The following is a 57,137-nucleotide window of genomic DNA, read 5'->3' on the forward strand; positions in this document are numbered from 1 at the left end:
TGTGTGGCGCACTACCCTTTTCATTTTCACCTTACTCATTGCTACATAGAAGAAGTAAAGAAAAATAGTACAATGGGACTTGTAGCTCAAATGATTAAATCATTTATATTGATTGAAAAAATTATTATTGCACGTGACATTCTAGGTTTGAAACTATGTAAGACTTTTTTTTTTATAAAGTTTCTTTTTTTTTTTTTTGGTAAAATTATTATTTTTCTTTGTTGGATTTTTGTGGGTAAAGTTGGAAACCAATAGATACAAAAAGGTCAAGGCCCAGGCCCAGGCCCAACTAATAAAACAAAAAACCATAAAAAAACATTTGAAATAATAAATAGGGCACGGAGCAGAAAAGCGAGATAGCCGTTAGAGACAGACCATCTAGACTTTTCGGTAGTATGAAGATCCGACGGTCAGGAATTAGTAGCCGTTATTCAAAACGAGACGAGCACATGCCCTTCTCTCCCAATTTGAATCTGATTGAGAGAGAGAGAGAGAGAGAGAGAGAGAGAGAGAGAGAGAGAGCGGCTTCCTATGGCATTCATTTCTCTCTCGGGAGTTTGAAGATTCAAAGCTTTGTTATTTGCCTTACTGTAATCGAGTCCCTTGATTTCTCTTCAAGGTTTGTGGGTTTCTTTCGATCATTCGTTTTTTTTTTTTTTTAAATTTCGAATGTTCTGGGTTTCCACTGTTTCAGATTTTCGGACGTTTTCTTATTGTTCTTCCTGTTCTAGATCATGAGTTTTTCTGCTTTCATTCAAATTTTAATTTGGGGTTTTTGAGTTTTTGATTTCTGTTGTTTGATGGTGATTTCGTATTGAAGGTGATCGAAATGGGATCAAAATAGAACAATCCAGCTCTCGTTAGGCCTTCAAATTTCCAAGGTAAGAGAAGTAGCAGAACCCCAGGATGTAAATTTAACGTAATTTTTCAATTTCTGAATTTTTCTTAATTTATGTTCTTCGTTTGCATTTATTTTCTTTGAAATTTTGGAAACGGTCCGAGAATTTTGGGGGGGGGGGGGGGGGGAGGTTGGGCCGAATCATTGACCAGCGCCTCAGGGATGTCCACAACCTCACCAGAAAAGAATGCCCTAGGTTTGATTCGTTTTCTAGTAGCTTTCCTTTACAAATGAACTAATTCGAGACATTATAATCATCGTTATTCAGGAAAGATGATACTTATATTTTGATGTTTATATATGAGGTTTGCACAATTGCTCCAACAGCAGCCCAAAGGATCTTTTGTTTACATTTTGGTTTTTCAATTTTAGTTTGAATTACAATTTTTGGTATTGGTTTCATGTCACAACAGAAGCCATTGTTGTGCCCAGACCTTTCTGAGTTTATTTGGTCATATTTTCCGTACACTACCATACATTTGTCCATTTAAATTTAAAAGAGCATTGTTAGAAATTTCAGAGCAGTGGCCATAAAAGATAAAATATGTTAGATCCACATTTTATTAAATTACAATTCTGGATTCGGAGGAAAAAAAAACATGCATCCCTATTGCAAAAATGTTGAACTCGTATGAAATCCTAACTGAAAGTTTATGCATGAATCCAGCAAAAATGTACAGATGATGAAACTTTGGACTAACCGGACTAGCGTAGTGGACATTTCTGCATTTGGACCCCCGATCTGTAGGAAAGTGTATCTAGGAATTTCAAAGTGGTGTATAATTTATGGGGTGGGAGTGAGTTGAGTGGAGTGAGTGGATCCAAATGCAGAAACTTCATCAGAATTGTTCTGGTATGCTTTCTAAAATCCCCCTCAATAACTATTTGTTTGCTTTGACTATGCTTCCATGAAATTTCTGTCGATTTTAACTGCTTTAAATTCTCTGCCAATTGATAATGTAGACTGATGTGGTTGATGATAATGTAGACTTGCTGCTGGATGCAGGATCCAGTTTTACTTTTCTTTATGTTCATCGTAGCTGAAAATAGAACCGTCATTTGAAGCATCTAGAAACTTAAAATAAAAAAATAAAAAAAACTTCAAGATAGTAGGGAAAGAGTTAGAAAATTGAGTTACCTCCCAATAAGCTTTTTATTTAACGTCTATAGTTAGAAGCAGCAGAAGTCCTGTGTTTAAGCCACTGGATCCTTTAAAGTCAATGACTCACGTGCTACCATAGGAGTCCAAGTACATTTCCAACCTGGCCATTAACCTTGAACTCATGACCGTTAAACTCATTTTTAATAATCTCCACATCTGCATGTGAATAAATCTCAGTAACCACATAAGGCTTAACCCACCTTAGAGACACATAGAATTTGCATGCTAGGGATAGGACCACATAACAATTTGTTTGATTTTGATTATGTTTGCATGAAATTTTTGTTGCTTTAACTGCCTTAAATTCTCTGCCAATGATAACGTAAAACTGATGTGGTTGATGCTGGATGCAGGATCCAGTTTACTTTTCGTTATGTGCACTGTAACTGAAAATAGTGTCACCTTGTATCTTTTGCCTGTTAACTGCAAAAGCCCAAATTTTTTACTCCCTAGCTTGTTTTACCAACTCAGTTTTACACAGCACAGTATGTTCACAGGTACTCATGAATTTTTGAACCATGTGTTTTTTTAAATTAGAACTAATTATGAAAGAAACGAAGTAAAAATAAAATATTTCTAGATTTTTCAAGGTTTTTTTTTTTTTTCTTTTGAAACTGTTGAAAATTAAATAAAGCTTAAGAAATAAAAAGCATCTAGAAACTTAAAATTAAAACTTAAAACATAAAGAAAGTAAGGAAAGATTTAGAAAATTAGGTTGCCTCCCAATGAGCGCTTTATCTAACGTTTATAGCTGGATGCAGCAGAAGTCACTGGATTCTTCAGAGTCAATGACTCGCATGCTAGTATCATAGGGTGACTCCAAGTATGGTTCCAACCTGCGACCATTAACTTTAAAATCATGACCTGTAACCTCAATTTTAATCTTCACAGCCCCATGCGAATAAACCTTAGTAAACACATAAGGCCCAGCCCACCTTTGAGACATAGAATTTGCATGCTAGGAAATTTATGTCACTTTAACTACTTTAAATTCTCTGTCAATTGATAATGTATAACTAATGTGGTTGATGATAGGTAGACTTGTTGCTTGGATGCATGATCCAATTTTACTTTTATGTACGTTCATTATGGCTGAAAATAGGACCATCTTGTATGTTTTGTCTACTACCTGCAAAAGCCCAAGTTTTTTAATCCATAGCAAGCTTTGCCAACCCAGTTTTACACAACAGGGTTTAGGACAAAATTAAAAACAGAATGTAAGGCACAAAATTAAACTAAAACTAATTAGGAAAGAAAAAGGTAAAAACAAAACATTTATGGATTGTCAAGGTTTTCTATTTTTTTTTTTGAAACTGTTGAAAATAAACTAAAATAAAATAAAACTTAGGAAACTAAAAGTATCTAGAAACTTAAAATAAAAAACTTAAAGAAAGTAAGGAAAGAGTTGGAAAACTGGGTTGCCTCCCAATGAGCGCTTTATTGTTTATAGATAAACGTAGCAAAATTTTAGTTGTTAAGCCACTAGATTCTTCAGAGTCAATGACTCGCGTGCAATATCATAGGATGATTCCAAATACATTTCCAACCTGTGACCATTAACTCATGACCAGTAACCTCTTTTTTAATCTCCACATCCCCATGCGAATAAATCTTAGTAACCACATAAGGCCCCACCCACCTTAGAGACATAGAATTTGCATGCTAGGATAGGACCACATAACAATTTGTTTGCTTTTGACTATGCTTGTGTGAAATTTATGTCGCTTTAACTGCTTTAAATTCTCTGCCAATTGATAATGTGGAACTGATGTGGTTGATGATAAGATAGACTTGTTGCTGGATGCAAGATCCAACTTTACTGTTTGTATGTTTTGTCTACTACGCAAAAGCCCAAATTTTTTAATCCATAACATGTATTACCAACCCAGTTTTACACATCACAGTATGTTCACAAGCACTCATTAATTTTTGAACCAAGTGTGTTTGAAAATTAAAAACGGAATGTAAGACACAAAATTAAACTAGAACTAATTAGGAAAGAAACAAATTTAAAAATAAAAAATATATATATTTTTGGATTTTTCAAGGTTTTCTATTTTCCTTTTTTTTTTGAAACTGTTGAAAACAAACTAAAATAAAATAAAGTTTAAGAAATTAAAAATATCTATAAACATAAAACAAAACTTAAAGAAAATAAGGAAAGAATTGGAAACTTGGGTAATAGATGCAGCAGAAGTCTAGTGGTTAAGTCACTTGATCATTTAAAGTCAATGACTTGTGTAATAGACGTGACACTAAGTACAGTTCAGGCATGTGACCTACCTTGAACTCATGAGGATTTTTAATCTCCACAGCCCCATGCGAATAAAGCTTAGCAACCACATAAGACCTAGCCCACCTTAGGACATAGAATTTGCATGCTAGGATAGGACCCCATAACAATTTGTTTGCTTTGACTATGCTTGCATGAAATTTCTGTCACTTTAACTGCTTTAAATTCTCTGCCAATTGATAATGTAGAACTCATGTGGTTGATAATAAGGCAGACTTGTCACGCCCGATCCCAACATACGTCGAGAATCGACACGTGAAAAGGAAAATAATGTCCGTTGAATACGGTATAAGTTACAGAATAAAATACTTTAATTGATAAACCAAAATAATATGAAGGTGGCTAAGTTCTCCACAAAATATTTACAAATATGTACATCCCAAAAAGAAGCATAATCTTTGCTTTACTAAGAACAAGATTGAGGTGCTCAAAAGAAAGTCCCAAAGATAAAGTACAAGATAGGATAGGGGTAACCTAGCACTCCAAATCTCTGATAACCGTACCGCTACCCCACCTACGAACCTCTCGAAGCTACTCAGACTTGTTACCTGTAAGATCAGTGCCTACACCATCGAAATGGTGCACCGAGCAAACAACAACCCAGATAAGCTACGAAGCTTGTGTGAGCGATAAATAATACAAAGTATATGATACTAATAATAAAACCAACCATCATTCACAATTATAAACCTTGAATATAAATCATTTATAAGAAATCACTACCAAACCTTGCAACCTCCGAATGAGTCACACATACATCCAACGAGTTTTCTAAATCAAAACTCAGAGTTCTCAAAGCCACATTCACAGATATATTCAAAACATAGTTAGAGAGACGTCGTTCGGCCGAAGCCTACACAAGTAACCAAATAGGAAGTGGCCCCCCAAAGCGGATCAACCAAGCAAAGCCACCCCTAAGAAAGTAACCAAGTAGGTAGTGACCCCCCAATGCGGATTAACCAAGCAGAGTCACCCCTGAGAAAATAACCAAATAGGTAGTGACCCCCCAATGCGGATTAACCAAGCAGAGTCACTCCTATAACTATTGGAAGGTGATCACCCAATGCAGATTAACCAAGCGCGATCCGCAAATAGTATGGTCCCTTAACGCGGATTAACCAAGCAGGACCATCCAGGACCATTGCTACGTGATGCAGACTTAGTGTCACCTAACCCCATGACACTAGGGTAATGGTCCTTTACAATCCTTCATTTCTATCAAACCATCAAATATATATTCCAAAACATAATCCATCATTTTTATCAACCATCACATATATATCCCAAAACACAATCCATCATTTTTATCAACCTACATATATATCCCAAAACACAATCCATCACAGTTCAAATATCCAAGTCACCTAATGTTTCATAAGTAGATCGACGACAACTTAATAGCAACAATTATTTAGCATCAGAACTATTTTAAAAATCCATAGTGTAACCACAAAGTTTATTAGAATCACTCACCTGAGATCCACACTAACGCACTCAAAAACGAGAGTCAAGGCATCACGTTCTATCACCGCCTAACAAGGTACAAACCACATTTATATTTCCTTCGATAATTCACATACTTAAAACTCTCATATATCTCCCACAACAACATTTAATGAGGAATCGAACTATCATTCTAAGGTAGGGTCCATGATCTTACGTCACTTATTCCGTAATATCTAATCACTAGATTTTCACTTGTAAGTCCCTAAGGTCCTTAAACAATATCTACCATAGCATACTAAAATTAGTGTCAATACACTGTAAGATCGTCAATTGTTAGCGTTATCAAGTGGCGGACCTTATCGATAAAATACTCAACCAACAACATTTTCATAAATCGAATGTCACACACCGGAAAATTTGACTTTCTCTAAAAATTCTCAAATTTTACAAGAATAAAGATTTCAACAAGTAGAGTAAACTTTATACTTGTGGTCGAGTCCAATTTGGCCGGGAAGGCCCTCAAATTGGCTCACACCCAACGAACCCTAAGGTGGGTGTTCTTCACTTCGGTTTCCTTGGTGTTCCAACGCCCCAACCACCAGTTAGGTCCTGTTCTTGGGTCCAAGGGAAGTTGATTAAGGATGATGGTTAGTGGTGATACTCTCTGGAATGACAATTCGTCGTTGAGAACCCCCGGGTTCTCCTATGGAGTTCTATCCGAATTAGACCTTAATAACCCTTGATTTTTGGTAGAGAGGGAAGGGAGAAGATATTTAAGCAAGTTACAGGTGAAGGAGATAGGAGAATCAGCTGAGAATTTGTGGAACTTACATGAAATGGCTGGTTTGAAAACGGTTTGGTGGTGCACACAGTTCACCAAATAGGGAAGAAAGAAAAAGTGTCCCATTTTTTTCCTTTAGTTCGCCTTTTCTAGCTCCCCCCCCCCCCCCCCACAAAAACCATTTGATTGATCTTTTTTTTTTTATATTATTATTTATTTATTTTTAAACCAACTTAACTTTTAATCCACATGTGGAAATTAAACAATTCCCACAATATATAGTTCACAACTTAAACATCAGCAACTATACCGTTATAATTCGAACTCGCAAATGGCTTTCGCCTATGCATTCGTGGGTTTGAGATCTATTTAAAAATACTAGTTGTAACTTCCAAATATCAACGAAAGATAACGATTGATTAAGAAACTTCCAACTCGATAACTAATCAATTACTAAACTTAAATAATGGAATTAAAATTAACTAATAAAGATAACGTAATCGCGAAATACGAATTTAAAATTCGAGATACGTAATGAATGGTGAAATTCCGAGGATGGGAGTTCACATCCTTCCCCCCTTAAAAAGAGTTTAGTCCCCTAAACTCAACGCATCTGAGTCAAATATATGGGGATAATGTTGGCGCATCTCAATCTCTGGTTCCCAAGTTGACTCCTCCACACCATGATTATTCCATAACATGCGCACCAATGAAATAGTCTTGGTGCGGAGAGCTTTCTCTCTCTGATCAATAATTTCAATGGGGTACTCCTCATAACTGAGATTTTCCTTAACCTGAATAGGCTCATAAGAAATTACATGAGAAGGATCACTACAATACCTCCGGAGTGAGGATACGTGGAATACTGGGTGAATGTGAGACAACTCTGGAGGTAGTGCAAGGTGATAGGCAACTTCGCCCACTCTCTCCAATACCTTAAATGGTCCAATGTACCTTGGACTAAGCTTCCCTTTACGTCCAAATCTAAAAACGCCTTTCATAGGTGAAACCCGTAGCATATTCTCCAATATCGAACGTCACCTCACATCTGTGAGGATTAGCATAACTCCGTTGTCTACTCTGAGCGGCTAATAGATGTGCACGGATCATAGAAATCTTTTCTGCTGCAATCTGTATTAACTCTTGTCCCAATAATTGACGTTCTCCTACTTCGTCCCAGTATAAAAGATACCTACACTTTCTTCCATAAAGTGCCTCATATGGTGCCATCTTAATACTAGCCTGATAGCTATTATTATAAGCAAATTCAATCAAAGATATCTGCTTATCCCAATTACCTTTCAAATCAAGTATGCAAGCTCGAAGCATATCCTCCAACGTCTGAATGGTGCGTTCTGACTGACCATCGGTTTGAGGATGAAAAGCTGTGCTAAAACTCAACTTAGTCCCCATAGCATTATGAAGGCTACCCCAAAAACGAGAAGTGAAACGAGGATCACGATCGGAAATGATGGATACTGGAACTCTATGCAACTTAATAATCACATCTAAAAATAGTCTTGCAAGTCGCTCAAGAGTATAAGTTTTCTCAACAACAATAAAATGAGCAGATTTCGTCAATCGATCAACGATCACCCAAATGGAATCATGCCCATCACGAGTTTTCGGTAAGCCTGTTACAAAATCCATGGTAATGTGCTCCCACTTCCACTCGGGAATAGGGAGTGACTGAAGTAAACTTGTAGGTCGCTGATGCTCTGCCTTAACTTGTTGACAAGTCAAGCAATGTGCGATGAACTCGGCAATCTCTTTTTTCATATTTCCCCACCAGAAATTATCACGAAGATCTCGATACATCTTTGTGCTCCCAAGGTGGACGGAAAAATGGGAAGTATGAGCCTCCTCCATGACCTCTCTCCGTAGGTTTTTAACATTCGGAACACAAAGTCGAGTCCTGTAACAAAGTACAGCACTGTCAAAAATGGTAAAATCGGGCCGAGTACCTGTTCGTACTCCTTCCATGATCCGAACTAACTCTGAGTCTTCACTTTGGGTTGCTTGAATCCGATTAATTAACGAAGGTTGTACCGTAAGGGCTGCGAGGAGAGGATCTCAACCCTGATTAATCGGTTTAATCTCCATTCGCTTAAGATCCTCCGCTAACTGACCAACCTGAAGTGATAAAGCTGCAACACTAGTTAAGTGTTTCTGACTCAAAGCATCAGCAACTACATTTGCCTTACCAGGATGATAAAGAATCTGACAATCATAACCTTTCACCAACTATAACCAACGTATTTGTAGCAAGTTTAGCTCTCGTTGGGTGAAAATATACTTGAGGCTCTTATGATCGGTATAAATCTCACAAGACTCCCCATACAGATAATGTCGCTAAAGCTTTAATGCATAAACCACAACAGCTAGTTCTAAATCATGAGTGGGATAATTAAGTTCATGCGGCTTAAGTTGGCGAGAACCATAAGCCATAACCTTACCGTGCTGCATCAGAACGCAACCTAATCCTTTATGGGACGTATCAGTGTATACTACAAAACCTCCAAAACCAAATGGAAGCGTAAGAACAGGTGCAGAGACGAGTCTCTTCTTTAGCTCCTCAAAACTAGCCTCACATTCATCATTCCAAACAAAAGGAGTATCCTTCCTTGTCAGTTTCGTCAGAGGAAGTGCTAACGATGAAAAACCTTTAATAAATCTGCGATAATATCCAGCTAAGCCCAGAAAACTCCGAATCTTAGTCACCGTGGTAGGTCGACTCCAACCGACAACTGCCTCCACCTTGGTAGGATCCATCTGAATACCATCCCTCGAAATCACATGGCCAAGGAATTTAACACTTTCCAACCAAAACTCACATTTGCTAAACTTAGCATACAACCTATGATCTCGCATCATCTGCAAAACAGGTCTTAGATGTTCCTCATGTTCAGTGGCACTCCGTGAATAAATCAGAATGTCATCAATGAACACCACCACAAACTTATCAATAAACAGTCGGAACACCCTATTCATCAAGTTCATGAACGCAGCAGGGGCATTAGTCAGACCAAACGGTAAAACGAAGAACTCATAATGACCATAGCGAGTCCGAAAAGCTGTATTTGCTATATCTTCTTCTCGGATCCTCAACTGATGATAACCAGTTCTTAAATCTAACTTACTAAAATATTGAGCACCTTGCAGTTGATCAAACAAGTCATCAATCCTCAGTAAAGGGTACTTATTTCGGACTATCACCTTATTAACCTCACGATAATCAATGCACAACCACATAGATCCGTCTTTTTTCTTCACAAACAGAATAGGAGCACCCCATGGTGAAACACTAGGGCGAATTAAACCTTTATCCAACAACTCCTGTAACTGTACCTTAAGCTCCCTAAGTTTAAAAGGTGCCATTCGATATGGAGCCTTAGAAATAGGTGTGGTCCCTGGCATAAGATCAATGGTGAACTCAATTTCCCTCACTGGGGGCAAGCCAGGCAATTCAATTGGAAACACATCAGGAAACTCCTTAAATATTGGGATGGCGTCAACCTTACTGTTTCCTTGATCAACGACCATGACATGAGCTAGATAACCCTGACATCCATGTTTCATAAGTCGTCTAGCCTTAGTGGCTGATATCATTACTGGTGCTAGAATAGGTTTACGATCTCCAACAAACTAAAACTGAGGTTTACCAAGTGGTAAAAAAGTCACCACTTTCTCAAAGCAATCAAAATTCACGCGATACAAGGGTAAGTAATCCATGCCAACAATGACATCTAAATCTCGCATCGGAATAATCATCAAATCCATTGTTATCTCACCCTGACCCACACGAGCCTCACACGATCGAACTACTTTTTTAACGACATAAGGTCCCGAAAAAGGTGAGGAAATAGAGTACGTCACATCTATCATCTCTATAGGTTTATCCAAAGACTTCACAAAATTATTTGATATAAATGAGTTCTCGGCCCCAGGGTCAAATAATACTTTAGCGGGGAGTGAATCAAAATGAATAGTACCTGTAACTGTGTTCGGCTCCGCCTCGACCTCCATAGTAGATAATGCATAAACTCTGCTAACTCGATGAGTACCTGCCTGAGACGTCTTCGCTCCACTGCTCTGGGCCCCATCTTACTGAGAACCTTCACCAAACTATCTACCTCTCTACTGTCCTGCCCTTTGCTGCCCAATCCTCGGCTGGCCCGAGACTGAAGATGCTCTAGTAGGCCTACTCTGCACCGAAGATGCTACTGAACCCCCAACAGTAGCATATGGTATGCCAGTACCACTAGCAGTAATCTGGGGACAATCACGAATGAAGTGACCCATTTCACCACACTGATAACAGGTTCTAGTACCATCTCTACATGCTCCATGGTGGTGATGTCCGTAGTGAGCACAAATCCGTGAAAGTGTCTTATGTGGCCCATGAGATCCTCTGGAAAAACTCTGTGAACAACCTCTAGAAGAAGTCTGGGGTCCACGTCTGAACGCGCTCTAGGTACCCTCACGGAAACGGCCCTGATAACTCGCCCCAGCTGAATGCTGGGAGCCTTCCCTAGAAGTAGCATGTAAGTTTCCATGAGAAGTGCCCTGATATCCCCTATGGGACGATCCCTATGAACCACCAAATAATGGTCCCTAGCGCTTCCGGAATCTACCCGAAAACGCATTAGATAATTGACCATCTGACCGGGCCCTCTTCCTCTGTTCTCCACCCTCTCGTGCATTGCGCTCCTCATTAATCTTAGCTGTGCGTGCACGATCAATCGCCTGGGCGTAAGAAAGCAATCCCTAGACGGATAATAGATCTCTGATACTAGGCTTGAACCTCCTAATAAGTTTCTTCGTTTTCTTATCTTCAGGAAGAGGCTGGGAGAAACGGTAAAACGAGCCATAAAATCAGCCACTGTATCGGCTCAACAGTGGAAAACTCAGCCTCTAACTCGTCTCGGAATGACTTTGGGAAATATTGCTCAAAGAATGCGGTCTGAAACCGCTCCCAAGTAAGAGGTCCCTAAGCTACTAATAATGGACGAGTGATCTGCCACCACTCGTAGGCCTCACCTGTCAACATATACGCTGCAAGATCAACCTGCTCCCCAGATGAGCAATGCAATACTGTGAAAATTCTGGCGATCTGATTGATCTAGGACTCAGCCGCCCATGGATCGACACTACCATCAAAGGAAGACAACTTATGGGTACGGAACTCCCCGTACAAAGGCTTCTCCTTACTAGAAGCCGCTTGAACGTGAGCCTGCATTAACTGTGTCAAATCCTCCATGGCCCGGAAAGCTCCATCGGGTCCATTATAATCATGGCTAGCCTCCTGACCAGAAGTAGAAGTGCCTTCATCGGGAACATCATCCCCAAACTGCTGAGTAGTATCGTGTGGGGTCGTCATAATGTCTGATGCAAGAAGAATTCAACATAAGCATATAATCAACATTCGAGAGACGAATTCACGGACCTAGTCAAGGTTCACAACCCAACCTTCCCAAGGTTTCCTCACTCTAAGGTTAAGGTATGAAACCTTGAACCTAAGCTCTGATACCACAAAAATTGTCACGCCCCAATCCCAACATACGTCGAGAATCGACACGTGACAAGGAAAATAACGTCCGTTGAATACGGTATAAGTTACGGAATAAAATACTTTAACTGATAAACCAAAATAATATGAAGGTCTCTAAGTTCTCCAAAAAATATTTACAAATATGTACATCCCAAAAAGAAGCATAATCTTTGCTTTACTAAGAACAAGATTGAGGTGCTCAAAAGAAAGTCCCAAAGATAAAGTACAAGATAGGATAGGGGTAACCTAGCACTCCAAATCTCTTATAACTGTACCGCTACCCCACCTACGAACCTCTCGAAGCTACTTAGACTTGTTACGTATAAGATCAGTGCCTACACCATCGAAATGGTGCACCGGGCAAACAACAACCCGGATAAGCTACGAAGCTTGTGTGAGCGATAAATAATACAAAGTATATGATACTAATAATAAAACCAACCATCATTCACAATTATAAACTTTGAATATAAATCATTTATAAGAAATCGCTACCAAACCTTGCAACCTCCAAAGGAGTCACAAATACATCCAACGAGTTTTCTAAATCAAAACTCAAAGTTCTCAAAGCCACATTCACAGATATATTCAAAACTAGAGTTAGAGAGACGTCGTTCGGCCGAAGCCTACGCAAGTAACCAAATAAGAAGTGGCCCCCCAAAGCGGATCAACCAAGCAAAGCCAACCCTAAGAAAGTAACCAAGTAGGTAGTGACCCCCAATGTGGATTAACCAAGCAGAGTCACCCCTGCGAAAATAACCAAATAGGTAGTGACCCCCCAATGTGGATTAACCAAGCAGAGTCACTCCTATAACTATTGGAAGGTGATCACCCAATGCGGATTCACCAAGCATGATCACCTTTAAATGTGTATGGCCATACCTAGGATATAAGGATCGCCCAACGCGGATTAACCAAGCGCAATCCACAAATAGTATGGTCCCCTAATGCGGATTAACTAAGTAGGACCATCCAGGACCACTGCTACGTGATGCAAACTTAGTGTCACCTAACCCCATGACACTAGGGTAATGGTCATTTACAATCCTTCATTTCTATCAAACCATCAAATATATATTCCAAAACACAATCCATCATTTTTATCAACCATCACATATATATCCCAAAACACAATCCATCATTTTTATCAACCATTACATATATATCCCAAAACACAATCCATCACAGTTCAAATATCCAAGTCACCTAATGTTTCATAAGTAGATCGACGACAACTTAATAGCAACAATTATTTAGCATCAGAACTATTTTAAGAATCCATAGTGTAACCACGAAGTTTATTAGCACAAAAGATTTCAAAGCAATAACCATAACACATAGATTAGAATCACTCATCTAAGATTCACACTAACGCACTCAAACACGAGACTTAAGGCATCACGTTCTATCACCGCCTAACAAGGTACAAACCACATTTATATTTCCTTCGATAATTCACATACTTAAAACTCTCATATATCTCCCACAACAACATTTAATGAGGAATCGAACTATCATTCTAAGGTAGGGTCCATGATCTTGCGTCACTTATTCCGTAATATCCAATCACTAGATTTTCACTTGTAAGTCCCTAAGGTCCTTAAACAATATCTACCATAGCATACTAAAATTAGTGTCAATACACTGTAAGATCGTCAATTGTTAGCATAATCAAGTGGCGGACCTTATCGATAAAATACTCAACCAACAACATTTTCATAAATCGAATGTCACACATCGGAAAATTTGACTTTCTCCAAAAATTCTCAAATTTTACAGGAATAAAGATTTCAACAAGTAGAGTAAACTTTATACTTGTGGCCGAGTCCAATTTGGCCTGGAAGGCCATCAAATTGGCTCACACCCAACGAACCCTAAGGTGGGTGTTCTTCACTTCGGTTTCCTTGGTGTTCCAACGCCCCAACCACCAGTTGGGGGTTGTTCCTGGGTCCAAGGGAAGTTGATTAAGGGTGATGGTTAGTGGTGATACTCTCCGGAACGACAATTCGTCGTCGAGAACCCCCGGGGTCTACTATGGAGTTCTACCCAAATTAGACCTTAAAAACCCTTGATTTTTGGTAGAGAGGGAAGGGAGAAGATATTTAAGCAAGTTACAGGTGAAGGAGATAGGAGAATCAGCTAAGAATTGGAGGAACTTACCTGAAATGGCCTGTTTGAAAACGGTTTGGTGGTGCACACAGTTCACCAAATGGGGAAGAAAGAAAAAGTGTCCCCTTTTTTTCCTTTAGTTCGCCTTTTCTAGCTCCCCCCCCCCCCCCCCCCCCCCAAAAACCATCTGATTGATCCTTTCTTTTTCTTTTTTTTATATTATTATTATTTTTTTTAAACTAACTTAACTTTTAATTCACATGTGGAAATTAAACAATTCCCACAATCTATAGTTTATAACTTCAAGCGTCAGCAACTATACCGTTATAATTCGTACTCGCAAACGGCTTTCGCCTATGCGTTCGTGGATTCGAGATTTATTTAAAAACACTAGTTGTAACTTCGAAATATCAACGAAAGATAACGATTGATTAAGAAACTTCCAACTCGATAACTAATCAATTACTAAACTTAAAATTAACGGAATTAAAATTAACTAATAAAGATAACGTAATCGCGAAATACGAATTTAAAATTCGAGATACGTAATGAATGGTGAAATTCCGGGAATGGGATTTCACAAGACTTGCTACTGGATGCATTATCCAATTTTACTTTTCTGCACGTGCAAGTAGCTGAAAATAGGATCATCTTGTATGTTTTGTCTACCACCTGCAAAAGCCCAAAATTTTTAGCATGTTTTACCAACCCAATTTTAGCATGTTTCTCAAGCCCTCATCAATTGTTGAACCAAGTGTGTTTGAAAATTAAAAACGGAAAAGTACACAAAATTAAGCTAGAACTAATTAGGAAAGAAGCAAAGTAAAACAAAATATTTTTGGATTTTTCAAGGTTTTCTATTTTTATTTTTGTTTTTTGTTTTTTTTGAAACAATTGAAAACAAACTAAAATAAAATAAAGCTTAAGAAATTAAAAACATCTAGAAACATAAAATAAAAAACTTAAAGAGAATAAGGAAAAAAATTAGAAACTTGGTTTGCCTCTCAATATGGGCTTTATTTAACGTTTATCGCTAGACGCATCAGAAGTCTAGTGGTTAAGTCACTTGATCATTCAGAGTCAATGACTCGCGTGCGATATCATAAGGTGACTCTAAGTACAGTTTTGGCATGTGACCTTAACCTTTAAATCATGTGACACATCCCGACCTGGAATGTCTACTAGGACTCCGAATTGAGCTATGCTGGCCGACACCTGGAATGTGACGAAGCCATAAAGTGTAGTGAAGTGGAAAAAGTGAATAAATTTAAACCTAAAAGTGCCTAAATACAAGAGTGCGCTGGTGAGCGGGAATGAACCCATTTCACACGCGACATCAAAGCATAAGTAAAATACAGTAGTGTAGGTAAGGATCGTACCCTCAGAGGTAGCCACCTATACTGAGATTCACCAAGAATCCTCGTCGATACAAACGTTCAGCAGCTAAAATCTGGAGGAGCACAAAACAGAAAACGTGAGTAGGCAAAAACAAAGCTTTCAATAGATCCCTCAAACCGATACCCTTCATTCCTGGAACCCAATCTATTACCATCTCCAAAAATCCTTTTGTCAAGCAGCTCTCATCTACAACACAACATCCAAGTAAAGGAAAATTAATCTCATCAATATTTTGTTTAATGATAAATTGGCAAAAGGAGTATTTAGGGCCTCTATGGAATGCTTCTGACAAAGCTAAATGCACTTTCTAACAACCAAAAGCACTTCCGACTATATTTCGAAGAAAAACTTAAAAGTGCTTATGATTATGTAGAAGGGTGTTTTGGATTCATGAATAAAACCAGTTGGATTTTTGATAAATTATGTACAAATTTATAATAAAAGCACTTACGCAAAAAATCTTACAAGCAGAAGTGCTTCAGCTTCTCACCTTTCAAAGGTGCAAGTCCTTTTTCCACCAAAATAGGATATTGTTTAGAGCCCATGAAGCCGGCTGCAGCAAAAGGAAAGAAGACTACGATAGGAATTCCAAGCTCTTTAGCAGCTGTGATGGTCGATGTCACAAAACCATCTGAAACCATACAAGTCACTGGAGGATTACTGTCATTCAGTTTCTTGAGGAGGTTACGCAACGGAGCCAAGAAGTTCTTTCTGATGGACTCTTGAAGCAAAGGGAACTCTTGGCGGGGATTGGTATCTGAAAGGCCATCTGGGATTGTTTCATACCGGAAGTCAGGCAAGCCATCGAGGGAGCTGGGGCCAAGAGATTTAAGAAAGCGCTTGTGGTTGTACTCTGTGTTAACAAAAGCTATGTGAAAGCCTTTGTGGTGGAGGAGCTTTGCAAGTTTTAGCATTGCCGTTACATGGCTTGGAAGTGGAAGCGGTGTACATACAGCATGAGGCTTATTGCCTACTACTTTATGGAACTAGTCATCTCATATATCTCTAGTCTAAGACAGGACTACTATATATATGTATTGTATGTATATATGTCATATACATTTTGTATATACTTCAAATTTGTATGATGGTGGTTCGGATAAACAATGGACAGTTGAGTTTGCTCTTTGCATTTTTGACCTATGTCGCACGTGGTAACAGTTTCTCTTTGTCCTATGGAGTGGAGGGCTGCTTGGTTATCACAATCAACACTAACTAAGGAGGTATTCATTCCAGCATATTTTCCTATATCAACGTTGATTGGATTCTAACCTAGGTAAATATGTTGTGATTGTTGACTTTCTCAACACTCCTCAAGTTGGAGAGTGAATATCATGAACGCCAATTTTCCTAACAAAGAACAAAAGCATTTCTTGCCTAAGGCCTTGGTAAAAATGTCATCAAACTATGATGTGGATGGAACAAAGCCGGTGACGATCTTTCCTTCCATAATCTTATCTCGAACAAAATGGCAATCAAACTCAATGTCTCTTGTTGCCACTTAGTACTACGGTCTAGTGGTTTTCCTCTTCACTTGTGAGAGGTTTTAGTTTCAACTCTTGCCAAAGACGAATTAGAGCCATGTTATTGTTATCCCTTATGAGGACACTCTCTCACCGCTTTAGTATAGATAATATTGTTTGTTAAAAAAAATAAAAAACTCAATGTCTCTTTTTCGTTCATGAAACGCGGGATTGGCAGCACTATGGAGAGCTGCTTGGTTATCACAAAAATAGGGTGACCGGCCCTCTATAGTACGAGTACTTCTTAATATTTCCTTGATCCATAATTTCCAAGGTTACAATATACAAATATTATAGGAAGATTCATATGATTGATCCCTAATACAATTGATACAAAGCTAATTAATACAATCAACACTAAGTAGGAAGGTAATCACTCCAAGTGCTAAAAGTTAGTCCTCTTGCTCATTCATGTGTCTTTTCTATGACCTAATCAGATTATAATCCACAAGGATTTTTCAAATCTTTGCAACATCAACTTGTGGGAGAATTATACGGTAGTACAGTACCACCAGCTGGCATTGCTGAGTGGTGATACGTTCCACTAGAATTTTGCCATCTGTAGAATTTAATAAAAGTCAGCAACAACTTAACACAAGAAACGTCACTGGATTTGACCACCGCCTGCGGTGGTATACCGGTGGATTAAAATGAAATTGCAGATGGTTGATAGAATCATTGATTCACCGTTCAAGATTAAGAATTTCTCGAATAAAATTTGAAGAGGAGTTTTATGCAAAAGTGAGGAAGAGGAAACAAGAACGATGGAGGCACAATCAAAGGCTGTTTGGTTGAATGAGAAATCAGATTCAGAAAATCCATGGGCGGTGGCTTGGCTTCCAACAACCTTCGCCATCGTTTCCAAGAAAATTAATTTGGGATTTTCTCCCATCTTCTTGAAACCTACAGGTCTTCCCAAATCCCAATTATCCAATGTAACGACCCGTCCCAAATTTTACGGTTTTTATAATTTTAAACATGAATTTATGAAAATGCCCTTTGAGGCGAAAAGTGTTGACTTTTGTTGACCGTATTATCATGTCACACACGGCACTTTTCCTTGGCATATCCTTGTAGTGCTCGTCGCTACGAACACGTGGGCGCAAGCGAAATTGAATTTGGAGCTAGAACGTGAATTTTACGGAATCCGATGTGTTAGGGGTATTTTGGTAATTTTGCATCTGCAGAATATTTTGCGTTTCGTCCTTTTCCCCTTGGTTGGTGAGCCTGTGGGGCCCACCCCTAATTTTTGGTCCCTCGGTTCTCTATTCCTCTTATCTCTGCACTCTTCTCTCCTCTCCTCTCCTAGGCACGGACGCACACAAACAAACAATGACGGCAACACCTCCACCACGATTCACGCTGGCGAACCACCATCTCAATCTCGCCGTCTCGACCCTAGGCCAAGGTCCCAGAACTCTGGCAGTGGCATAGATCATTGTTCACTGTCTTCCCCAACGAACCCACGACGAGTTCTCGCCATCCCCGATGTAGTTAAGTGCCTAGAACCCTTTAGATTGTGTTTTAAGGTTAGATTAGGGTGGTTTTTAAGTTATACTCCCATGTTGGAAGCAAAAACAGCTCGGGGGAACCTTCCCCAGTTTTTCAACGAATGAACCTACTTTGCAAGCATTTTCCGGCCAACTTCGGCCACCACTTGGTCTCTGTTTGGTACGAATCTATTCTCCTTATTCCCAACTTCATTTCCATAGGTAGAACATTGTTTTTGGTGGAGAAATGAGCTCGAATGAAGCTCTAGAAAAATAGCCTAGAATTCAGCCAGTTTGAGGCATTGCGGGCGCATAGGCTGAGCATGGTGTTGCAGTGCCTAGCACATGGAGCACACGCGCCTTCACCAGAGGTATTGTGCTTCGTCGCCATCCACGGGGGCCCCGGTGACTTTTTCGACGACCCAAATCGGCGCGTGGCGGTGCGTGGGGGAACACGAGGTCCTTCCTTAGATTTTTCGACTTAACGAATCCGAATCTAACATTCATTTTCTCAAATTCAATCGTTTTAGTAAGGTTTTACTAATTGGTCCCTTTATGTGCTTAGGTGCGTTGTTAGTGGCGATCCCGAACTCCCTAGTTCGAACATCTCCTCGGCAACATAGTATCTGTGAGTGGACTCCTTCTTAAATTGCATTATTTTATTAAATGCTAGGCTTGCATTCACAAAAACCATGTTTTCATGATTTTACGTTTTACGCATTATTTATGATTTATTTACAATTTATTGAATATACGGTTATGAAAGATTTACAAACCATGGCTTTTTACGCTTTACAATATATGATGGATTCACGAATATGAATTTATGATTTCACATGATTGATTTATTATGGTTTCTGAGATGATACTTTGAGCTTTTGAGCCCTGATGATTTGATACGAGAAATGTGATTTATGTTTTTTGTGCTTAATTAGTGGGTATACATCACATACACATAACCTGAGTATGTATACGTGGCTATAGGACACAGTTAAGGATATTTATGACATACTCTCAGCTTCACTGGTTAAACCAGTGTTGGACAACTTCACTAGCCAGGGCTAGTGTCAGTGTGTTATGTTATGTATATGTTTCTTCTCTGGTATAACCCAGAGTTGTACAGCTTCACCTTCGAGTGATGGGGCCTACCATGTTTCTTCACTGGCGTAACCCAGTGTCGTACAGCTTCACCTTCAGGTGATGGTTTTGCCTTCGGGCGACTATGATACCCCTAGTTGAGTACATCATTGGTGTGACTATGGATGTTCTACTGATTTGCCTTCAGGCGACTATGTTATCATTACTGAGCACTGTTTTATACCTACATGTTTTATGAATGTTTTCATGGCAAGTTAGGGGTTTTCAGAAAACCTATTATGCAGTATTATACGTGTTTTCAAAACAGGGGGTTAGTATGTTTAAAAAAGAAAAATGATTTTCTTATTCTTATTACTATTATAAACTTTGGTCCACTCACGTTTTGTTTTGCGCCCCCTTCAAGATTTAGAAATGAGGCGTACGATACCGACGTCAGGGCACTCCCACATCGGTATCTTCAAACCTTATCTGAGTAGGACCCACTCTTTTGTTCGTACCATTTTATATTAATTCTTTCACAATATTCTAGATTAGTTGTTTGCTCTAAACACGTTTCCGCATTTGTTTATTTCTTCATATTTACATATTTTATTTACTTTCGTTTACCGATATCACTTGCATACTAGTTAGTATGGCTTCGTTACTCTAGGGTGTCGGCCATCATGTGCCCATCCTGGTATTTGGGGATATCGGGACCGGGGCATGTAATCCAATGTTAGAAGATATAATTGCACAAAGATGGCAGATTAAAAAATAAAGTATTTGGTCAGTAAACTCGCCGTCGCCGGTCCAGCAAGCTTTTGGGTGGTGTTGCCATGGCAGAGGATCAGTATAACCTCCGTTTCGGTTTTTAACGTCGGAGTAAATGGCTTTTTGGTTTTATATAACGTCGGTTTAAACAGCTTAAGCTTATGTGTATTTGTTGTACACATGGCAAAATTTTAGTGGACACGTACTACTACTCAGCAAAGCCAGCTGATGGTACTGTATCGCTGTATATTTTCTCCAACTTGTGCTAGCTTCTAAACAATTAACTCCAACATAGGAAATCCGACTACTTTCACCGACAAATTAAGCGGGGAACAAACAGAAAAAAGCATACTGTTTTCAGTTTATTCATAAGGATGCTGCTAACCGAGTACAGGAGCCTCAGCGAAGCGCATCTAGTCGCGCAGTACATCGCTATTATTTAATAGCACTTGCTTCACCAAGTTGTCTAAGTTTTTGGATGAAGAACCATGCGGACCGGTGGCTTCTTCCGCAAGTTTCTTCCACTCTATGGCCTTATTTTTCATTTTCTTGCCCTTCTCCCCCTCCATTAATTCTCTAACAAGCTTCTCCACTTCATCTCTCTTCACTTTACTATCGATTTCCATGCCACTACCCCATTCGTTGCAAGTGAAGTAACAGTTTGTCTGCTGGTCGCCGAAGAGTGGCCAACAGAGCATAGGCACTCCGGCAGACAAGCTCTCAATGGTTGAGTTCCAGCCACTGTGTGTTAAAAACCCTCCAACCGATGGGTGGTTGAGGACTTTCTCTTGTGGGCACCAACTTACTATCATACCTCTTTCCTTGGTGTCGGCCACAAAGTCGGGTGGCAAAATTGCTGTTTCCCCGGCAACAAGATCAGGCCTAATTATCCACAGGAAGGGATGATTGCTATTTGCAAGTCCCCAACCAAACTCGATAACATGTTCAGGTGTCATCACTGCTAGACTGCCGAAATTCACATAAATAACAGAGTTTGGTGCCTTGGCGTTTAACCATTGGAGACACTCGGTTTCTTCTTTCCATAGACTGTATCCCACAGGCTTCAAAGGGTGTTCTGGTATCTGATTGAGAAGTAGTTGGAGTGGGCCAATGGCGTAAACAAGTGGAAGCATAGATGAGAGAGCATCCAAAACATCTTGCTCCAACGCATCAAAAGTGTGAAAAACAACAGCTGAAGCTTTATGAGCTCTGTCCATTGCTTCAACGGTGAAGTTAAGGAAGATGTCACTATCCCAGTAGGGGAGAGCCCTTAACCGTACACCGTTCATTCCCGGAGTCCAGTCTATTACCTTGTCCAAAATGTCATCTGTCAAACAGCTTTCATCTACAACACCCAATCAATCATGTCATATTTAAGCAACAAGCAATAAATCATTAAAATAAAATAAATTCTTCAAAATTTTCACCTTTTAATGGTGCAAATCCTCTTTCTACCAAAGCAGAATAGTGTTCAGATCCCATTAAGCTGCATGCGGATGCAGCTAAAGTAAAAAACAGCGCGATAGGGAGTCTAAATTCTTCAGCAGCCGTGATAGTAAACGTCATGAGGCCGTCTGAAACAATGCAAGACACCGGAGGACTAACATTGTTGGAAGCTGCCATGTCGTTGAGTTTTTTTATAAGGTTACAAAACGGAGCCAAAAAATTTGTTCTGATAGAATCACAAAGCAAATAGGGGTCTTGGGCGGAGTCTGCATCTGAAACTGGAAGGCTATCAGGAATTGTTTCAAACCGAAAATCAGGGAAGCCATCAAGAGAGTTGGGTCCGAGAGATTTAAGAAAGCGCTTGTGATTGAACTCTGTGTTGACAAAGGTTATGTGAAAGCCTCTATGGTGGAGGAGTTTTGCTAATTTCAGCATTGCCTTGATATGGCTTTGAAATGGAACCGGAATACATACGGCGTGAGGCTTATCACCTACTGCTATGGAACTCATCTTCGATTTGCATTCTCACAAATGCAAGCAGTCCGAGCTTTATAGGCAATCGACCATTTTGCGGCGTTAAATGTCAGCGAGTCCAATAAATAATGGACGGCGAGGTTGATCTTTCTTCTGTACTTTTATTTGAAGGGCCATACTGGGGTTGGAGATTACACGCACAGGCTGAAAACATTTTCATTACTAAGGCGGCGCTTGTGGAAGAAACACGCGGAAAGAGTAAAGAAAATGTGAAGCGACAATTACCCCAAAACTACATCTCTAACTAAAGGCATGGGTGAGAATTTACTGTCGTTGAACATATCAAACCAATCAGTCTTACCAAGGATCTTCAGCTCAATGGACTAAAAACCAGAAAATTTTCAGCTCACTGGAGCATTCACTTATATGGAATCCCATTCTAACAAAGGATTCTCGTGGTTTCTGAGGATCTAGCTACAGGAGAGCCAGGAACGGAGCTTTTTCCACCCAACTCTGAATTGAAATGTGTAATTTCTATTGAGAAATGAAACGATGGCCGAACATCATATCGTCAACTTCTATTCACTTGTTCCACTAGTTTCTCAGTCAAATTAAAAAATAGGACCTCAACTACCATTCAATTGCCAGCATTCATCACATCACATTACTGGCATAAACCATAAACTCTTCAATGCGGGAATCAAAACTAAGTAATTTCCATTGCGAAACGAAACGATGGGCAAACAACATAGGTCCTCAAGTTCTAAACACTCGTTCCACAAACTTCTCAAAACTATACACAGGTTTACCATGATTGGATTAATCCTTTCTTAAATTATCACATCAAGAAAGAACCAGTCCTGCAAACTTTCAACACAAACAGTAAACTCCAGCAAATGGTGGTGTTTCAGAAGTACATTGCACCTTAACCTGAAGGGCAGTCCCGCGCCCAGTGCCCTGGCTTGCCGCACTTATAGCAAGAGCCCCCTGAAGCAGACCGTGCCCCCATTTCGGCTGGAGCAGCATTATACGAAGGAACTGTTGGGCAATCTCTTGCCCAATGCCCTTCCTTTCCACACTTAAAGCAGGAAGAACCAGTAGTTACACCATACCCTTTGCTGTTTGCCTCGCTCAAACCACGACCTGGAACACCAGCGGCTGCCGCAATATGCTCATTGCACCACTTGAAGAACCCACAAGAGCTTCCCTAAACCAGCAAAACAATTAAGCCATTAACCAACTTCATTTCACTTCAAACACTCTGCTTTCGACATTAACTCAAACATATACCGTACACGATACAGATTGCAAATTTGCAACAGAATTTTATCTAATTGTACCGAAATCAATGAATTAGGATCAACAAATTAAAAGGGTACCTCCTTAGCCGGACAACGGTAGAATTGGCTGCCGATATTTTTCCCAGTTTTGGCAGTTAAGATTAAGCAGACACCGCCACCGCAGGGACATTCTAGAGCTGGAAACGAAAAGTCAGATGCAGCATAGCTATGGCTTCTAGTAGCGCTACCAGTAGTAGCCACGGCATTTGGCCGAGTAGCAGCATTGTCACACCACTCAAAGAAACTACAGCCTCCATTTTCCTGTCAAAATTTAGTAACATTATACAAAATCAGTACCCATAGCATTCATTGTTCTCTTAAATCCAAAAGGTCGTAACCAGTGCACAACGGCTCCCGCTTTACGTAGGGTTTGAGAGAGGTGAATATCGGCTAACCTTTCCCCCATTTATGGAGATACTGCTCCCAAGTCTCGAACCGAGACCTACAGCTCATGGGCGAAGTCACTTGTCATCGCAACAAAAAAAAATTTAAACATAAAAGAAGAAATGGATATGGGTTTTTGAACCTGTCTCAGAGGGCATTTGTAAAACTTTCGACCCGGATTCTTCTCAGTATTTGCAGTGAGGACCAGGCAGGCTCCATACCCACAAGAGCAATTTTTCTCCGGAACAGAAATCGAAGAGTCGCCGCCACCGAAATTACCATAATACCCACCACCGCCTCCGCCTCCGCTGGGGGCATCACAATCGCGGGCCCAATGTCCCGGTTTCCCGCACTTGAAGCAGGTATCACCACCAGCGGAGACGCCATCGTTTCCGGCCGCCCCGACATTGACCCTCCCTCTGGATAATCCGCCGCGGGGAGTGTCAGGGACTGCTCGCTGGCTTCCTTTGAGAGCAGCGGTGTAGAGGCCGCCGCCGTCGTCGTCCGCGCCTAATTTCTGATTCGCGTGGGAATTGAAGGAAACGGCGGCGTTTTGTGAGGGCGCAGTGCTGATGCGACGGCGCTTGTAGGCGAGCGCTTCGGCCTCGGCCGCCGCTACCTGAGAAAGGAACTCGTCGTCGTCTTCGATCTCGATGGCGAAGCGTTTTGCTTCAGTCTTCATCTCTCTCTCTCTCTGAATTACTCCGCTCACAGCAGCAGCGAGGTAGTATTGGGAATTGAGGAGGCACTTCGATTTCGTATTTGGTTTTCGTTAAATTTTGATTTTGGCCCTCCTTTTCCCTCTCTCGCTAATTTTCCCGGCTTATTTTTTTTCTTGACCAAGTCCCGTATTTAAGTGATATTTACAAACTTTTCCAATTCAAAATAGGGATTTTAATTTAAGACCCTACTAAATGATAAAAGAATAATTAACAAACTTTACACAAAAGTGATTTGTTTTAAAGCAAACGACAGGGTAATTACACTAAGTTAGAGGGAATTGAGATTTAAGTGTAGAGGATGGATACGCTATCCAATTAACTTGGCTAAACTCAAATGTGCACAACAAAATGTTCTTGTTAAAAATAATCTATTTTCAGTCATGGTTGCTCATATAAATAGATTTTAGTATGTTGTCAATCTTTCATTGTGCCATTAAAATTTAATCAAAGTGTCGCCGAAAAATAATATTTGAGTTTAAATCTTTTTAGAGCACTTTCACCATCCCCTTTTGCCATGTTAAGGTGCTAAAACTACTGTCAAATACATGCCATGCCACCCATTTTTAGGAAATTGGCACCTTGGTATCGAGCCATGGAAGTCACTCAGGCTTCTTTTTTCCATAGGCTGTATCCCACAGACTTCAAAAGGTCTTCTTCTATTTGATTGCTAAGCAACTGGAGAGGGCCAATGGGGTAGATATGTGAAATCATGGATGAGATAGCATCCAAAATATCTAGCTGCAAGGCTTCGATAATATGAATTACAACTGCAGAAGCTTTATGTACTCTCTTAGTTGCTTCACTTGTTAAGAAAAACGCACTGTCATTCAGATTTGTTGTTCGTAGAAAGGCTGGAAGGTCTCTTAGACGGATATCTTTGATTCCCGCCTTCATGGTATTAAATCTATGACAGTGTCTAAGTAGCATTTGACAGATAACTCTCATCTTCAGCATTAAAAACAGTGAGTATAGTTAAATTAAAATATAAAAAATCAGATACACTAATGAGTTCTTCATTTTCTTGCACTTTCCCTCCACCTTTTAGTGGCGTAAATCCTTTTCCGGGGAAAGCTTGATAATGCTTGAATCTCTTGAAGCCACAAGCAGCTGCAGGAAAGAACAACACAATAGGAAGCTCAAGCTCTTTAGCCGCTGTGATTGAGAAGCTCATGAAACCATCTGAGACAATGCTCACTGCAACAATAATGGTCTAAGAACACAATTGATGTGTGCCCTGTTCAGTTTCATCGAACATAAATATGTATTTGTGCTTTTTTAATTTCAATGAACACAAAAGTTGTTCTGCTTTGCCGAGAGCTGTATCTGATCACAACTGTCTTCTTGTTTCGGCTTCCACTACTCTAGTTTCGGGACCTCGACCTTTTCGGTTTTAGTCCATGTGTGGACATTATATTCTAGTTTTATTAATGTGGTAACTAAGTGCTGACAATCAACGAGTGCTTATGGGTGTCTTATATATGTTTGCTATTTTGTTAAAGCTTACGGCCCTTCAGTGTTGTCTTCGAGATTGGAATTATAGTGTTTATGGTGATGTCCATAAAAACGTCACCATGGTTAAGAAAAAACTACATAATATTCAAAATATTAATTATTCTACTGAGAACTCTCAAGAGAGGTTTAATGAAGAAATTGAGGCCAAGACGGCTATATTTAATGCTCTTTGTATGCAAGAAGCTTTCTGGCGCAATCGTGCTCAGATTAAATGGCTTACTTACTGCTTTTTACAATGTTTATGCTCATGGTAGGCATTTTCTTCCAAATTACTACTCTTTTAGATGGTGATATTGTGCTCCCTTCTCTTGCTGAAATTGTTTCTTTATATACTTTACTACAAGAAAAATGGTCACTGTGCTCAAAAATATATTAGTGCCCTATGAGGCTTAAGGGCACTAACATACATGCCCATAGATCAACATCAACACAATGTAGCAACTATAATATATATGTGCCCTCTATGGGCATGCCCTTTGGTCAGAGGGCACCATATAGCGTTTGGTGCTCATAGACTTGGCACAAATAAGAGCATTTTTGTGCCTATGTTCTGACAAGGTTGTTAGATGACTTTCCATCCATGTTAGCACAAAGTTTGTACTTGTGCCCATTCAATTAAATATTAAAAAAATAAAAAATCGAAAAACCATACAAACTAAAAACAATCATTTAACATATTTTAGCCCTAATTAAGAAAACACTCAAAAACAATCATTTCTGCAAAATAGCATCTTCCCTAGAAAGTTTTGTACAACCCATCTTTGTTGCTCCACAAACAAATTCATCATTCCACAAGCAGAGTTCCATCAAACTTAAGAATTTATGGGAAAAAATAAAAAGAATTTCAAACCAAAATCGTTAACTGAGGTGACGTTGAGTTTCCTGTGGGATCAAATACAACAACAACAACAACAACAAAGCCTTTTCCCACTAAGTGGGGTCGGCTATATGAATCCTAGAACGCCATTGCGCTTGGTTTTGTGTCATGTCCTCCATTAGATCCAAGTACTCTAAGTCTTTTCTTAGGGTCTCTTCCAAAATTTTCCTAGGTCTTCCTCTACCCCTTCGGCCCTGAACCTCTACCCCTAGGCCTTCTTTGCACATGTCCAAACCACCGTAACCGATTTTCTCTCATCTTTCCTTCAATTTCGGCTACTCCTACTTTACCTCGGATATCCTCATTCCCAATCTTATCCTTTCTCGTGTGCCCACACATCCCACGAAGCATCCTCATCTCCGCTACACCCATTTTGTGTACATGTTGATGCTTCACCGCCCAACATTATGTGCCATACAACATCGCTAGCCTTATTGCCGTCTTATAAAATTTTCCCTTGAGCTTCAGTGGCCTACGACGGTCACACAACACGCCGGATGTACTCTTACACTTCATCCATCCAGCTTGTATTCTATGGTTGAGATCTCCATCTAATTCTCTGTTCTCTTGCAAGATAGATCCTAGGTAGCGAAAACGATCGCTTTTTGTGATCTTCGCTAGATTGCTCCGGTCATTAGTGTGGATAAGTATATAAATGGATAGAGATAGGAAAGCAAACACAAGATGTATGTGGTTCACCCAGATTGGCTACGTCCACGGAATAGAGGAGTTTTCATTAATTGTGAAGGGTTTACACAAGTACATAGGTTCAAACTCTCCTTTAGTGAGTACAAGTGAATGATTTAGTACAAATGACATTAGGAAATATTGTGGGAGAATGATCTCGTAGTCACGAAACTTCTAAGTACCAGAGTGTGGTATCGTCTTGACTTGCCTTATCTGTCTCATAGGTAGATGTGACATCTCTTCTGGAAGTACTCTTCCTCCATCCAGGGGTGGTATCTTTAACTGGTGGAGATGCACAAGGTAATGTATCAATTTCACTTGAAGCTTACTTGTAGTTTCACGCTTGGTCAAGCGCGATACAAACCATGTAGTAGGAGTCCCCCAAGTCGCCGAGCTAGGGGATCTGCTGAAAGAGGTGACAGACAAGGTAAGCAATCAGAGCTCCAAGCAATCAGTCCCAGATCAGAACTTTGATTTCGAGTTCCGGCTGATTGTTCACATTCTCCCTATCTTGCAGGCAGCATGAAGGATAAAGAGAAGAAAAATGAGAAGAGATGATATGGGATACTTTTGCTTTTGAAGAAGTAACTTTCCACAGGCTTATTCTTGAACTGGGCTGGAGGGTTTTCTGGTTTCCTCCAGAGTATAAGGCCGACTGAAGAATTTGAGGGTCAAAACAAGTCCATCAAATCTAGAGTACGTTCGACCCTGCTGATATGGGATACTTTTGCTTTTGACAGAGTAGTGGATGTATTGGCACGTATGCTGTTACGCTTGTCTCCACATGCTTCCTTGTATCCTTCTCACTTGCCCTATCTGTTCCTCAGGCAGATGCAGTATCTTCCCTGGGAGCATAAGATGTTGAAGATGAGTACTCGAGAGCAATGCCAGGTAAGCAATCAGGTAAGGGGTTCCAGGCAGTCAGTTCCTGACTAGAAGCTTGATTCCAAGTGCTGACTGATTGCTTTCTTTCTCCTTGTCTTGCAGGTAAGAACAAGGCCAAAGGAAAAGACAGGGAAAAAGCATGATATGGGATACTCTTGCTTTTAACCCTGATGATATGAGATATTCTTGCTCTAGTATAGCTTGTTTGCAGAGGTATTATCGGGGGGAAAGAAAGCTGAATATTTCGAAAGGCTTCGTTGGGAGTGCCCTCTCAGATATGAGGAAGGGTTGAGCATTTTTGCAGGTCTGCCTGTCCGTTGGGGATGGAAGTCGACATATATAGAAGTCTCCCTAACAACAAGTAATAATGCTATTCCTTTACCCTGCTTGGTCATAGCACGGTAGTGGGAGCTGCCAGCTTCACATGTTTTAACTCTGTCAGAGCACTTTGAAAAAGTGGTCTGTGGTATCTGGAAAGCTGATGTTGCGTGTGAAGATTACAGACAAGCTTTATCCAAGGAGATCCGGCTTTTGAAGTTAGGAAAGTGGTGCCTCTTCGGTTTTCGAACAAGCAATCCTGTCGAGGATCTGGCTCTCGAGATTTGAAGAACGATGCCTCTTCGATTTTTGAGAAAGCAATCCTGCTGGGGGTCTGGCTCTCGAGGTTCGGAGAGCGGTGTCTCTTCGATTTTTGAGAAAGTAATCATGTTGGGAGTCTGGCTCTCGAGATTCGGAGGGCGGTGCCTCTTCGATTTTGGAGCAAGCAATCTTGTTGGGAGTTTTCTCGAATGTGAGTAAAGGTTGGGCATGTTTGCTAGTCTACCTTGCCACGAAGCACAGAGATTGACACACAGGGACTTTCCAATTATCCAGCAGTGGTACTGTTCCTTTACCCTTGTGGGTAATAATATGGTAGCTAGACCTTCAAAATTTATGTGTCTAAACTTTGTTAGTGCTATTTCTTTGCTATTCTTTTACCCTTCTTGGTCAGAGCGATGTAGTGGGAGCTGCAAGCTTCACGTGTCTCAACTTTATCAGAGAACTTTGGCAAAGTTATCTGTGGTACTGTTGACCCTAGAAATTACAAAGCCTACGTGGCGCGCAGGCCGAATATATTCTAAGCTAACTACGTCCTTCGGTGATTGCGGGGCGTGCCAACTCGTCGGCCGAGGCTCGGCCGAGGAGTAAATTTGATGATGCTGCGTTGGGTCGCGCTACTGACTTCTGCGTCTTGCGATTGCGGCCGAGAAAGGAACGTGTCTCGGCCTCTTGGGTTCTCGAGCCTGAAGACAAGGCTGCTATTTCTTACAAAGTTCACGAACCGAATTCGGCTTGCAATGTGCCGAATGTAATAACTGTAACACCTCACCTCGTCGAGAAGGCTAATGAGATGACCTCGACCAACAAGGATTCGAAAACCCTTCTCGACCGAGACTTGGATAGGCAATCGACCGTTCTCGCCGCAGTGCTGTTGATGCCAACGGAAGATACTGCGAGACCGACCGACTCTACGGTGACAGAGCTATCTATGCCGACTTAAGATATCACCGGTTGCTTCCACAGTGCTGTTGATGCCAACGGAAGATGTGTCAGCGAAAAAGGAAAAGAAAAAGATCTCAAGTTGTGAGAGTTTGCGCAGGGCAATTTTTGTGTTGATTTGCAGGGGCTTTTTCCATTGCTGAATGTCTTGTATTTATAGTAGCAGAACACCGAGCCCGAGTTCTAATCCTATTCGAACTAGGTTTCCCTCTCCGGATTAACGTTACCTCAATCAGTCTTATCTCTGCTAGGACTACGAATCTAGTCCTTAACTGAGCCGGATTCGCCTTCTAGTTTTACTGATCTCGTCGAGGGTCCCTATTGTATTAGGACTCGACTTGCACTCTGATTTAACCGATCTAGGCCTAGAAGCCCATGAGCTGAACGCCCCCATGACTCTCTCGCCGTACGTCTTCCCGGGCCGAAAGTGATCCCTCCCTCGGCCCAAACTGTTATTTTGGGCCCAAACATTGCCCCCTCGCTTTTGAGGTCCTCGGCCTGAAACCTTCGGCCGAGTTTCGGCCTTGAAGAAGCGAATCTACCACTCAGGATCCCAATACCCGAGTTCCAAGGCGCATTTATTGAACATGATCGCACGATCTTGATCCTGCTAAACCACTCGCCATGTGGCATCCCCTAACATGGCCAATCCCCGATAATGACGTCTGAAGCGTGCGCCTGCCCGAACCGTCTCGCCATTATGACCACTATCTCAATCCGCGAGCCATTACATCAGTCCGTGAGCCCACCTGTCATCGTGCAGGCGTCGAACCGTCTTTCGTCATTAACTTCGCCGTCACACGCGATCGTGCGCCCCCAAAACCTAAAACCGTCGGTCTTCTCAACCGCATTTCCCAAATGCTCATCATGATCAACGATTCCTCCGGTCGATTTTGCCCTTTGTTTTGAATTTCGAACGATTGCTCTTCCTCCCATTACTCTATAAATACCGAAATTTCCTCATTTGTACTTTACGTTCTCAAACTTCCTGAAATCCCCTACCCTTGCTCTCAAGTGCATTCCTCCATTCCAAGTTTTCGTCCTCAAATCCCCAACCCAGAAAACCTCCTTACGCTGTGCTTTACAATGGCCTCCTTCATCTCCAAGCTTTCCCGGGAATGCGACCAGCATCAAAAGATCCTTGATCGGAGCTCGATCAAGACTATCCGGTTCGAGAACGACATGAGCACCGTCCACCAAATCCTGGGCCCTCTCTTCAAGGCAACAATCCCGCCGACCATCACTGGTCTTCTCCAGGAACACTGCCTTACACCCTTGCTCCAAGGGTTTGAATGGTCGAGATGGGAGGCGGCAAAGCCCCAAGGCTCCTGGCCCTCGACGACCACCACCTGGGCGACCTGGGTTGTCCGAATGGAACGGATATTCGGCGACAAATGGAAAATCCTGGGTATCTACGACGCCATCCTCCTTTCGTCGATGGACATTGTCCCTGACAAGGAGCTGCTTCTAGCCGCTCTATGCTTCTGGTGCTCAGCCACCAACACAATGGTCCTTCCCCTTGGTCCCATTGGTCCCACCATCCTGGACATCACCGCCATTTTGGGGACCTCGGCCACCGGGATCCCTATCGACGCGACCCTCTCCGGGCACCCGTCGAATATCGATCTGAAGACGCTCTTCGACCGTCGAGCCTTCGAGACCCTGAACAGTGACGGTCACATCCCGTCGAGGGATGAAATACAGAAGCTCCACAAGAACTTTCTCAACTACAACACCCTCTACCTTCACTTCGCCGGTCGAGGGGAAGAGGACCTGCGAGAGGGAGAGCATGAAGCCTTCCTCTTCTACTGGTACAACAAATACATTTGTTGTACCAAATCAAACAAATGTTTGGTCGAGAATATGCCAGTGGCCGAAGCCCTGGCCAGTGGTCACGTCCTGGCGCTGAGTTCCAATATTCTTGCCCACCTATTCCGTTGCCTGGCCGAGGCGACTCTCCACACGGTGGACCCCCACCAGAATGGCCCTCTCTGGGTCTTCCAGCTCTGGTTGCAGGTGTACTTCACCTCCCTTCGGCCGGCTATAGCTGATTTCTCAGCAACAGAGGCTCTTGGTCCTCAGCTAGCCTCCCGACCAACGCCTCCTCATCAGGCCGAAGAGGTATTTAGGTACCTCTTTGCCCTTGACGATCTCTCAAGCGACGAATTCCTGATTTGTCGTCGTCGCGATTACCCTCCCTCCATCAGACTGCCTACCTCTACGTGGGCCGCAGAGGAGGATGCCGCTCTTCGCCAAACCTGGGGGTCGTTCGTGCTTGCTCGCGACCTTCCTCTCGGCTGCGACGGGAAACGGTCGGGGTGGGAAGTGTACCATCCGAACTTCCTTGCCCGTCAGCTCGGCTATCTTCAGGGTTGTCCCGTCCCCCTTCTCTCTTCCCGCACAGTATTGAGCCGCGGACGCGAGCCTCGCTCTTCAGAGAACGAGTGCAGGACTGCCGCGAAGGAGTTTCAAGAGTACTGCCAAAGATTTCGCCTACGACCGGCCACCCCAGAAACCCATTGCACTGACACCTTCGGTGAGTGGTGGGAAAATTACACTCAGGAGTTCTTTGGTGCGCCGGTCGAAGATGTACTAAGCAGGCTTTTCGGTGACCGACCTAAGAAAGCCCCGGCCCCCCATTCTCAAGGTAGTTGTTCAATTCCCCCTTTTTCTTCAACCTTGCATATTGTACACTCTACTGAATTGTCTTTATCCTTTTAGGTAGTCGGCCTTTGAGAAAGACGGAGGCAGTTGCCACTGCTACGGCCGGGAAAAAATCGGTCGTGGCCAAAAAGGACAAACCTGCTGGTAGGGCCGGGCTGATCAAACGGCCTCGCCAAGAGGCCGGGCCGGCTATCGAGCCTTCCCCGCCTGCCAAGCGGGTCAAACAACTGGCGAAGAAAGGTGCACGGGAGATCCACGTTATTTCCAGCCACACGACGACTCCCAGTGCTTCCCCTTCTCCCGCCGCCGGCCATTCTGGGGTCAAGAAACAGCCGGCTTCGGCCATAGAGACGGTCCCAGCGCGGCCTGCTTCTGTGGCCGACGAATCAGTCGTACCTCCCTCTGTCGAGAAGGCACCTGTCTCACACCAGGCGGTTCCTACGACCGAGGAAACCTCTCCCAAGAATCCAAAGCCCACGGTCTTCGTGCTGGAAGAGAGTGAGGGGAGCGACGAGGTCCCGCTGGCGCGTCGTCCTCCTACTCGTCAACAACCTCCTCCAGTATCCGAGATGGCGGTTCAACCCGGCCCCTCCTCGGCTAATCGTGGCAAGCGCACGGTCGAGGAACCGACCCCGGCGGCCGAACCTCTCGTTCCTTCTCAAGACCAGGACGTCCCTGCCTCCACTGAAGCAGCTGCGCCAGTCGGCCCATCGGCAGCCGACCGTGGCAAACGCCTGCTCGAGGAACCCGAGGCCACGGCGGAATCGCTGGTCCATCCTCAAGACCAAGGCTTCCACATCCCTCCACAGGAGGTTACCTCGGCCTTTGTAAGTACCTTCAATTTTCCTCCTGATTGCTTTTCTGCTTTAGAATTCTAAACAAGGAAAAACTAAATGTCAGGTGCCTGTACATTCTTTTCACCGTCAATTCTATGCGCCGAATGGCGTTATCTATATTTCTTGGCCGCCTCAGTGGCCATCAAACGTAGATAACCTCCATCGGCCGCGTGAAGTGAGAAGCAATCTGAGACACTGGGCTCGGCCATTGAGTTCTTTAGGTTCGAGCAACGACCCTGGGGACATGGCCGAGGTCTCCTCTCGGCAGGTTAAAAACGACACCCTCTTGCTATTCTTGTCATGACTTCCTTTAAGCTTAACCTTGTTTATTCGTGCAGGCTTCATGGGAGGTTGAATTCAAAGCTCTCCTCTCCAGCACGACCGCAGAGTCCGGCCCTTCGGCCGCTCCGACTGAGGCTGCCGATCCAAACGCCCTAGCCCAGTTGCGAGAAGTCCTGTCACTCTCACCATCGCAAGTACTTGAGCGCAAAGGTCTTGATCTGCTCGGCGTGTGTCTGAACGACCTTGGAGCCGACGGTCGCCTAAGCGGAGATGCCATTGTTCGGGCATCGTCTGCCTTGGAGCGCGTTCGGGAGACGTTTAGCATCTTCCAGACTGCTCTGAAGGCCGAACAGGACCTGCAAGCCGCCATGGCCGTTCAAGACACCCTCCGTCCGAAGATCGACGATTTACGGGCAAAAGGAGAAGCGTTAGCCGAGCTTGACCGTCAGATGGCCGAACTAGCAAAACACCGATCGGTCATTGCTTCTGAACTTGCGAGGGACTTCGAGTCAGGCGGGAAATATCGCCTAACTGAGTATGCGGCGGCCAAAAAACGGGTCGAGCGCCTGAGGCTGGACAAAAAGAATCAGCAGGCCGAAGTCATCATGGCCGACGTGCGGTGGTTGGAGTTGAAAGCTCTGCTCAGCGCTCTTCTTCCCTTGTCTCCTTGAATGTATTCGACCTACTCATTTTTGTAATACCTATCAATTTTAATGGAATGATTTTTTCTACAACAAAATTTTTTATTCACGCATTTCCCATGTGACCGGATAGTATTTCTTCAAGAACTTCCCATTAATCGGTAATTTGTGAACTACTCCAGTCCGGTCTTTAAGATGATACGCCCCTTTGCCGTATACCTTATGCACAATGAACGGCCCTTCCCAATTCGGCGACCATTTGCCGAACCTAGGATCTTTTATTCCTACGGGCAACACCGTTTGCCACACCAATTCACCCTCGCCGAACGTTTTCTGTCGTACCTTTTGATTATAGGCTCGTTCGGCAATCTGTTTCTGTGCCACCAGTAAGTTATAAGCGTCAAGTCGCGCCTCTTCCAAATCTTCTAGTTCCTGTCTCATGGACTGATTATATTCGGCGCTAAACAAACTACTTTGTTCAATTAATCGCAACGAATTTATGCTCAACTCGACTGGTAACATCGCATCGTGTCCATAAGTCAATGCGTATGGGGTTGTTGCAGTCGCCGATCGGGGCGACGTTCGGTATGCCCATAACGCCTCGTTCAACTTCAAATGCCACATGCCAGGCCTTTCTTTTATTATTTTTTCGAGGATGCCAATCAACACTTTATTACTTGCCTCGGCCTGCCCATTCGCCTGTGGATAATACGGTGTTGACTGTTCCAGCCGAATTTTCAAATTGGCCGTGTATTCCTTAAACCTTTCGGCTGTGAAGATTGTTCCATTGTCGGTTATGATCGTTTCTGGTACACCGAACCGGGTCACAATGTGTTCCTCCACGAAATCGCAAACTTCTTTAGATGTTAACTCGGCATATGATTTTGCTTCGACCCACTTAGTAAAGTAATCAGTTGCGACTATTATCCATGCATGCTTAGCAGCTCCAGAAGTCGGCGTGATTTTGCCGATTACGTCCATGGCCCACCCCCTAAACGGCCACGGCTTAATGACCGAATGTAGCGATTCGGCCGGGACCCTTTGTATAGGCCCATGGATTTGGCACTGCACGCATCCTCGTGCAAACTCGATACAATCTTTCAGTATTCTCGGCCAAAAATAACCGTGTCGTCGGAGTAGCCATCGCATTTTCCGTCCAGACTGGTGAGCTCCACATACCCCTTCATGAACCTCTGCGATCGCTTGAGCACTCTCTTGGGGGCCAAGGCATAGCAATAACAAACCATCTTCGCCCTTTCGGTACAACTCGTTCTGGTACGTGACATAGTTCGTGGCGTGAGTCCGTGTCCTGCGACTATGTTTTCCGTTAGGATTGTCAAGGTACTGCATAATGGGCTTTCTCCAATCATCTGGTACTACCTCGGCCGCGCAAATTTCTATAGAGTCCTGCCGATCTAGCAACGAAGGTAAGGACATGACCCTGGTGCGTATCACATTGTCTCGACGGAGGATTTGCTGATCAACCAAGGCCGGGTATAATTGTTGTAATATTGGTATCTCCTGGCCTAGCTTGCCCCCCAGGAGTTGTGCACCGGAGGCAATTTGAGCCAACTCGTCTGCGTCGGTATTATGAACCCGAGAAACATGCTCGAATGTAATACCGTCAAAGGACTCGGCCAAATAGCTGGCGACCATGTGGTAAGGCGCCAGAGTACAACTCATGCAGCGAAAAGACCCATTAATTTGGTTAATCACTAGTTCAGAATCCCCGAGGACGAGGACACGAGTGGCATGTAGGTCAAGAAGGAGGCCTAGACCAATGACCAGAGCCTCGTATTCGGCCTGATTATTGGTGCAGTCGAAATCCAATTTGAGCGAAAAATACCAACGATCGTTGTGAGGAGATTGAATGACGACGCCTGCGCCGGCCGAGGACGAAGTACTGGAACCATCGAAATACATCGTCCAATAGTTGTCGCGGGTCACCACCATGCCAATCTCGACATCAGCACCCCCGAAATCGTAAGGCGAAGGGTGCTGGGCAAGGAAATCGGCCAACGCCTGTCCTTTCACAGCTTTTTACGGCACGTACTGCAAACTAAACTCGGACAACGCCATCGTCCATTTCCCAATTCGGCCCTTCACAATTGGCCGGGTAAGCATGTACCGGATAACGTCGGTCTGGGCAATGACTTGGGTGACCGACGGGAGCATGTAATGCCGAAGCTTGGATGCAGCGAAGAACACGGCGAGACAGAGCTTCTCAACGGCGGAATAATTGATCTCCGGAGGACTCAGATTACGGCTGAGGTAGAAGATAGCATGTTCCCATCCGGCATCGTTGTCTTGCGCGAGGAGGCAACCGATGGACTCGTCGGCCGCCGAAATGTACAGCTTGAGAGGCTTACCGCGCTGAGGAGGGACCAGGACAGGTGGGTTTGTAAGGGAAACCTTGATCTGCGTGAACGCCGCCTGGTGCTCCTCATTCCACATGAACTTATCTGAGTCCTTGAGCTTCAAAAGTGTGGAAAATGCTTTCATTTTACCTGCCGAATTAGCAATAAATCGGCGTAAAAAATTGATCTGGCCGAGTAAGGACTGTAATTGTTTCTTCGTTGTTGGGGGTGGGGCGGTAATGATTGCGCGTGCCTTATTCTCATCGACTTCAATCCCACGATGATGTACGAGGAAACCAAGAAAATTCCCGGCCGATACACCGAAGGCACACTTGGCAGGATTCATCTTGAGGTTGTGCTGTCGCATACGGAGGAAAGCCTGTCGGAGATCGTCCAGATGTGTCTGTCGGCGTTTAGATTTGACGACAACATCGTCGATATAAACTTCGACGATGGTGCCAATTAAATCATGGAAGATGGTGTTCATCGCCCGTTGGTACGTGGCGCCGGCATTCTTGAGGCCGAATGGCATGACAACCCATTCGTAAATGCCGAGTGCCCCCGGGCAACGGAAAGCAGTTTTGTGCACATCGGCTTCGGCAATAAATATCTGGTTGTATCCGGCATGTCCATCCATAAAGGATAAGATCGCATGATTCGCCGCGGCATCGATTAACAGATCTGAAATCGGCATTGTATACTCATCTTTGGGCGTTGCCAGATTCAGATTTCGAAAATCGGTGCAGATGCGCAGTGCACCACTTTTCTTTAATACAGGAACAATATTTGCCAACCATTCGACATATCGAGCTGTCCGAATGAACCCGGCTTTCAAAAGCCGAACCAGTTCGTCCTTGACACTAAGTTGTACGTCAGTCGAGAATCGACGAGGTGGCTGTCGGAAAGGCTTGAATCCGGGCTTAATACGTAATTCATGCTCGACTAAAGCACGATCTAAGCCGGGCATTTCATGATAACTCCAAGCAAAACAATCTTTGAATTCCGTAAGCAAGGCCCGCAACTCGTCCTTCATTTGTTGAGGAAGTAACGCACTAATAAACAAAAGTCGTGGGTCATCAGCCGTCCCAACATTAATTTCTTCCAACGGGTCCTTAACAAGAGGCCGATGATCTTCGAGCTCGGCCGGGGCGGCTCGAATTTTATCAAAAGATAATACAGGCCCATTATCTCCCTCAGCAAGGAATTCGACGAGGTTGACGCCCGAATTTGGTTGTTTAGATATCGTATACCAATGGGCCAGCAGTCGTTCCATAGTAGATGAAACCGCGGCCCTACATGCTTCCCGATCGGCGTCAAACATCGGTTTCGGGGAGAAAGTTAGCTAATCCGAGTCTCGCCGAATCCTGCTGGACAGTCTCGGCGCCAACCTCGATAGCTTTCTGAACGGAAATCCGAGTCGGCCGTCCTTCTTCATTGAAGCCTTGCAACGTAATATAGCCGACGTGATCGTCATAATACCGTGCTTGAATCATATTGGCTTCGAAGGGCTGGCTATCGGCCGGATGAACAGTGACCGATTTGCCGTCCCAAAAGACAAGAACTTGGTACAATGAAGAAGGAATACAGCTGGTTTGATGAATCCAATCTCGGCCGAGCAGTGCATTATACTCGGTTTTGGAATCAACCACAAAAAAGGCGGTCATATGGGTGCGACCGGCAATATTCACAGTTAACGGAAGCACGCCTTTGGTGTGGGACTTGTCGCCGACAAAACTGCTCATTGTGATCCCTGACGGAATAAGTTCGTCATTTGAACGGCGTAAGGCCTTCATGATGTTCAGGGGCATGATATTGACAGTAGCTCCACAATCGACAAAAACTTTAGAAACCGGATATCCCTCGATGTGTGCCGTTACATACAATGGCTTTAAATGGTGAAGCTTGGCAGATGATAAACGAGGGAACAATTCGGCCAAAGCAGCCTTTAGACTATCATCTTTTGTTGGCTCGCCTTCAGCAATTGATACAAAATCCACATGGCCGGGTTCCTCAGCAACCACATCTCCATCGAGGAAATTTGGTTGAGCCGTGCTTGATTGAAAATCAGCAGGTAACACATGAACCATACTGATTTCCATATTATCCAAGACTGACGGGCCCAACTGGTCGAGACCTTCCTCGTTCGGTTGGTCAGCGACTTCGTAGTCAGTTATCGTCAGAGTCAGACAATGAGATTCTTCCGTCCCTTCTTCAATAATGTCACTCGGCGGAGCCGCTTCGGCCACTTGTTGGTTCTGCGTGACCGCCTCAGGTAAGGTCGAGATTGACAATGAACTTGGGGTCAAAACCTGAACCTGCTCCTGGTAGTGTAGCCGAGCATCCCTAGTGTCAAGATAAGCATCCAGACGGGCAATACGTGCGATTTCATCGGTCGTAAGGCCGAAGAGAGAAACCGCCGAAAATACTTCAAAGTGATACCGTAAATACTGAAGGTCCTCCAGCGAGAAAGGAAGGTCGGCTGCATTGATATCGATGTACGGGTCGACTTCAAACCCAAAAACACGAGCTTCTCGTATGTGCTGGAACCTTGCTTTCAATCCGGGGTCTGAGGTCTTCTGGATGATTCGCTCGGCATCCGGACAAGTCAGGATCAGATCAATGGTGTCCTGGCATGCCTTCGGCAAACCATACAGATCGTTGGCCGAATGACTCTTATGAAATTCTCGCATATACTCTAAAGACTCCCCAAGGAACGGGGGATGCAAATTCCGTCTAATTTTGACCAAAGGCTCTTGTGTAACTAGCGGGGATAATTTGCTTTCGGCCTCTTGCCTGAAATGTTCAAGGCGTGCCTTCATTTCCCCTGGTCGAATAAGAAGTTTGTTCCGTTTATCAGCTTCTTCAAACATGGTCTCGACGTCTTGATCGACCAGCCGTTTCCCCTGAGCCAACTCTGTCATAATTGCTGGAGGTGGTCGCTCCTCATCATTGGCAACTGTATCCTTCGGCCGCCACTTAGGGGCCGAAGTTTCTTGGGCTGCTTGTCGGCGAGCCATGCAATCTATCCGTTGATGCCGGCGTTTCTGAGATTTGGACAACGCGGTATAGACGCCCTTCGAAGAATGGTATGTATACCAACGTTGATCTCTAGGCTCAGGAGGCTTGAAGGTCTTTTGACTCCGTGATGATCCTGAACTGCTAGAATTACGCTTATAGTAATCATCGTCATAAAATGAAGCATCAAAATCGAGGCGCCGCCTGACCGGGGGTGTCTCTTCCATCCGTACTTTAGGACCGAGCCTCCCAAAAACCCCATGATGTTGGTCTTCATTGGCTATCTTTTGCCGAGTTACGGCCACGGGTTGCGAAGAAGGTTTCTCTTCTGGTTCACTGTCGACCTTCGTTTTACATTTCCTGCACAGAACCGCTGTCCCACTATCTTCATCGACGCTATACTCCGTCATAGATTTGACAATAGCGGGCCCCGTTAAGGCCGCAGATGGTTTATTTGAACGCGAATCGGCCATGAACCGTGGCCGAACATTCTGATTCCGCGGGCGTTGTGTCTCAACCACTTCAGCCTTGCCTTTCCCTTTGTCCTTGGGTAGGTACGCGTCGACCATATTTACTGTTGCCGTGGGGAACGGATCAGTATCAACACTCATCCTCTTCTCGGGGAACTTCAGTTTGCCATTATCAATCCAGCTTTGGACGTTATCACGAAATACGACGCAATTGTTTGTCGTGTGTTTGCTCGAATTGTGGTATTTGCAATACACCTTTCCTTTAAGCTCCTCGGCCTTAGGAATGTTATGACCAGGCCGAAGCTTAATGATTCTTGCTGATAACAGTTGGTCAAAAATTGCGTCAGCCTTGGTAATATCAAAAGTATAAACCTTTGACGGTTTTGATGTTCCTTCAGTGGCCGAGCGACTTTTGGCTTCTCTAGAATCAACCTGAGTCAATGCCTTGCAAATGTATGGTTTATCTATTACTATCTCAGCCGCATCCACACTAACACATTCATCCTCGGTTGATGCATAATTGACAGTAGGGTTCTTGTAAATCGTTCCCCGAGTTGGAGTCTTCGAAGTCTTTTCCTCGCGGAGCAAATAATCGTACTGCTCGACATGCTGGGCCAATTCGTACATATCCTGAAAATTTGCCCCCAAGAATTTCTTTTTGTATTCGACGTCAAGACCATTCAAAGCAAGCCTGACAAATTCGACTTCGGGTAAGGGCACTCGGCACCAATTCCTAGCCGATTTAAACCTAGTAAGATAATCCATTGGTGACTCATCAGATGCTTGAGCCATCCGTGCTAATGAAGAAACTGACATCTCCATCCCCGGCCGATAAAATTGCTCGTGGAACTTCTCGACCAACTCCTCCCAGTTTTGGACGGAATTAGGCGGGAGATTGATGTACCAGGCAAATGCCGAGCCGGTCAATGAAAAATTGAACAGCCGTAACTTGTGGAAATCACTATTCACATCTCCACATTGCGCGGTGAAACGAGCCACGTGCTCCAACGAAGACAGGGACGATTCACCAGCAAAAAGACTAAAATCTGGGATCTTGAAGCCCTTCGGGTATCCAAACGTCTCCACGTAAGCTGGGTACGGATGAATAAACTTGGGAAACTTCGGCCCTTTCTTCATAGCCGAGTCGATCATCCGCTGAACTTCGGTCATATCAACAGATGCTGCTTCGACCCTTTGGTCGGTCCCGTCTGACCTACTGTTCGACCCTCCTCCCTTCTCCAAGTTAATTGTTTTGAGCGGGGCAGGAATAGGTTCGGCCGGTACAATCGGTACCGGGTTGTTTCCTGGTAAACAATGTTGGCGAAGCTCGAAAGGCCTGCTACCACCAACTTGACTGACCAGTATTTCAAGCAACCTGGTCTGTCGATCATTGGAACTGAGTATCGCATCATGCAGCTTGTCAATGCCTCGACTAAACGTCTGCTCGACTGACCGAGACTGCTCGTCCAATCGCTTTCGAAGAAACGACCTTGTTGGTGGATCAGATCCTTCACCACCATCCTCGTCACACTCTTCCACTATCCCTTCAGCGAGAACACAGGTGTTCCTGTTAGGGATTTCTGGACCGCGGAGTTGACTGCCGAGATTAACTTCTCTCTCTCGGCGGGTCGCACTCGTGGACTCAGGTGTCACGGCGCTATGGGGATTCTGCGCCTGTGGCACACTTTGTCCCGCGCTTTGATTCGGCAAATCAGCTATCGACTTTCCCATAGTGGTTTTCTTTTTTACCGATCGTGTTTCAATTGGCATGAACTTCGTAATTTAGCACTAGATCCCACCGGGCGTGCCAAAATGTTGACCCTAGAAATTACAAAGCCTACGTGGCGCGCAGGCCGAATATATTCTAAGCTAACTACGTCCTTCGGTGATTGCGGGGCGTGCCAACTCGTCGGCCGAGGCTCGGCCGAGGAGTAAATTTGATGATGCTGCGTTGGGTCGCGCTACTGACTTCTGCGTCTTGCGATTGCGGCCGAGAAAGGAACGTGTCTCGGCCTCTTGGGTTCTCGAGCCTGAAGACAAGGCTGCTATTTCTTACAAAGTTCACGAACCGAATTCGGCTTGCAATGTGCCGAATGTAATAACTGTAACACCTCACCTCGCCGAGAAGGCTAATGAGATGACCTCGACCAACAAGGATTCGAAAACCCTTCTCGACCGAGACTTGGATAGGCAATCGACCGTTCTCGCCGCAGTGCTGTTGATGCCAACGGAAGATACTGCGAGACCGACCGACTCTACGGTGACAGAGCTATCTATGCCGACTTAAGATATCACCGGTTGCTTCCACAGTGCTGTTGATGCCAACGGAAGATGTGTCAGCGAAAAAGGAAAAGAAAAAGATCTCAAGTTGTGAGAGTTTGCGCAGGGCAATTTTTGTGTTGATTTGCAGGGGCTTTTTCCATTGCTGAATGTCTTGTATTTATAGTAGCAGAACACCGAGCCCGAGTTCTAATCCTATTCGAACTAGGTTTCCCTCTCCGGATTAACGTTACCTCAATCAGTCCTATCTCTGCTAGGACTACGAATCTAGTCCTTAACTGAGCCGGATTCGCCTTCTAGTTTTACTGATCTCGTCGAGGGTCCCTATTGTATTAGGACTCGACTTGCACTCTGATTTAACCGATCTAGGCCTAGAAGCCCATGAGCTGAACGCCCCCATGACTCTCTCGCCGTACGTCTTCCCGGGCCGAAAGTGATCCCTCCCTCGGCCCAAACTGTTATTTTGGGCCCAAACAGGTACCCATGAGCTAATGTTGCGTGTGGGAAGTGGGTGATTGAACAGTAAGATTCATGTGCTTTCTACTTCACTAGAAATCTTCGGCAGAATGCCCATAATTTCCGCAAAGCTGAGTGTGCGTGTGACAGGTGCTGACAAGGCTGGAAAAGTAGGTGCCTCTTCGATTTCTGAGATCGGCCCTCGTGGTCTCTGAACAGCCTAGCTTTTGATAAAGCAAGCGCCTCTTCGATTTCTGAGATCGGCCTTCGTGGTCTTTGAGCAGCCCAGCTTTTGAGAAAGCAAACGCCTCTTCGATGTCTGAGATCGACCCTTGTGGTCTCTGAGCAGCCCAACTTTTAAGAAAGCAAACGCCTCTTCGATTTCTGAAGCTCCGTCGAGTGCAGATTTTTATAGAGTCTGGCATTAAGTTCCAAAGCACACTTGAATCTCTACCAGTAGAAGCTCCATTCTTGCACTTCTAAGATCTTGATTTGTCCGACCTCTTATCTCTTCAACACCTTTGAAAATGTCTGGCCCTTCCGACCGTCGTTTTGACTTGAACCTTGTTGAAGAGGCAGCCGCGCCTTCTCCAGACAACATATGGCGCCCATCCTTCGTCTTCCCTACTGGTCCTCTTACCGTTGGGGATTCCGTGATGAAGAATGATATGACCACTGCGGTGGTGGCCAAGAACCTTCTCACTCCCAAAGATAACAGACTACTTTCCAAACGGTATGATGAGTTGGCTGTTAAGGATTCTCTGGCTCTCAGTGTTCAGTGTGCAGGTTCTGTGTCTAATATGGCCCAACGCCTATTTGCTCGAACCCGCCAAGTTGAATCATTGGCGGCTAAAGTGATGAGTCTCAAACAGGAGATTAGAGGGCTCAAGCATGAGAATAAACAGTTGCACCGGCTCACACATGACTATGCTACAAACATGAAGAGGAAGCTTGACCAGATGAAGGAATCTGATGGTCAGGTTTTACTTGATCATCAGAGATTTGTGGGTTTGTTCCAAAGGCATTTATTGCCTTCGTCTTCTGGGGCTGTACCGCGTAATGAAGCTCCAAATGATCAACCTCTGATGCCTCCTCCTTCTAGGGTTCTGTCCAATACTGAGGCTCCGAATGATCCCCCTCCGATGCCTTCTCTTTCTAGGGCTCTACCGACGGCTGAGACTTCTCCTAAGCAACCTTTGTGAAGGCTCCCTCATGTTTGTTTATTTTGACTCATGTATATGTACGTATTTGTAACTTATCGGGGATATCAATAAATAAGCTTTCCTTCATTTCAATGTATTGTGTTAAATACACCAAAGCCTTCTTCGCTAAGTTCTTTGAATTTTCTTTTGTTGAAGCTTGTATGTTGAAGCTTTGTGAGTGGAGCATGTAGGTTGAGGTAGCGTTCCCTTAATTTCCCGAGGGAAGAAAACTTCTCGGTTGGAGATTTGGAAAATCCAAGTCACTGAGTGGGATCGGCTATATGAATCTTAGAACGCCATTGTGCTCGGTCGTGTGTCATGTCCTCCGTTAGATCCAAGTACTCTAAGTCTTTTCTTAGAGTCTCTTCCAAAGTTTTCCTAGGTCTTCCTCTACCCATTCGGCCCTGAACCTCTGTCCCATAATCGCATCTTCTAATCGAAGCGTCAATAGGCCTTCTTTGCACATGTCCAAACCACCGTAACCGATTTTCTCTCATCTTTCCTTCAATTTCGGCTACTCCTACTTTACCCCGGATATCCTCATTCCTAATCTTATCCTTTCTCGTGTGCCCACACATCCAACGAAGCATCCTCATCTCCGCTACACCCATTTTGTGTACGTGTTGATGCTTCACCGCCCAACATTCTGTGCCATACAGCATCGCCGGCCTTATTGCCATCCTATAAAATTTTTCCTTAAGCTTCAGTGGCATACGGCGGTCACACAACACGCCGGATGCACTCTTTCACTTCATCCATCCAGCTTGTATTCTATGGTTGAGATCTCCATCTAATTCTCCGTTCTTTTGCAAGATAGATCCTAGGTAACGAAAACGGTCGCTCTTTGGTATTTCTTGATCTCCGATCCTCACCCCTAACTCGTTTTGGCCTCCATTTGCACTGAACTTGCACTCCATATATTCTGTCTTTGATCGGCTTAGGCGAAGACCTTTAGATTCCAACACTTCTCTCCAAAGGTTAAGCTTTGCATTTACCCATTCCTGAGTTTCATCTATCAACACTATATCGTCTGGGAAAAGCATACACCAAGGAATATCATCTTGAATATGTCCTGTTAACTCATCCATTACCAACGCAAAAAGGTAAGGACTTAAGGATGAGCCTTGATGTAATCCTACAGTTATGGGAAAGCTTTCGATTTGTCCTTCATGAGTTCTTACAGCAGTCTTTGCTCCTTCATACATATCCTTTATAGCTTGGATATATGCTACTCGTACTCCTTTCTTCTCTAGAATCCTCCAAAGAATGTCTCTTAGGACCCTATCATACGCTTTTTCCAAATCTATAAAGACCATGTGTAAATCCTTTTTCCCATCTCTATATCTTTCCATCAATCTTCGTAAGAGATAGATTGCCTCCATGGTTGAGCGCCCTGGCATGAACCCGAATTGGTTGTCCGAAACCCGTGTCTCTTGCCTTAATCTATGCTCAATGACTCTCTCCCAGAGCTTCATTGTATGACTCATTAGCTTAATACCCCTATAGTTCATGCAATTTTGTACGTCGCCCTTATTCTTGTAGATAGGCACCAAAGTGCTCGTTCGCCACTCATTTGGCATCTTCTTCGTTTTCAAAATCCTATTGAAAAGGTTAGTGAGCCATGTTATACCTGTCTCTCCCAAAACTTTCCACACTTCGATTGGTATATAGTCTGGGCCTACTGCTTTTCTATGCTTCATCTTCTTCAAAGCTACAACCACTTCTTCCTTCCGGATTCGACGATAAAAAGAGTAGTTTCTACACTCTTCTGAGTTACTCAACTCCCCTAAAGAAGCACTCCTTTCATGTCCTTCATTGAAAAGATTATGAAAATAACCTCTCCATATGTCTTTAACCGCGTTCTCTGTAGTAAGAACTTTTCCATCCTCATCCTTGATGCACCTCACTTGGTTTAGGTCCATTGTCTTCTTTTCCCTTGCTCTAGCTAGTTTATAGATATCCAATTCTCCTTCTTTGGTATCTAGTCGCTTATACATATTGTCATAAGCCGCTAACTTAGCTTCTCTCACAGCTTTCTTCGCCTCTTGCTTCGCTTTTCTATACCTTTCACCATTTTCATCGGTCCTATCCTTGTATAAGGCTTTACAACATTCCTTCTTAGTCTTCACCTTTGTTTGTACCTCCTCATTCCACCACCAAGATTCCTTTTGGTGTGGGGCAAAGCCCTTGGACTCTCCTAATACCTCTTTTGCTACTTTTCGGATACAACTAGCCATGGAATCCCACATTTGGCTAGCTTCCCCCTCTCTATCCCACACACATTGGGTGATTACTTTCTCTTTGAAAATGGCTTGTTTTTCTTCTTTTAGATTCCACCATCTAGTCCTTGGGCACCAACAAGCAATGTTGATTAGCCACACTCTCTCCTGGTATAACTTTGCAATCCTTACAAGTTATACGATCCCCTTTCCTCATTAGAAGAAAATCTATTTGTGTTTTTGACGACCCACTCTTGTAGGTGATTACATGTTCTTCTCTCTTCTTAAAGAAGGTGTTGGCTAAGAAGAGATCATATGCCATTGCAAAATCCAAGATAGCTTCCCCATCCTCGTTTCTCTCCCCAAAACCATGGCCACCATGAAAACCTCCATAGTTGCCTGTCTCCCTGCCCACGTGTCCATTTAAATCTCCTCCTATAAACATCTTCTCCGTCTGAGCAATTCCTTGCACCAAGTCTCCAAGGTCTTCCCAAAATTTCTCCTTCGAACTCGTATCCAACCCTGCTTGAGGTGCGTACGCACTAATCAGATTGATAAGTTCTTGTCCTATTACAATCTTGATTGCCATGATTCTATCTCCTACCCTCTTGACATCTACAACATCTTGTGTCAAGGTCTTGTCCACGATGATGCCAACACCGTTTCTCGTTCTATTTGTGCCCGAATACCAAAGTTTAAACCCTGAGTTTTCTAGATCCTTTGCCTTACGACCAACCCACTTAGTTTCTTGTAGGCACATAATATTTATCTTTCTCCTCACCATAACTTCGACTACTTCCATAGATTTTCCCGTTAAGGTTCCTATATTCCACGTTCCTAAACGCATTTTGCTCTCTTGAACTCTACCCTTCTGTCCTAGCTTCTTCACCCTCCCCCGTCTAATAGGATCAAAGTACTTCTTTTGTATGTCCCGTGTAAAGTTGATAGGAGCATATGCTCCCAAACAACTTTGAGTGGAGTCGTTCGAAAAGAAGTTTCTATGGCCCCCTTGCTCATTTAACACTGCATTCGGGTGCCGATGGAGATACAGCGACCCTTGCTCACTTATCACTGTGCTCGGGCCACACAGCGCGCCACTTACGGGTGGCGCCCTAGCTTTAGCGCAATTTCGTTCTTGATTCATTTTCATAAGGATTCGACGTAATTATGGAGTGCCGGCTGTCGACTACCTGACGCCCTCCCCCTCCTCCTTTATCTGGGCTTGGGACTGGCAATGTAAGATAAACTTACATAGGCGGAGTTCCTGTGGGATCAAATACAAAAGAAAAATTATTAAAGAATCAGACAAAATAAACAAAACAAAGGAAAAGCCCAGATCTGAGAGGTGTCGGTATTGAACATTGTTTTACATAAGATTAAGCAATAAGAAAGGAGGAATAAAATATATTCTAAAACTGAGCCGCATTTCCCAGTTTTCTCGAATGTATGTGACCCCTGTATAATAAAAAGATAAAGAGACTGGATCATTAACCAAGCATGCAGAATTCCAGATCATTTCAAATTATGCAAAATAAATTTGTGTAAGGTCTTGTCTGAACTCTATTTGGATCACAAATTAGACACAGAGAGCGAACAGTTTAACTTTAGGCCACTACTTTACATCTTAACAATGACACCGGTGTTAGGATTCTTTCCGTTTGCCATAACAAGGAAGTCATAAATCTTCCAAAATTTTATTCCCAAACCAAATCAATTTGAAGGTCAGATAGCATGCATGTCCATACATATGAGCGCAATGCCATATTCAAGCTATAGTAAAGAAATCCAGAAAGTAGCATGCAATTTTATATCTGGGGTAGACTTAAAAAAAATAGAAAAGAAATCTCACCAATTATGTTCATGTCCATGCTTGAGGCACGCCCAATGGTAGTGCACACATTGTAACCTAGGTGGATCGCGATTGAAAATCATTCCATCACAAAGCTGCTCCAGACAGAACTCAATAATGAACCTAGTGGCATTGATAAGGCTTATGCTTGTAAAAGTAAGCATGATATCAGTTAAATAAAAAAAAAAAACAACTGCATTGTGGTATTATCATGATCATAGTCGTACAGAATATCAGTATAAAAACAAAGGTGTGACCTGATGGAGCAAATCTGAAACCATAGCAGAGTCTCATTTGCTACCACCTTGTAGAACCTCTAGTAATGAAGTTAAACAGCAAGGAAGAAAGAATTTTGCTTGACCAAATTGATAATTGAAAAAATACATCAGAAATGCCACCGTAAATAAGCGAGTTAGCAGTCAAGAAAGATGTTATTCTCTTTGTCTCGTCGAGAAGTATGATTTTCGTATTTGAATCACTCGATTTCATTGAATATTGAAGAAGTTATGAATGTTTAAAGTTTATCCAGTTTCCAACGAGTTTTCCAGTTTTCCCGCGGGCCAATCACCTTTTAGGCTATTTTCCGGCCATCTCTAGCAATCATTGGGCTTCCAAATAGGTATAATCTTGCTCAACACTTTCTTATCTTTATTTTGATATATTATGAGTCAAATTTGGTTAAAAATCGATTGAGTTACGAAGCTTTGAAAATTACCCAAAGAGTTTTTAACGGAAAAACAAAAATTATAGATGGTGGACAATCTCATGGACCATTTCTATTGATTTTCAATCTTAGCGACCATTTCTATTGATCATGCAAATCTAGAGACTATTTTGTATAATAAGCCGAAAGAAAATAGGAAAGGTTTTGAAGAAATCGTTTTACGCATGACTTATTAGAGCATTTCTAAAGAAGATACCAAAATGTCTACATAAACTATAATAGTAAAAAAAGACCATACTAATATTCTTCAACCTAAATGTCAATTCCTATGTGACGATGACATAAATTGACAGCAAGAGGGTTGATGTCAAATTTGACAGTAGCTTCAAATATTTTTTAATTAATTATTAATATTTTTAATTAAATTTTATTGGTTTAATTATTATTATAATTAATGTTGTTGTTGACTGCAACATTTGTTTAGATCCCCCAATCAAGCTAAGATGATGGGTCCCCTTTTGTTCAATAAAAAGGTGAAAGGTCCTAATTTAATAATTATTAAATATCTTTTATTAATCATTTATTTTATCTCTACTAATTAATAAAACTTTCTTTGTTAACCAAAATAGGGTGAAAAGATAAATTAATCTTCTATCATACAAAAAAAATAATGGGCAATAATGTAATTTCATATATCCAAATTTTACTGTTTTTTTATTTAAGCATCACCTACAAGTGATGTTAAAATACCTCCTCACGTTCTCTCTCTCTCTCCTAAAAAAAATGTGTTCATACACATAAAATGTGTAGGAAAATACTAGTAATAAAATAAAATAATAGTTTAATTTGATATATTGGGTAGAGAGTAAAACTTTAGAAGATGTCAAAATGATACAGAGGCTATCAAATTTAAATTTTATGTTCAAAATTTGAAATATCATTTAGAAATACTCTTAGTTGATTTGTCCACTCCCTAGGTCACCCCTTTTATAAATAAATTCAAAATGGAGCATTTTTGCTCATCACCATTAATTTTGGTTGATGCTCACCACCCCTTTGTAAGACTGTTACATATCAATTAACATAACTAGGGTTAACAATGGAAAATTAAGGAATCTCTTAACATTTAACGAGGAGGGAGAAGTTATTTAGTGTTACAGTCTAGAGGTATTTTTCTTCACTAGTAATAAGTGAGAGGTTTTAAAATTCGATTCTCGTCAAAGATAAATTTAAACCTTATTATTGTTAGCTTATTGTGAGCCTCAATCCACTCTCTAATTATATCATTTGTTAAAAAAAAAAAAAAGAGAAGAGAGAAAATAATCTAATATTAACAAAAATAGATTTTATGGGTTTTTATGCGTTCCTTCTTCCCCAAAATCAGCCCTTGCCTCTTTCGCTGGAGACGGCAATTGATGGAAATCCTATCAATAAAGGAGAGGCATAGGCATCGCCTCTCTATCCAATCAGTCTTCCCTGGCCTCCCCAACAAACTCTTGATACGAAATAAACCTCCCGCCATAGAGAAGAAAGAGATCTAAAGTCCAGTCCCCTCGAGCACCCTTCCTTTGAACCGGAACTGGTCGAGAGAGATGCCTCTTCCTTCCTTCGTCGTCGTCCACACCCACGCCCCTTCTTCTCTCCTCATACGTCAGATTATCTCTACCCAAAACAAATCGTTCGATATTTGAGCAAACCCATTTTCTCGGCCCCCTGTACTCTGTTTTAGATCAATATTCTATTGACATGGTCTCTCAACATCACAACAGCGCAAGAGTTGTTTGTGATATGGTCTTTCTTATTTTTCTAATATTATTCATTCATAGTTGTTCAATTTTTAGAGAGAGATAGAGAATGGTGGGACGAGGGAAGAAGAAAGAGAGGCCGAAGAGAAGGGGTTGGCCAGCGGCAAGGAAAGTGAGGTGTCTACCGTCGCGAGGTGGGGTAACTGTTGATATTCTTTTTATGATTAATTTTAGTTTTATAATTATTAATTATTATTTAAAATTAATAAAGTACCTTTAATTATGATTAAATGAAAAGACACTAACGGATTGTAAGAAGATGGTGAGCACCCACCCAAGTTAATAACAGTGAGCAAAATTGCTCCAGTTTCAAAAAGTAATTCATTGATTAGTAGATTTGCAAATGAAAAATCAATTGAGCAAAAGACAAAAAGACAGCAGTTGATCACTAGTTCCCGACTTTTCCCCTTATTTGATAGAAAAAGAGAACTGCTTTACAATAATGTAAGAATTAAAAAGTGTGTAAGGAACGAGAAATTTTCCGAGAACTCCATCTCATACATGACAGGTGGAGATCTTGTTGTCCATCAAATTCCCCACCCTTCTCACCAACCTAAAATCGACAGCACTGCTTCGTCTCGTCCTTCATCGCCTGCTCTCTGTCAAGTCCTTGGTCGAGTTGTCCACCATGCACAACACCAACAAGGGTTTGAATCCAGCAAAGCAAAAGGGTTTAGTATGTTTAGGAGTTGGGTGAATCTAGGAATCTACAAAGAAAGAAGATGAGAAGGGCGAATCTTCGAATTTACCAAAGAATAAGATGAACAGATTAAGAAATTGAAGGAGTTAAAGCTTTTTTTGTTCTTTTTCCAACAATTGAAATGTTTTATTAATAGGTTTTATCTCGAACAAACAAAAAAAAGGCAAGAAATTTAATAGAAAATAGATTTGCCACATGCTAGATGTTGATTGGGTAGTTGTTGACCCTAGAAACTACAAAGCCTACGTGGCGCGCAGGCCGAGCTCGACCAATAAGGATTGGGAAACCTTTCTCGATCGAGACTTGGATAGGTAATCAACCGTCCTCGCCGCAGTGTTGTTGATGCCAACGGAAGATGCTGTGAGATCGGCTGATTCTACGGAGATAGAGCTATCTATGCCGACTTAAGATATCACCGGTTGCTTTCACAGTGCTGTTGATGCCAACGGAAGATGTGTCAGCGAAAAAGAAGAAGAAAAAATCTCAAGTTGTTGAGAGTTTGCGCAGGGCAATTTTGTATTGATTTGCAGGCCTTTGAATGACACACAACTTCCCCTATTTATAGTACTGGATCTTGAATTCGAGTTAAAATCCTACTCGGACTAGGTCTTCCTCTCCGGATCAACACCACCTCGACCAGTCCTATTTTCACTAGGATTGTGAACCTAGTCCTTAACTGAGCCAGATTCGCTTCTGGGTTACTGATCCTGCCGAGACTCCCTATTGTACTAGGACTCGACTTGCGTTATGATCTAACCGACCTAGGCTTGGAAGCTCACGAGCTGAACGATCTATGGCCTTCTCGCCGCACGGCCTCCCGGGCTGAGAATGATCCTACCCTCGGCCCAAACTATTATTTTGGGCCCAAACATTGCCCCCTCGCTTCTGAGGTCCTCGGCCTGAATTCTTCGGCCGAGTTTCGGCCTTGAAGAAGCGAATCTACCACTCAGAACCCTAGTTCCCGAGTTCCAAGGCGCATTTATTGAACATGATTGCACTATCTTGATCCTGCTAACCAAACTCGCCACGTGGCGTCTTCTAACACGGCTAATCTTTAATAATGACGTCTAAGGCGTGCGGCTGCCTGAACCGTCCTGCCATCATGACCTTATGGCTGAACTTAACCACTACCTCAATCCGCGAGCCACTACCTCAATCCGTGAGTCACTTGTCATCGTGCAGGCGTCGAAACGTCTTCCGCCTTTAATTTCGCCGTCACACGCAATCGTGCGCCCCCAAAACCTGAGACCTTCGGTCTTCTCAACTGCATTTCCCAAATGTTCATCATGATCAGCGATTCCTTCGATCGATTTTGGCCTCTGTTTTGAATTTCAAACGATTGCCCTTCCTGCCAAAATCCTATAAATACTGAAATCCCTCATTCATACTTTACGCTTCCAAAATCACTCCGAAATTTCTTGCCCTTGTTCTCCAGCACATTTCTCATTCCCAGGTATTCGTCTTCAAATCCCCCAACCCAGAAAACTTTTTACGCCGTGCTTCCTTCCTACAATGGCGTCCTTCATCTCTAAGCTTTCCAGGGAATGTGACCAGCATCAGAAAATTCTTGATCGGAGCTCGATCAAAACCATACGGTTTGAAAGTGACATGAGCACTTCCCACCAAATCTTGGGTCCTCTTTTCAAGGCGACAGTACCGTCGACCATTACTGGCATTCTCCAGGAGCACTGCCTAACACCCTTGCTCCAAGGGTTTGAATGGTCAAGATGGGATGCGGCGAAACCCCAAGGCTCCTGGCCCTCGACGACCACAACCTGGGCAGCCTGGGTTGTTCGAATGGAAAGGCTCTAATGCGAGCAATGGAAGGCCCTCGGCATCTACGACGCCATCCTCCTCTCGTCAATGGATATCGTTCCCGATAAGGAGCTTCTCCTAGCCGCCTTGTGCTTCTGGTGCTCGGCCACCAACATCATGGTTCTTCCTCTTGGTCCCATCGGCCCCACCATTCTTGATGTCACCGCCATTTTGGGCACTTCGGCAACTGGGATCCCCATCGATGCGGCCCTCTCTGGGTACCCGTCGAATATTGACCTGAAGACGCTTTTTGATCTACGGGCTTTTGAGACGTTGAACTATGAAGGTCAAATCCCGTCGAAAGAAGACATTCAGAAGCTCCACAAGAACTTCTTCAATTACAACACCCTCTATCTCCATTTCGCCGGCCGAGGAGAAGAGGACCTGCGAGAAGGAGAACATGAAGCTTTCCTCTTCTATTGGTACAACAAGTACATTTGTTGTACCAAGTCGAACAAATGCCTGGTTAAGAACATGCCGGTAGCCGAGGCCCTGGCTAGTGGTCACGTCCTATCACTGAGCTCCAACATTCTCGCCCATCTCTTCCGCTGCCTGGCCGAGGCGACCCTTCACAAAATCGACCCACACCAGAATGGTCCCCTCTGGGTCTTCCAACTCTGGTTACAAGTTTACTTCGCCTCCCTTCGGCCAGCCATAGCTGATTTCTCACCAACGGAGGCGCTTGGACCTCAGCTGGCCTCCCGACCGACACCCCCTCACCAAGCCGAAGAAGTATTTAGGTACCTCTTCGCTCTTGATGACCTCTCCAACGATGAATTCCTGATATGTCGTCGTCGAAACTATCATTCCTCCATCAGGCTACCTACATCCATGTGGGGCGCGGGGGAAGATGCCGACCTTCGTCAGTCCTGGGGGTCGTTCGTGCTCACTCGCGACCTTCCTCTCGGCTGTGATGGGAAACGAGCGGGTTGGGAAGTGTACCATCCTAACTTTCTTGCTCGACAGCTCGGCTATCTCCAAGGCTGCCCGGTCCCCCTTCTCTCCTCCCGAACAGTCCTAAGCCGTGGACGTGAACCCCGTTCCTCGGAGAAGGAATGCAAAACTGCCGCGAGGGAGTTCCAAGAGCAATGCCAAAAATTCCGCCTTCGACCGGCCACCCCAGAAACTCTTTGCACTGACACCTTCGGTGATTGGTGGGAAGATTATACCCAGGAGTTCTTTGGTGCTCCGGTCGAAGGTGTGTTGAACAAACTCTTCGGTGAACGACCTAAGAAGGCCTCGGCCCCCCAAGCTCAAGGTAACTGTTCATTTCTCCCATTTTCCTTCAACTTTGCATATTGATTTGCCTTGCTGATTTGCTTTTATCCTCTTAGGTAGTCGGCCATTGAGAAAAGTGGAAGCAGTTGCCGCGGCTACGGCCAAGAAAAAATCGGTCGTGGCTAAGAAGGATAAGACTACTGGTCGGGCCGTGCTGACCAAACGGCCTCGCCAAGAGGCCGAGCCGGCTGTCGAACCTCCATCGCTTGCCAAGCGGGTAAAAAAGCTGGCAAAGAAGGGCGCACGGGAGATCCACGTCATCTCCAGTCAAACTATGGGGGCGACGACTCCCAGTGTTTCCCCTTCTCCTGCCGTCGGCCAACCCTTGGTCGAGAAACAACCAGCTCCGGCCGCAGAGACAGTTCAAGCACGGCCTGTTTCTGGGGCCGGTACACCAGTTGTGCCCCCCTCTATCGAGGAGGCACCTGTTCCGAAAAAGGCGGTTTCTACGACCGAGGGAACTTCCCCTGAAAATCCAAAGCCCTCGGTCTTCGTTCTAGAAGAGAGTGAGGGGAGCGACGAGGTCCCGCTGGCAAATTGTCCTCATACTCGCCGACAACCTCTTCCAATGCCCGAGATGGCGGTTCAAGCCGGCCCCTCCACGGCTGATCGTGGCAAGCGTCCGGTCGAGGAACCAACAGCGGTGGCCGAACCCCCCGCTCATTCTCAGGACCAGGATGTCCCTCCCTCATCCGAAGCGGCTGTCCCGGTCGGCCCCTCCACAGCCGACCGTGGCAAACGACCGGCCGAGGAACCCGAGGCAACGGCGAAAACGCCCGTTCATCCTCAAGAGTAGGGCTTCCACATTCCTCCGTAGGAGGTTACTTCGGCCTTCGTAAGTATCCTCTACCGTCTTTCCTTGATTGCTTTTCTGCTTTAGAATTCTAAACGAGGAAAATACTAAATGTCAGGTGCCTGTACACTCTTTTCATCGAAAATTCTACGCGCCGAAGGGCGTTATCTATATTTCTTGGCCGCCTCAGTGGCCATCGAACGTAGATAACCTCCATCGGCCGCGTGAACTGAGAAGCAATCTAAGACACTGGGCTCGGCCATTGAGTTCTTTGGGTTCGAGCAACGATCCTGGAGACATGGCTGAGGTCTCCTCTCGGCAGGTTAAAAAAAATGAAACCTTCTTGCTATCCTTGTCATGACTTCTTTTGAGCTTAACCTAATTTGTATGTGCAGGCTTCGTGGGAGGTCGAATTCAAAGCCATCCTCTCCAGCATAACTACCGGGTCTGGTCATTCGGCCGCCACGACTGAAGCTGCCGATTCAACCGCTCTGTCTCAGTTGCGAGAAGTCTTGTCGCTTTCGGCATCGCAAGTACTCGAGCGCAACGGTCTTGATCTGCTTGGCGCATGTCTGAACGACCTCGGAGCTGACGGTCGTCTAAGCGGAGATGCTATCGTTCGGGCATCGTCGGCCTTGGAGCGTGTTCGGGAGACATTTAGTATCTTCCAGACTGCTCTAAAGGCCAAACAAGACCTGCAAGCTGCCACGGCCGTCCAAGACATTCTCCGTCCGAAAATCGACACCTTAAAAGCAAAAGGAGAAGCATTGGCCGAGCTCGACCGTCAAATGGCGGAACTAGCGAAACGTAGGTCGGCCATTGCCTCCGATCTTGCTAAGGACTTCGAGTCAGGCGGAAAAGATTACCTGACCGAGTATGCGGCGACCACAAAACGGGTCGAGCGGTTGAAGCTGGACAAGAAGAATCGGCAAGCCGAGGTCATCATGGGCGAGGTGCGGTGGTTGGAGTTGAAGGCCCTGCTCGGCACTCTTCTACCCTCTTCCCCTTGAATGTACTTGAATGTAAACCGATCGACTTACTTATTTTGTACATGTTTATCAATCTTAATGAAATGGTTTTTTATTCCCGCATTTCCCACGTGACCGGGTAGTATTTTTTCAAAAACTTCCCGTTGATTGGTAATCTGTGAACCAAACCGGTCCGATCTTTAAGATGATATGCCCCTTTTCCGTATACTTTATGTATAACGAATGGTCCTTCCCAATTTGGCGACCATTTGCCGAACCTAGGATCTTTTAGTCCTACGGGTAACACCGTTTGCCAAACCAATTCACCTTCGCCGAATGTTTTCCGTCGCACCTTTTGATTATATGCTCGTTCGGCAATCCGTTTTTGTGCCACCAGTAAGTTGTAAGCGTCAAGTCGCACTTCTTCCAAATCTTCTAATTCTTGTCTCATGGACTGATTATATTCGGCGCTAAACAA

General features: G+C 43.5%; 4 protein-coding genes and 1 long non-coding RNA gene across 5 annotated transcripts; 1 reads left to right on the forward strand and 4 right to left on the reverse strand.

The window, feature by feature from the left end:
- Positions 1–426: 426 nt before the first annotated feature.
- On the forward strand, positions 427–1,838 carry LOC103446348 (uncharacterized). The gene is made up of 3 exons (XR_530865.4): positions 427–619; positions 821–881; positions 1,566–1,838. It is a non-coding gene; the product is annotated as an uncharacterized lncRNA (long non-coding RNA).
- Positions 1,839–15,479: 13,641 nt separating this feature from the next.
- LOC139193870 (7-deoxyloganetin glucosyltransferase-like) lies at positions 15,480–16,624 on the reverse strand. Its single transcript, XM_070817662.1, has 2 exons — positions 16,129–16,624; positions 15,480–15,824 (listed from the first exon to the last, which is right to left on the reverse strand). Exons 1-2 carry the CDS (start codon positions 16,550–16,552, stop codon positions 15,622–15,624), a joined length of 627 nt encoding a protein of 208 aa, XP_070673763.1. The 5' UTR covers positions 16,553–16,624; the 3' UTR covers positions 15,480–15,621.
- A 4,210-nt stretch (positions 16,625–20,834) lies between these two features.
- Positions 20,835–22,570, reverse strand: LOC103436497 (7-deoxyloganetin glucosyltransferase-like). The gene is made up of 2 exons (XM_008374932.4): positions 21,927–22,570; positions 20,835–21,844 (listed from the first exon to the last, which is right to left on the reverse strand). The coding sequence occupies exons 1-2, from the start codon at positions 22,453–22,455 to the stop codon at positions 20,913–20,915; spliced, it is 1,461 nt and encodes a 486-aa protein (XP_008373154.3). The 5' UTR covers positions 22,456–22,570; the 3' UTR covers positions 20,835–20,912.
- A 541-nt stretch (positions 22,571–23,111) lies between these two features.
- On the reverse strand, positions 23,112–24,953 carry LOC103436525 (uncharacterized). The gene is made up of 3 exons (XM_029097661.2): positions 24,286–24,953; positions 23,799–24,020; positions 23,112–23,626 (listed from the first exon to the last, which is right to left on the reverse strand). Exons 1-3 carry the CDS (start codon positions 24,823–24,825, stop codon positions 23,345–23,347), a joined length of 1,044 nt encoding a protein of 347 aa, XP_028953494.2. The 5' UTR covers positions 24,826–24,953; the 3' UTR covers positions 23,112–23,344.
- A 13,505-nt stretch (positions 24,954–38,458) lies between these two features.
- Positions 38,459–42,361, reverse strand: LOC139193355 (uncharacterized). The gene is made up of 3 exons (XM_070816349.1): positions 41,379–42,361; positions 39,782–40,811; positions 38,459–39,721 (listed from the first exon to the last, which is right to left on the reverse strand). Exons 1-3 carry the CDS (start codon positions 42,359–42,361, stop codon positions 38,459–38,461), a joined length of 3,276 nt encoding a protein of 1,091 aa, XP_070672450.1.
- Between the last annotated feature and the right edge of the window lie 14,776 nt (positions 42,362–57,137).

The sequence above is a fragment of the Malus domestica genome, chromosome 17 (genome assembly GCF_042453785.1).
Source record: "Malus domestica chromosome 17, GDT2T_hap1".
Lineage (NCBI taxonomy): Eukaryota > Viridiplantae > Streptophyta > Magnoliopsida > Rosales > Rosaceae > Malus > Malus domestica.

What these genes read in the sequence shown, in the direction of transcription:
- LOC139193870 (XM_070817662.1), bottom strand. Translation starts at nt 16,552, where the DNA reads ATGCTAAAACTTGCAAAGCTCCTCCACCACAAAGGCTTTCACATAGCT. An exon ending in AGGACTTGCACCTTTGAAAG is followed by an intron (nt 15,825 to 16,128) that starts GTGAGAAGCTGA and finishes GTTGTGTTGTAG; the next exon opens with ATGAGAGCTGCTTGACAAAA.
- LOC103436497 (XM_008374932.4), bottom strand. Translation starts at nt 22,455, where the DNA reads ATGAGTTCCATAGCAGTAGGTGATAAGCCTCACGCCGTATGTATTCCG. An exon ending in AGGATTTGCACCATTAAAAG is followed by an intron (nt 21,845 to 21,926) that starts GTGAAAATTTTG and finishes TGGGTGTTGTAG; the next exon opens with ATGAAAGCTGTTTGACAGAT.
- LOC103436525 (XM_029097661.2), bottom strand. Translation starts at nt 24,825, where the DNA reads ATGAAGACTGAAGCAAAACGCTTCGCCATCGAGATCGAAGACGACGAC. An exon ending in ACAAATGCCCTCTGAGACAG is followed by an intron (nt 24,021 to 24,285) that starts GTTCAAAAACCC and finishes AAATTTTGACAG; the next exon opens with GAAAATGGAGGCTGTAGTTT. An exon ending in ACCGTTGTCCGGCTAAGGAG is followed by an intron (nt 23,627 to 23,798) that starts GTACCCTTTTAA and finishes TTGCTGGTTTAG; the next exon opens with GGAAGCTCTTGTGGGTTCTT.
- LOC139193355 (XM_070816349.1), bottom strand. Translation starts at nt 42,361, where the DNA reads ATGGGAAAGTCGATAGCTGATTTGCCGAATCAAAGCGCGGGACAAAGT. An exon ending in CCAATGGATTATCTTACTAG is followed by an intron (nt 40,812 to 41,378) that starts GTTTAAATCGGC and finishes TAACGTCCAAAG; the next exon opens with CTGGATTGATAATGGCAAAC. An exon ending in ATCTGTATGGTTTGCCGAAG is followed by an intron (nt 39,722 to 39,781) that starts GCATGCCAGGAC and finishes CGAATCATCCAG; the next exon opens with AAGACCTCAGACCCCGGATT.